This window comes from Styela clava, chromosome 11 (assembly GCF_964204865.1).
Source record: "Styela clava chromosome 11, kaStyClav1.hap1.2, whole genome shotgun sequence".
NCBI classification, from domain to species: domain Eukaryota; kingdom Metazoa; phylum Chordata; class Ascidiacea; order Stolidobranchia; family Styelidae; genus Styela; species Styela clava.
The window spans coordinates 2,847,257-2,910,025 of NC_135260.1; the positions used below are offsets into that span (position 1 = coordinate 2,847,257).

Sequence of the window (62,769 nt, forward strand, 5' to 3'; positions counted from 1 at the left end):
GCTGCTTGGAGTCGGTATAACTGCTGGCAATGAATGTAAAATAGCTGATGTAATTTTGAATGAAGTATATTCTCTCATCTCGGTATGATTTACATTACCCCTTTGTACAGAATTTGCCTCTGTTTTAAATGATCCAGTAATTGCTTCAATCTTTGAAGAATATATTGATGCATTAGGGGGCACTCCAGTTGTTGAACCGTTAGCCCATCCACTAAATGATAATACTCCTCTTTTTCTTGCTACAGCTTTAAATGTCTTTGAATAAGACCATGGAGAGCAGAAATCTGCCTTCATTGTTTTACTTCGAGGAGCCCCTCCGTCGTATCCTTCTGTAACGTCTTCCATGATTTTACGGCGTCGTTTTCTTGGTTTATCAAAAGTATATCCTCCGGAAAAAAGTCGCTTGAGGCCGAAAACCTTAGAAGCGATATTATAACCTGCCACAGTATTGTCTTGACTGTTTTGTATACTATTGACCAGTTCCTCGTCAGCTGTATTATACCGTAAATAAGTATTAAGCTTACCGTGATTCTTAATAAGCTCGTTATACGCTTTGTCGTGAGATTTACAAAGTTTGTCGATATCACTTTTTGTGTTAAGGACAATGCTGTTAAAGGGTCCGCAGTGTGGCGCATATCCAAAAGGGGTTAATCCGCCCTCAGCGTAATAAGGCCTCTTTTCCTTCTTCTTCTTTCTTTTAAATAACTTATACATAGGTTGCAGTACATACTTTTTTTTTTTTTTTTTTTGAACGGATCAGGACGACAAGTCTGGAATCCAGCCCGAATGCCTTCATACCCAGATTATGCCGACGGAAGTTTTATGGATCAAATTTCTCTGCCATAGAGATCACCATTTTATGTACCACATAAAGAGGTAGACTTCCTTTCATCACATCCGCTATTTGTGAGATGGTATAATCGAATTTTGTTGAGTTTAATGCCATCAACTGGGCGTTACAAGTGATACAAGTGATTTTTGAAGGCAGAAATAAATGTCTATGAATTTGTTTTTGTGGGTCCGAATTTTTACTCACTGCTATTTTTTCTTTTTTCCAACTAATTTAACTTCCAAGGAAGTCGAGAAAAAGGAATCGGATGATGTGGTGTCGTCACGGTATCTATTTATATCTATTTGGTCGAGTTGAGTCCGGAGTCTTTAGATTTGATTTATTGTATTCAAGGTTGGCTGGGGCTGAGGATATTTCGTCCGGTGTGCTGTCGAAAACGGAAGTTGTTGATAAGTCACAAGGCTCGATGTTGTGTAAAATTACCTTCACGTAGGCATTTCCTTTTGATGTAGGATGGAAAGGTGTGTTGCCTATCGTTGAAGTCTGCTCCAACCTCGATGACTGCCGGGTTGGTTTTTGTTGTAGTTGATTAGGTGGAGTCGACAGAGGGCTCAAGACGTTTCCCGGATCTTCGCACTCCGACCAGTGACTAATCTCCTTTAGGTCATTAGAACCGGTGGAAGAGGAAAACTCGTGTGAATCTGGGACCAAATCAATTTCCGGTATCCTATTGTCAAGCATGCTGTTAGTTGTGGTGCCGTTCGAGGTATTTCCCATAGTAATTGCAGGTAGTGAGACATCTTGGTCGATCGTGGCTGGTATATCCGGTGTGTTTTTAGCAGTAGATGAAGGTTGTACGTCGTTTTGATCATTTTGTTTGTGTAATTCCGAAATCTTTGTTGATGTCATTGCAGGTTGTGTGACACTATGGTTGTTCACACGTTGTATATTCAAATGAGGTGGGTTTGCCGTCTCCAATCTTCTACGTCGTGGTATTGTCCATGTAGGTAGAGAAAGAGATGGAAAGTCTTTCTTTTTTGATGGGCAGTCTTTTTGAATATGACCCACGACATTGCAGTAACGGCAAACGGCTTCACTCTCACACTCGGTGTAGTTGTGTCCTGCCTGCAAGCATCGTCCGCATGTTGGTACGTATAACTCTCGGGGTAGATAGGTTTTACACCTGTTCCCACCAAATACCACATAATCAGGTAAACGGTCCTTTTTAAAATTTTGAATAAAAATGTAGTATGACCATTATAGATAGACGTACCTTTATAACAGTTTTTGAATGCATTCCTCACGCTTCCACATCCAAGTTCTTCAATTTTTAATACTATCTCGTTGTATGATGTTTCCCCTGGTATCCACCGAATAGATATTCGAGTTGGGGCCTCGGTTGGCAGTGCGACTGTGATGTTACCGTCTGCTGTTTGGATTTGGCCGTTCGTTACTTCCAAAAATTGTTCGCGGCAGCTCGAGTTGGGATTCTCCGTAGCGACGAAGGTGCAAATCCAATGCCCCTTTCGACCTTCGAAGAGTCCCGTTATGTTGTCGACAAACTTTCGGGTGGACGAGTCGTTCTTCAAGATGTCGAGAAGGCGAGGAAAGTCCAGATCTTGAGTGGTCGTCAGGAAGAGTGTACGCGGTCTTGTTGTTGCGACGGAAGTTTCTTCTTTCTATGGAGTCTTCGAGGCGGCTTCGGCGTAGTTCATTCTCTTTGTTTCCTTCTTTCTTCGTCGCTATCGAGGGCATGCAGCAAAATATACAATTCCACGCAACAAAACATATACAACAAAATCAAAAATAACTCAGCGAAAACATCTATATATATGCAAAAGTAATATGCTATTGTTTGTGATGAAAAAATAAACAAGTACCTATACCTGGCAAGGCTCTAATGCATTCCTTATGGGAAATTCTGGCTAGTAGAATGCTGTGGGTACGGTCCCTGGTACTATTTCGTACTTGGACGAAGTAGTAAATCTAAAGCTTTGTTAATATTTGGAGGATAGGTCTGGGGTTAACGAAGCTTCAGATTTACTACTTCGTCCAAAGTACGAATAAGTACCAGGGACCGTACCCACAGCTTTCTACCAGCCAGAATTTCCCATAAGGAATGCATTATAGCTTTGCCAGGTATTGGTACTTGTTAATATTTTCAAAGTACGAATAAGTACCAGGGACCGTACCTACAGCTTTCTACTAGCCATAATTTCCCATAAGGAATGCATTAAGGGTTAACCATGTGTTGGTACCGAAAATATTTAATGTTCATTACAGGAAAACAATGCAATTAAATTATCATTATTTATTCCACTAGTGCAAGGCTCATCCTCATCAGATGATATTTGTTCTCTAGCTCGTTTTCTGCAATCATTTTAAGTATTCATATCATTAACCATTATATCTTCATCTAAAGCATTCATTGTCATGTATTTAACAATGTCTTGATGCATTGCTTTTATAGAAGGCATTGTTATATTATCCTCATCAATATCCATACATTTTTGCAATAAATTCCTCCAATAAGTCCATTGTATATTCTCTAGTAGTTAAAGGACATATATATCTGCCTTTAAATGATAACAGGACAAATCTTCTTTCCCATGCCTCTGCATCATCTATAGCACTTAAAGAAAGCAATAGCACTTAAAGAAAGCATTGGATTCTTGTCATTAGTTGTAATAATACTTGTTTAGATCCACGAATCTTAGCATGCCAAGAGTTAAGATACATTTCTTTGATGGATGCTAATAATCCCAAATTCCTCCAGAACTTATCTCCAGCATCTTCCAGTTTCAGTGCTGCTGAATTGGTATCCATAGCAATAGCTCCAACTCCCTCACCAAGTCCGCTAGTGCAAGGTTCATCTTCATCAGATTCTAATTGTTGTCTTGCACGTTTTCTTGAATCATTTTGTGTATCAATATCGTTTATCATTATATCTACATCATCTGCATCCATAGTCATATATTTCACGATGTCCGCATGCATTGCTTTTATTGCAGGCAATATTAACTTATCTTCGTCGATATCCATGCACTTTTCCAATAAGTGTTTCCAGTATTTTTCCAACAAATCCATTGTGTATTCCCGTGTAGTTAGTTAATGGACACACATATCTGCCTTTAAATGATAAAAGTATGAATCTACGTTCCCAAGCCTCAGCATCATCAATGGCACTTAATGAAATCATCGGGTTTTTATCATTAGTCGTAATAATACAACAAGTAGGTTGATTTCTTTGCTTTGATCCGTGAATCTTAGCATGCCAGGAGTTATGATACATCTCTTTAATTGAAGCAAGTAATCCGGAATTTCTCCAAAACTTGTCTCCCGCATCTTCTAGTTTAAGTGCTGCTGAATTTGTATCCATCGCAATCGCGCCAACTCGCCACTACACAAGTTAGCAGGAAACATGAATCGATTTCACGATGTCCGCATGCATTGCTTTTATTGCAGGCAATATTAACTTATCTTCATCGATATCCATGCACTTTTCCAATAAGTGTTTCCAGTATTTTTCCAACAAATCCATTGTGTATTCCCGTGTAGTTAATGGACACACATATCTGCCTTTAAATGATAAAAGTATGAATCTACGTTCCCAAGCCTCAGCATCATCAATGGCACTTGATGAAATCATCGGGTTTTTATCATTAGTCGTAATAATACAACAAGTAGGTTGATTTCTTTGCTTTGATCCGTGAATCTTAGCATGCCAGGAGTTATGATACATCTCTTTAATTGAAGCAAGTAATCCGGAATTTCTCCAAAACTTGTCTCCCGCATCTTCTAGTTTAAGTGCTACTGAATTTGTATCCATCGCAATCGCGCCAACTCCTTCACTGTCATTTGGCATGCCACTACACAAGTTATCAGGAAACATGAATCGTGATAGTAAAGTTTTCCCTGCTCCTGCTTGTCCGTAAAATAACCAATGTGGAGCATTTACAATATCTGGTAATCTCATTTCTAACTGAGTAGCTGTCATAGATACAAGTAGTTCTTCAGCAGTTAGTACGTGTCCTTCCCAAGATGCCGACACCAGTGTTTTGCCTAATATTTCTGATGTAATTGATATGATTTCTTCCACTGTAAAGTATTTTTTGCGGAGTCTTTTAAATTTCGCCAGTTTAACCTTTAATGCTTTGTCAAAACTTTTGGGCCATTGATCGTATGTCCGTTTAATTGCCTGTTCCTGTATGTTTAATCCCAGATTCATAGTCATATAACGATGCCATTCCGTGTATGCAGGTCTTTCAGAATATGTTGCATATTCTTTTGCAGCAACTTCAACGATCACATTCAATTTATAGCCATCTGGAATCTTAGCTAACTTTAGTAACCGATCTGGAATAGATTTTAGGTCTTGTTTAAAGGCGTAGGTCACGTAGCTGGACAGAGATTGTTTTAGTGGCGCCAAATATTGATTGTATAACGGTATATATTGCTGTTGTAGGATTTTCAGCACAGTACTTTTGCATCGAGCAGATGGTCTCTTGCCGGGTTCTTCCTCTGAGAATATAATCAAGCCATGGGCTGAAGGAGGAGTACTCTTTTGCGGAAGGGAAGTCGGGTCTTCTCTGGGCCCTATAAAAATGTTGGCCATCGAGCCTCGTTTCAGGTGAACTGAAAGAGCTTTCCTCTCGATCTCCGTGGTAAAGACCCAATTCCGAGATCGCTTTGTGTAGTCCGACTTGTTGCACTCGGTTGACTCGCTGCTCAGCGATTCGGTATAGAGTTCTGCTAATTCGTGTAGCATCCTGTTCAATGTGTTCTTCTTCTTGTAATCTTGTTTTAGGCAGTGCGTCAGGCACGTAATGATAATGCTTATATGCCTCTAAGATATCAAATTATTTATTTAGATATATTCATTATACACTTATAGAAGTAGCTAGTTTTCCCATAAGGAATGCATTACGGGTTAACATATGTTGGTACCAAAATTTTTCAATGTTCATTACAGGCAAACAATGACATAAGGTTGCCATTATTAAGTCCGCTAGTGCAAGGCTCATCTTCATCAGATTCTAATTGTTGTCTTGCACGTTTTCTTGAATCACGTTTTCTTTAGGTTAGACAAATTCTCGTGTTTTAGTCGTCTCATTCGAGTCATTATCCTTGTTGGTTGTTTTTTGGTGTTTGAAGGAGGATGGTCTTATAGCCAAGATAGTCTATTCTGGCTAGTTTTGTTGTTGGTAGAGAGAGGATGTTTCCTCTGTTGTCAAACGACGAATATCACTCTAACTCCTGCACCGATCCCCCAAGTCTTTATTCGAAACACTTTAACGGTGCAAAGTCTTTATTGCCGAAAAGATATGATCCGAATAGGACAATTAAAACAGTGAATAGTGATCTTATATAAACAATAAGCATGTACGGAAATGTCCTAATCAAGTGTAATAATAATAATATAATAATATTAATAATAATATTAATATAATAATATACAATGAGATGCATTCCTTATGGGAAATTCTGGCTAGTAGATAGCTGTGGGTACGGTCCCTAGTACTTATTCGTACTTTGGACGAAGTAGTCTTGAGTTTTAGGTAATGAGTCAGGTAGCTGTGGGTACGGTCCCTAGTACTTATTCGTACTTTGGACGAAGTAGTCTCTTGCAGACGAGTTTTAGGGAATGAGTCAGGTACGTAATAATATTTTATATAAGCCTCTAATATATCACTATAAGTAGTTCTATATGTGTATAAAGAATAAATCTAAACAGAAATATATGAATAAGTTCCAGGAACCGTACCCACAGCATTCTACTAGCCAGAATTTCCCATAAGGAATGCATTAAGGGTTAACCATGTGTTGGTACCGAAAATATTTAATGTTCATTACAGGAAAACAATTGTATATTCTCATTGTATTATTATTATATTATTATTATTATATTATTATTATTATAATTAATATTATTATTATATTATAATTTTTTATAATAAATTAATTATTTCAATATATATGTATAACACATCTATTTATAAAAAGACATATACCCAGGGTTAGGGTTAGTAAAATATAACTATGCATGTTTTTTAAACAGTTCATAATTCAGAGTAATTTGAGCGGGAATAGCTAATTCCGTTGCAGGTTTTGTTATGTCCCATGGAGTTGTATTTCTTGCCACCCTAATCTCTATGAATCTTGTAGATGTTGAAAAGTTATCCACACGCACAGTATTTAATAATGAATGTCGTAAAGGCTCTATCTTCTGATTTGTTAAGGTTGTTGCAGTCGTTGTTTCCTCTGTCAATGGTAGAGAGAATTCATATTCTTCTGTATATGATCAGACATGTCATCGTAAGCTTCAATGTAATTACTTGCAACAATATCTGAGGCGTGCCCATTCCATATTGATTTACTATTTTGTTGATGGTTTGTCAGGTTTGTACAAGTTCTTATGTACATAATTGGAGGTGTAGCTTCATTTAAAATAGCTTTGCTTACATCTGTGCTGCTTGGAGTCGGTATTCGGTATAACTGCTGGCAATAAATGTAAAATAGCTGATGTAATCTTAAATGAAGTATATTCTTTTATCTCCGGGTGGCGCCGCCGGAGGGCCTACTTCGTCCAAAGTACGAATAAGTACCAGGGACCGTACCCACAGCTTTCTACTAGCCAGAATTTCCCATAAGGAATGCATTAAGGGTTAACCATGTGTTGGTACCGAAAATATTTAATGTTCATTACAGGAAAACAATGCAATTAAATTATCATTATTTATTCAGCTAGTGCAAGGCTCATCCTCATCAGATGATATTTGTTCTCTAGCTCGTTTTCTGCAATCATTTTATGTATCCAGATCATTAACCATTATATCTTCATCTGAAGCATTCATTGTCATGTATTTAACAATGTCTTGATACATTGCTTTTATAGAATCAATATCCATACATTTTTGCAATAAATAAAGTCCATTGTATATTCTCTAGTAGTTAAAGGACATATATATCTGCCTTTAAATGATAACAGGACAAATCTTCTTTCCCATGCCTCTGCGTCATCTATAGCACCTAAAGAAAGCTGAATTCTTGTCTTTAGTTGTAATAATACTTGTTTAGATCCATGAATCTTAGCAGCATGCCAAGAGTTATGATACATTTCTTTGATGGATGCTAATAATCCCGAATTCCTTCAGAACTCTAATACTTGTTTAGATCCATGAATCTTAGCATGCCAAGAGTTATGATACATTTCTTTGATGAATGCTAATAATCCCGAATTCCTCCAGTACTTATCTCCAGCATCTTCCAGTTTCAGTGCTGCTGAATCCTCCAGAACTTATCTCCAGCATCTTCCAGTTTCAGTGCTGCTGAATTGGTATCCATGGCAATAGCTCCAACTCCCTCACTGTAATTAGGCATTCTAAATCCCGAATTCCCCCAGAACCTATCTCCAGCATCTTCCAGTTTCAGTGCTGCTGAATTGGTATCCATAGCAATAGCTCCAACTCCCTCACTGTCATTAGGCATTCTACTGCATAAATTATCAGGAAACATAAATCTTGATAAAAAAGTTTTTCCTGCTCCTGCCTGACCATAAAACAACCAATGAGGAGCATTAACAATATCAGGTAGTCGCATTTCCAATTAAGTTGCTGTCATAGCAACAATGTTTTTTAAACAGTTCATAATTATAAAATATACAATTCCACGCAACAAAACATATACAACATCTATATATATGCAAAAGTAATATGCTAATGTTTGTTATGAAAAAAGAAACAAGTTCCAATAACTGGCAAAGCTCTAATGCATTCCTTATGGGAAATTCTGGCTAGTAGAAAGCTGTGGGTACGGTCCCTGGTACTTATTCGTACGTACCAACACAGTTTGCTGGGTAGTAAGGTTTATGTTTTATGGTAAGTGTGACGCGAATATTGTAATTGCTTGATAGCGTGCCATGATATAAAAAAGGTTGGGAACCACTTGACTTGATGTGATTAAACCAGGGCTTCCCAAACTAGGGGCCGCGAAACGAATTCTAGGGGCCGCAAAGAGAACACCAATTTTTCACGAAGTAGGCTACTATATCTATTATACTTTTTTGGACTTTTGATAAACTTATTTATTAACACCATAACGAAATTTTGCGATGACCTGGCGAAATTGAAAATTGAGTGCGCTTATATTAAAATCATTTTTAAAATTCAGGCTGGGTCTTATTTTGGGGGAAACACGGTAGAATCATCGCGCTTGCGTAACAAGGCACATTCTGATCGTAAGACTCGATTTGCGTGCTCGCATAACAATGTCGGCTTTAATCGCCAAGCTAGCGGTTCCGGAAAGCGATTTGCTAAGTGCGGCCTCGAAACATATAACATATTTTATTTATTCCAAATGTTTTATTGTTTCTCATTAATGCAAATGATGTGTATCTAAATCAAATTCGTTTTTCAGTTCTATATTGTTTACTTTCTGTTACATTTCCCTACATGCTGCAATTCCGTGCCGCAGTTTATTCATTTGCTGAATTGAGTTTATCGAACATAGATAGATTTATTTTGAAGACTCCATAAACCGCACAAAATAGCGAGCAAAACATTTAAAAAAGTTTAAATTTGAGAAATACCATGTGCCCGCCCACCAGCACACAAGCAAAAAAATCACAAAAAACACAAACCTTTTTAAACAAGGCTTGGGCCAGAAATAAACAAACAAATGGTACGCGAATGTATTGAACCTTCGGTTCTGTTTTACTTTTGAAGAACTCAATCTACAGTAATAATGATTTAGAGACAATTCAGTACGGAATATCTGTACAGGCCAAATTTGAATGTTTTGAAAAGATTGTTGAATCGGTTCTTCTGTGGTTTCCGAATAGATCATTTTAATTAAAATCATCGAATCCTTTCCAATGCTTCCAACATTAATATCGAATTTCCACGCGCAACCACAATTTCAACAGTTGCCGTCGTCCCGTCTTTTCTGCGCTCTGTTCCGTCATCCACGACTAGATTCATCGTTTTCGCATTTTTGCACTCTATTCGTTAGTTTTTAACCAAATACTCCAATACCTAACATGAGTGAGTTGCGGGCATTTTAGAGAAAAGCCAGGCAAGAAAAGCCAGGCAGAATTGAGTAAGAAAGATTAACCTTTTGCCTTTATTCCTTGGGACTACATGTGTTTATAAACCTCAAAAGGCACAAAGTACATGACAAAATTGTGTTTTATTTTGCGGCAGCATATTTTTCGTGGAGGTGCGCCATTAGTTTTTATAAATAAACAAACTTTTCAGATATGGTAACCCTGAGATATTACACTATACATACATAGATAATACTGCACAGTGTGTTGTACACTATATAGATTTTGGTTTCAAATATTTTATTTTGTTTTTTTAAAACCAAATATTTTATTTTGTTTTTTTCGCTCAACCAGATTCAATCTAAGTAAGAAATGTGTCTAATTTTAAATAGTAGTTGTTGTGGAATGGATGAGTGGCGCATTACGTTTATTTCAACAGTTTTGCTTCTTTCGTTTTGTTCTGTATTTATTTTATTCTCACGAGCAGGAGACGGCAGCTTGTGCCTTTGGATTTTGCGAAATTTATAAGATAAGTATTTTGCAAAATTTGTCAGCGTGGCATATTAAAATATTGTCAGAGATTTTGTCTTTTCAGATATGGTAACCCTGAGATATTACACTATACATACATAGATAATACTGTACAGTGTGTTGTACACTATATAGATTTTGGTTTCAAATATTTTATTTTGTTTTTTTAAAACCAAATATTTTATTTTGTTTTTTTCGCTCAACCAGATTCAATCTAAGAAATGTGTCTGTCAAGCGATTCCCGGAAGAATGTGGGTCTATTGGTAACATTTCTCCTTGCAAAGAAATGTGTCTGTCAAGCGATTCCCGGAAAAATGTGGGTCTATTGGTAACATTTCTCCTTGCAACAGCAGATCTCGTAACTGATATTCTGTCGGTGATCGTCTAATGGGATGAGGAGAGTAAGACTGTAGCAACTCTGGCAACGGTGTCTCTTGTTTTGGGTGGGATCGTGTTCATCTTTTATGCGTTATTATTCATCTTGGGGGTAACGTGCTATGATGAGGATGATCCTGGTGAGCAACTTTTATCATTCATCAAGAACATTGAAATTACTGTCGAATCCATCCCACAGCTTTGGATCGACCTTTACTTTCTTTTATTTTGTGGAGCGAATATTTATGTGCTGTTGTATATTTACGCTGCTATATAATTTATATCATCAGTCGTCGGTATTATTAAGCTTGACAAAACTATGAAAGAAGATGAAGAACATGAATCGATTAACAATAATCTATTTAATTTTGTTTACATTTCCGTTATGAAATCTATCACACTGTTGGCTCGAATTTTGTGGAGCGAATATTTATGTGCTGTTGTATATTTACGCTGCTATATCATTTATATCATTAGTCGTCGGTATTATTAAGCTTGACAAAACTATGAAAGAAGATGAAGAACATGAATCGATTAACAATAATCTATTTAATTTTGTTTACATTTCCGTTATGAAATCTATCACACTGTTGGCTCGAATTATTTCTTTTTTTTATCTGGGATGGTGGACGGCTTTGTTTATGGGAATTCACTGGGTATTCATTGGGATTTTCTTTATTTACAAAGATTTGGAGGGGGAGGGCTGCAGTTGTATAAAAAATATAAGTGATGTCGCATTCATGTTAGTATTGAGTACTTTATTTCTGTTCAGTTGGATATCTTTTGGTGATGTTGACTGGATTGTCCATGTCGTATTTTCAATTCTAGCTAATTCATATAATGTGCATGTTTACGACGATGAATATTGTCTCTATGACAACGTACTAGCTATCCATTTATCCCTGAATGTGGTGGGCCTTGTTTTGACAGAAATTTTTTTTTGCGTACAACCGGTATTGTTGTTTGCCTAACAAAATTCACCCCAGCCGTGTGGATAATGATGATACCACGATAAATTAAACAGATAGAAATGTTCAGCTTCCATCGGCCGAACAAGCATGCTTAACTGTCTAAGTAAACCAAGGTTATTCAATCAGCATTTAGTTACTGGGGGGGATAACATAATTTAAAACAGGGTTGTGCAAAGTGCGGCTCGCGGGCCAAATGCGGCCCACAAGGAAATTTTGTGCGGTTCGCGGAGAAGCGCCACTTTTTAATGATGTGCGGCCCGCGAACTTAATTTAATATGTGCAAATAATTCCAATTGCCTTGCGTTGCAAAGCATATATACCTGAGATTGTGCAAGGCGAACAGCGTATGTCAAAAGATTTTGTGTCTGCAACTACTAGAAAGCCTAGTAGTATGTTAAACAAAGGTGTGGCCCGCGGTTTTATCCAGTTCTTTGTATTTGGCCCCCTCCAGTAATAATGGTTGCAAACCCCAGATTTAGGTAAAATTTGTTCAATTCTTTCACCATAATGCATTCATTTCTTGCTTTCGTTTATTGTCTTTTATTATTAAACATGACAAAATTCACCTTAGTAAATGAAATAATAACAGAGTATATGGTACTCCCGAAATATATCCACCAGTATTCAAATTTTCCCTATTTTAGGTATATTACGAGTTCGTGGACTGTCTGTGTTGGCTTAGTAAATATCTCCTTGCCCATAGGTTTCAGTCTCTTTACACAAATTGATGTAAAATGGACGAACAAAATTAATTACCTCCATATCGCCGATTTTTTTTTAATCTCTATAGAAACTGGCTCTGGTCATTTGACAAAAATACTTTTTCATTTGTGGTTTTAGCATCATACAGCATATTCTTTGATCAATTGAACGAATTCTAATTCTTACTAATTTGTATTATGTAACCATATGCCTTCAGTAATTGTTGAATTGTTAATATTCTTCAAATGTTGAAATAAACCAGTCACAACAAGCAGGCTCATTCGTCTAATTAGATTTTAGTGTCAGGTACGGGACAGTACCACAATTACCTCTCGTGGGCGTGGCTCAACAATTCTTACATGTATCATTCCTAACCCCCATCGGACGTCATCGAAAAATTACGTATTACGGTGTCATAGTGACCTACTAAGCACGTCATAACGTGCGGCTTTAATAATAAATACTATACTAAAATAAATTGCCCACCCTCTGCCATATACCTTTATTATTTCAACCCCACTACTATTTTTTGAAATGTATTAAATATAAATAAATTAATTTTACTTTTTATTGTTCAATGCTTGAAGTAACCTTATTATCTTTAAGACTATATATTTCATTTTATGTAAATTTACCTGAATGGTGTAAAATAAAATCGAAAAGCTATTTTTTCAAAAACAGATAACAAATATTAGTTAAAAACTTGTAAGTTGAGAAATGTTGTGTTCCCAACTACCAAGCTGGGTCGTGTTCCCAACTGTCAAAGCTGGAAGCTGGGTCGTGTTCCCAACTGTCAAAGCTGGAAGCTGGGTCGTGTTCCCAACTGTCAAAGCTGGGTCGTGTTCCCAACTGTCAAAGCTGGGTCGTGTTCCCAACTACCAAAGCTGGGTCGCGTTCCCAACTACCAAAGCTGGGTCGCGTTCCCAACTACCAAAGCTGGGTCGCGTTCCCAACTACCAAGCTGGGTCGCGTTCCCAACTACCAAAGCTGGGTCGCGTTCCCAACTACCAAGCTGGGTCGCGTTCCCAACTACCAAAGCTGGGTCGCGTTCCCAACTACCAAAGCTGGGTCGCGTTCCCAACTACCAAGCTGGGTCGCGTTCCCAACTACCAAAGCTGGGTCGCGTTCCCAACTACCAAAGCTGGGTCGCGTTCCCAACTACCAAAGCTGGGTCGCGTTCCCAACTACCAAAACTGGGTTGTGTTCCCAAGTGTCAAAGCCGGGTCGTGTTTCCAACTACCAAAGCTGGGTCGTGTTCCCAAGTTTCAAAGCTGGGTCGTGTTCCCAAGTGTCAAAGCTGGGTCGTGTTCCCAACTACTAAAGCTGGGTCGCGTTCCCAACTACTAAAGCTGGGTCGTGTTCCCAACTACTAAAGCTGGGTCGTGTTCCCAAGTGTCAAAGCTGGGTCGTGTTCCCAACTACTAAAGCTGGGTCGCGTTCCCAACTACCAAAGCTGGGTCGCGTTCCCAACTACCAAAGCTGGGTCGTGTTCCCAAGTGTCAAAGCTGGGTCGTGTTCCCAAGTGTCAAAGCTGGGTCGTGTTCCCAACTACCAAAGCCGGGATTTGTTCCCAAGTGTCAAAGCTGGGTTTCCTACTACTAAAGGAAACTTCGTGATTTTTCATGAATTTCTCTATATCTATGTTCAAATGAAACTTATGAAAATTATATAAACTTGGCTGTTGTAAGTTGGGAAATGTCCGATAAGATTTGTGTGGGTATGATTATTGTGATATATCAACTTATCAACGATCCCCCAATTGCAGAAGTATTTTGTTATTAAAACCAAATATAGGCAATGTATTAATCTGTTGCTACTTTGGCATGTAATCTCAGTGATTTAAGTCTGGGTTGGGACTGGATTCTATGAGAAAGTCTGTTACTCCCAAAGTACGTGAACCAAGATGACCGACAGCGGAACGTAGTATTTGTACCAGGTTAAAGTTAGGTCATAATTTCAGGTACAAATACTACGCGAGTCACTTGGCTAGTCCCCGAACTCGTGATAGAACTGAAATAGGGAAAATTGGAATAAAATTATAGCCTAACACAAACATGGCACACATACTACGTTCCAGTGTCCGCCATCTTGGTTCACACACTTCGGGAGAACCGAATGTCTGAGATTAAACGCAAATTGGCACCAAAATTGATGTCACTTTATCTAACGATTGAGCGAGTCCGGCACCAATCTGTTTTTAATTATTGATTCTACCAAAAAGAAAATCATGATTCCGAATCCGATCCTTCCAATAATAGTAGCTCGTTACATAGCACTAGCTGCTTGTATCGAGTCTTGTTCGGAGTAAACACCTGGTAAAATAAATGAAAATTCCGAAAACAACGAAGTGGGTTTTTATTTATATATTGAGTGAGCGTGTTGAAACCCCCAGTGAAAATTATTTGGAAGAGATTTGTCAATACATGTATACTAATTCTGTCCTGTGATGAAATGGTGGCTATAATACATGTTTACGTCACATTCTCTATGACAAATATTCCGCATGATCGAAACTCACGTAGAGTTAAAAGTCAACAAATTCTAGAACTTAAGAGCGTGATACAACCGGAGCAAACAACAGCAATCATATAATATGTTTGCTAAAACACTCTGATCGAGCTTTAAAGACGAGGAAAATCTGCTGGACACATGGAAAGGCGCAGTTGCATATCCAGTGCTACGAGAATTGGCAAGAAAAAATAAAAGTTCTTCTTGGAAGCACTTACACGTGCGAAGCAACGTTTTCAAAAATGAAGTACCTGAAGAATGAGTACCGAACCAGATTGTTAGACATCAATCTGGAGTCTCAACTAAGGCTGATGGTATCCAACCAGTTACCTGACTTTGCAAGTTTATCTGCCGACATGCAAGACCAAGGGAGTCATTAAATTGCTACAATGCTTTGCAAACTTTTATAGAATAAATTCATTAGAATATTTGACTTTTTATTATACTTTTGGGAACAAGAAAATGGGGGTGACCGCCCCTCCCCGCTCCTCGACTTTTGATTTTTTTCAAAATTGTGCAACCATTATGCAACTTGCTGCAATATATCTGCTCAAGAATAGGTCCAGCAAAAAGAAAAATCCGTTTAAAATGCGAATATTATACTTCCAAGTAGTCCTACATACTTCATAATTGCGCAGACTGCACCTCGCATGGGTCAAATACGCGGTTATGACGTCATAAAAGCCCAAATAAAAATTCGCGCGCCTTCGGCGCGCTAATATACTCCCTGGCGGCCGTATTGAATACAAATAAATGCAATGTGGCTGTCAATAGCAAAAAGGTTGTGCACCCCTTTTACCAGAGTGGATAAAATTTTAAGTAAGCAATACCCAGGTCAAATTTTAGAGGAAATATTAGGTGATAATCGCGCTGCAATAACGGTAGGAGATATTCTTACAGAAATACAATGTGAGGAAATAAACGCTACCGTTCTAGAAGCATTAATTTTCAATGATACATACGCAACACGGCCACTTTTGTCATTGTTAAACAAAAATAATGAAACCGTAATAGCACAGATGTCTATGCTGGTATTCATTTTTTTTTAAATTATGTCTCTTTTATAATAGATGGCCGTTATTACACTTATACTAACTATACATTAAGGCATACAAATGCCAACATCAAAGCATTGAGGCCAACATTGAAACCAATGAGACTTTCAAACCATTGGAATATGAAACCATATTCCAAAATATGCCTGAGGATTTCAATAATATCATAAAATCGATCAATCATTTAAATTTGGTTAGAGAAAAGATATTATTGGACGACAAGCCGTCCATCAAAGCAAACAAAAACAACGATTATATTATGGCCAAAAACGAAGTGGAAGATAACTTCGTGAATGCATTGTCGTTCATTAATCATCCAATTTTATCAGCGCTATACATGTTAGTTTTTCACTTAGGAATGTTTTGGGGCGTTGTATGGACCATATGCTATATAAAACGTACGATTCCAATGCTTAGAGACAAATCAACCCCTTATATTCAAACAATAAGACAACACTGGGTCGATTATAGAAATCCTACCCAAACAACTACAGCAGAAACAAATAATAATAGATCAAATCAAGACTGTTCCCATTCATGCTCCCCACGTTTCCAATTCCCACCCTAACCTATATCCCACTTTTTCTTCTTGATTTTTTGCCTCCCTTGGCGATTTGTGTTAGTTTTCATGAATTGTGTTTTGTTTATTCAAATATATATGTACTTGAAAAAAAAATAAAATAAATAAAAAAAAAATGAAAAAAAATAAATAAATGTATCTAATTGTTCGTTTACAGAATATGTAACAAACATCTTTCAATATCGTAACAGAGAAGAAAAACTTGCAGTCGACTAAATTTTATCGTTTTGCATGTTTTTTCTTGACCTTTTCATATTTTTCGTGTTTCGCAATTTTAAATGTTTTTTATTCTATTTTTAGAACGTATAGGCACGATAATTATGTCTCAAAACCCGGAATTCCATTCCAAAAGAAGGGAGTATTTTATAGGGAAAGATTAGTAATTTGGACAAACATTTTCAAATACATAGAAAAAGACTAATTATTAGTATTGACGAAATTCTCCGAATTCGTAAATTAGATCGATGAAAAACCCATTTTAAATTAGGCAACATATGGCAACGAAAAATAACTGGATCAATAACGTCCAGGTGGTAATTAGTATTCAAAACTTCGATCTATAAGGCTAATGGAATCGATAGCACCATTTTAATCCCCGGAATATAGATTTATAGATCAAATCCTTACAGTATTCTTTAAAATTCTGATCATGTTAAAATCCTGGGAGAGACATAATTATCGTTCGTTTTCTGTATATAAGGATCGCTTTCTCTGTAGTATTATCCAGTCTTGTAAATACAACCTTGACGTGTATACTGCTCAATAAAGTAAAGAAGAATTGTCGTTTGTCTACTATCATCTATTGTCTGCTGGGGGCGAGCGCTTACAAAACCGAACATAGGTGAAGAATAATTCGTGCAAGTCAAAAGCTAAGAGCCCGTGCTCCGATTAATAGGCTACGAAAGATTTCGTACGCCGGCTAAAGTTTTATTTAGGACACCCATCCTAAAAGATCACTATCCACTGTTTTAATTGTCCTATTTGGATCATATCTTTTCGGCAATAAAGACTTTACACCGTTGAAGTGTTTCGATTAGAGACTTGGGGGATCGGTGCAGGCGTCAGAGTGATATTCGTCGTCTGACAACAGAAGAAACATCCTATCTCTATCAACAACAAAACTAGCCAGAATAGACTATTTTGGCTATCTAAGACCATCCTTCTTCAAAGCCCACAAAACAACCAACAAGGATAATGACTCGAAAAAGACGACTAAAACACAAGAATTTGTCTGACAAAGCGATATGAGCGGACCTCTTAAATCAAAGTACTCCACCTAAACTTCAATAAATCATTTAACGACCGAACGACAATTATACTGACGGACAGGAAACGAACAAACTATGAATATTGGACGAAACGAAGGACTGACCAAATGAACTCTTTACAAAATACTGTATAACGTATTCCGAGGTGAAAATAAAACAAACTGACAATTAATAGTATTAACGATGAATGACATACAAATGACAATGAACTATTTAAAAGCAACGGACTGTGATGTAGTGAAGATCGCGCGTTATTGCTGATTGCTATAAAACGGAAACGAGAAATTACCGCAAATGAGTCAGAAATTATTGAAACCATGTATGGGATCCAGTAACATTCACTACTGTTAAAAGCAAAAACTTGGTACATGGATTGGACATTCGATGTCGTGAAAGACATTTTACCAAGTGTTTTCCACCCAGCTTTTATGGAAAGTGGTGGTGAATGTTACAAGCAAATTCCGCTAGTCTTTCTCATAAAAAGCTGGGATGCTTATTCCACTTCACCAAGAAAGACCATAATGAAGAATGTGCGCCACAGAAATTCGGCACATCTATACAACAAGTAAGTGGTTGAACATATACAGGGGTTTGTACATCTCTCACTTATTTTGCTTTAAAATGTTTCATTTTGTTCACGCTGGAACAAGAGACCTTCTCAGGCACGTCATGGCGTTATGCTAAATACCGGCGATGTTTATTTCTTCCAGATTTAAATTCCTAAAAGATAAAATGCAGACTCCAGATCTAAAGAACCTCGCCGACTATTTTGAAAATATATTGTTATTGAACAGTGTCTGGACTTCCAAGGATTGGTCAGTATTTGATGTGAAAATTAGAACGGACAATCATCTGGAATGTTTGCACCGACATTTCAATAGTGAAACCCTGAAAAAATATGCCCTTTTACAGCCTCATCACTACAATGTATGAAGTACGTATCGGGATTAACAGAAGTAATGTCTGACGTTCTATAGGACATTCATCGGCAAAGTTTATAAACATATTCAACGAATTATGGACAGGCAATTTCAAGAGGTCGCCCTTCATGCGATATCGAGTGAAGGGAGGGGCGGGGGTTGGGGTGACGGAACATATTCTGCACATCGAGGGAGCTACTCCACTATCGACAAAAATCCTACCAAGAATCAAAACCAAAGCAGAATACGTTAATTTTTCTGCAACGTATTACAGAATGCTGTACATAGGTTTTGAGACGTCAATGTGTGTAATCATAATGAACTACTTAAAGCCACTGTTGTCTTACAAAATCGAAAACAAAATGTCTAGCTAGCATAATACTTAAAACCACACAAACGAAGTCATGCGAAACAATCATTTACTATCAGGATTCTCAGGGTTCGATTATCTTTCAATTTGTTTTTAAATGATCACTTCCTAAGTGCCCGCCATGTTTTGTATTGCATAGAAGTAGGAACGTGCGCGGTATCGGGTGGTCAGTTTTGCTGAAAAGGATTCAACCGACTCTTACAAGCATGTTGTATGCTGGGAATAGACTGATCATCAGAGGATCTGCTGCAGTACTAGAACCACATTGCGATAGTTACTGGAACAATTTGGCAGTTATAGCAACGAAGCACCCTTTGTGTATCCGAGCCACGGCAACCGGTTTTCAAAATATTACCAGAAAGCATGATGAGCAGCGGCGACATGTCTAGCTTATACCTACAGGTTGAAAGAATCAACAATATTACTTCTGTGGATTTCACAACAGTATGCAGTCACGACTACTGCGATGCCAGATACGGCCACAATTGCCCGAGGTGCATATCGACAAAGGATGCATGTGCCGCAAGTCCATTTTGAGGTGCCTCGGCAAGAAGCCAAATGGTTTGCATATGCAAGTAAGGCACTTGCGCTTTTAGTGTTCAAAATGAAACTGTTAGTTATTCTACAACGTAAAAAAGTGATATTTTTGGACATGGGATACTTCATGGCTGAAGTATAGTACCGAATCAGCCATCCATCTGCGCAAAGGCATAGCAAGGAAAGGTAGTTAGTTTCACGTAACCCCAACTGTTATTCATAATTATGAAGCTATTATTTTGAGAAATAATTCATTCTGCAAGTCTTTAACCTTATAATATCTTCCTCACTGCCTAAGTTTGTTGAGTCCTTTTATTCAATTTTCCACGACGCATCTTTTTCGAATATAGCCTTGTTCAATCAGATCGGATTGGAACATTTTTAATACAAAAGAGTGAACAATAAAATTTTGTCAATGATTTATTTTGAAAATATTAAAAGAAAAAAGATGCTTTTTGAGCTGTGAGGAATCACAGTTTGAGCCAATATTCACCAAAGTGTTTAAATAAAAATACAGAAGGTTGACAGAAGCAAAATATAGTTTTCTCAAAACAGTTTTTTCGATTTTTGCATGTCAGGGTTAAAGTTCACGATGTAGAAAATGACTATCTTTATTCATTAACCTGCATTGTGTTTGACGAATATTACTTCTTGGCTGGTTCCGTCCCGAAGTAACTAAAGACGACGTCGTCACACAAACTTTTAAATTGCACACTAGCATGTTGACTGTAACTGACGATGTCTTCCGACGGCATGAATTTGAACAATAGAAGGAGGCTGAAAATATACCGGATGAAGCACGAGGATGGAGACGATGTCGTCTAGGACTTAAACTAACCAATTGTATTGTATGTACATTTACTATTACTGATTGATAGCAAACTTTAGCAAAGTGATTCTTCAGTGAAATAAACATTTTTTGTAAATTTCACAACAGGAGGCAGTCACGATCACTGCGATGCCCGATAAGACGACAATTGTCCGAGGAGCATTTTGACAAAAGGGTGCAGATTGCTTGTGCCGTGAGATAGTTCGAAGTGCCCGGTCATGATGCCAAATGGGTATCATATTCGAGTAAGGCACTTGTAGTGTTTAACGAGTAACTGTTGGTTATTATTTAGGGATAAATTCGTTATTTCAAGTAAAATTTATAAAAAGACTGAAAATTGCTTATTTCGAAATTCTCCAAATTCATAAATTAGATCGATAAAGGGCCCGTTGTAATTATACAACAGATGCCAACCAAAAATATAATTGGATCGATGACACCAGACGCTAATTAGTATTCCAACCCGAATCGATAACCCTAATAGAATCGATATCACCATACGCGCATACGTATATAAGGTTTCAATTGGATATTTGGGAGAGGTATTAAAAGGTCTTGTATTAGGAGTCAAGTCGTCTGGATCGGTGTCGTGTCGTCATGTCTTCATCGTTTGTGCTCCGTGTATATCTACAATATTAATCTACTTCAAAAACGTTCAACGTGTTCTTTGTAGGCTAAAATCACACAGGGTAAAGACGTTGAATTCATGGGCATGGGATACCACATGGCTGAAGTATTGCAAAATCAAAGAGGCTGCAAGACTTCTTGGCTGGTACCGTCCCGAAGTAACTAAAGACGTCGCCGTCTGAGCAATGACGCCATGAGACAAACTCGCGTGCATCGCCATTATTCAACAAATCAGCCAGCCCACGACAAAAGCATTTGGCTTTTTTTCAAAGCGAAATGGGAAAGGGACGAGAAATTGTAAGATTATCCAATGGAGGAGGCGCGGCTCAAAAAGTTTGAGAACCACTGAACTAACCTCAAGAATTCCACAAAATAAGAAAACTTTTATGTCAAACAAGGATGAGGAACAGCCCGAAAGCATCACAAAAAAAAATAAAACTGGCATATCAGGGTCGATTGTCTTCCAACTTGTTTTTAAATAATCACTTCCTAAATGCCCGCCATGTTTGTATTGCATAGAAGCGGGAGTGTTCGAGGTCTCGGTCGGTCAGTTTTTTGAAGAATTCAACCCACTCTTATAAGCTTTTCAATAGGCTGTATTGGATAAAGCAAGACGGAGTAGCTGGTTTGCTGTATGGTGAGAATAGGCCGATTATCTAAGAATCGGTTACAGTGCTACAACCACATTGCGATAGTTAATGGAACAATTTAGCAGTCATAGCAACGAAGCACCCTTTTTGCGTTTTGCGAGGAGCATTTTGAGATAGTTCGAAGTGCCCGGTCGGTCATGATGCAAAATGGGTATCATATTTGAGTAAGGCACTTGTAGTGTTTAACTGTTGGTTATTCCGCAGGGTAAAGACGTTGAATTCATGAGCATGGGATACCACATGACTGAAGTATTGCAAAATCAAAGAGGCTGCAAGACGTCTTGACTGGTACCGTCCCGAAGTAACTAAATACGTCGCCGTCTGAGCAATGACGCCATGAGACCGCCATGAGACAAACTCGCGTGCATCGCCATCATTCAACAAATCAGCCAGCTCACTACTAAAGCTTTTTTTCAAAGCGAAATGGGTAAGGGACGAGAAATTGTAACATTCTCCAATGGAGGAGGCGCGGCTCACAAAGGTTCAGAACCACTGAACTAACCTTAAGAATTCCACAAAATAAGAAAACTTTTATGTCAAAGGAATCGAAAGATTGCTCACACGCATTTTTACGGGTTGATGCAGTTAAAAGCCCCTTAAAAAACATGTTGGATTACAGTCAAAGTATTTGCTCAATATTTGTTGTGTTATAAAGACAACTGCTTATTTTCATAATTATTTCAAAAAGAAATAACAGAAGTAATGTCTCACGTTTTCTTGGACATTCTCGGCAAAGGTTGTGAACATGTTTAGATGTGGACAAGCGAATTCAAGAGGTCGCCCTCCATGCAATATTGAGTGGAGAAAGAAAAGGGAGACATAAAATCACGGGACATGTTCTGCAAATCAAGCGAGCTACTCCTCTATCGACAAAAATCCCAACAAGAATTAAAACCAGAGCGGAATAAGTTAATTTTTCTGCGACGTAATGCAGACTGCTGTACATACGTTTTGACAGGTTAATATGTATAATCTAAACTAAATTAACTTCACAAACACAGGACCCACTGTTGTCTCAAAATTCGAAAACAAAAAGTCTAGAGTAATACTTCAAACTACACCACGAAATCGTGCGAAACAATCACTCTAGAAAAGACCATCCTCCTTCGAAGCCCACAAAACAACCAACAAGGATAATGACTCGGATAAGACGACTAAAACACAAGAATTTGTCTGACAAAGCGATATGGGCGGACCTCTTAAATGAAAGCATTTTGCCTAAAAAAAAGGCACCAACAAAGTTCAGAAACGACAAAAAAAGTGGAAAAGAAAATCTGGCAACCAACAACAAAATAAGAAACCACCGACTCTAAAAGAATTCATTCACCAAATAAATTTTAAACGCGAGTATTTTTAATAGGGACCTAAAACTTACCACTTCTAAGGAGTGAAAAAAAATACTTCGCCAGTTGAACTCATATATAATATGAAAAAGCCTTTTGCTTCAAATAAGGTCACAGAGCAAGCATACACTGATATTTAAGGATGTGCAAGTGACTACTGTCTTCTGAAAGACCGCAAACTTTCTGGTTCTGTATCACCTACCCAATTAACACAGTTAGGTTCAACACTTTAACTGCCATTGCACCCTTAAAATGATTTTGACCAAGCTGTCCCTCATGTGATGTCAAAAATAAATCAATTTCTCAAATATGGTTGAAATTGGATACTTTCAATACGATATTTCTTTATATGTTCATTTACTTTGATATTTATTTATCAGAAATAATTTATTATAATTTGCATTACTGAACCTATTCAATCATGAATTTATTTTTCACAGCGGTACTGAGGGGAAACATATCACGTACGAATTAGAGATGGTATGTCTCGGAAAGGTAATTAAGGTAATCCAATAAGGTATCCATTTGTAATGATTTTTTTTTTCCTATTTCAGTAATGAGTTTTGTTAATTGGGTTATTTATAATACACAGTGATACCTCGTTAGTCAAACATGACTCGTTCAGAGTTGTGTTGAACTCCTTATTTTTTTTACGAGCCGAAACATAATTAACTGAAAAACAGAACAAACTTAGATTGGGATATTTGAATTATATTGATTTCGCTGTCATTTATTCCACAAACTTGATGACGGATGTACCCTAGTTGTGAAAAACCATTATTTACGAAAAAATGATGCTGTTGTTCGTCCTAACGATTACTACGAGGGGAAAATTTGTTGGTATTGCGCACACACTAACTGTAAAAGAAAGTGTCATTGCGCGGTAAAGGGCGTTATTGAAATATGGTCGAATGTACAATGGATTGGGCGCAAGTGAAAATTAACGGAAGGAAACGACGAAATTTTCTGTCATGTCATGCAAAGAAGTCGGCTAATTGGAACAGCCCGGAAGCATCTAAAGAAAAATTGAAACTGGCATATCAGGGTTCGATTGTCTTCCAACTTGTTTTTAAATAATCACTGCCTAAATGCCCGCCATTTACAGAATGCTTGTGCAGCGAGTTAGTTAGTTCGAGGTGCCCGGTCATGATGCCAAATGGGTACCATATGCGAGTAAGGCACTAGCGTTTTTAGTGTTTACAGGGTACTGTTAGTTATTCCACAACGTAGAGACGTTAAATTCATGGACATGGAATACTTATGGAGTTTGAACAAAATCAGAAAGATGAAAAAAAATTTAGGTTTGGCAAGCACCGATTTCCGATTCGATTTCTTTATGCCTCACGCTTCAAAACTCCTGAAATAGTAAAGTTGAAATTTCAAGTAACTTATAGACGAAAGATGGTGCCATGGCCCTCCTGGATTACCTTATCTTCCAGTTTGACATGATTGGTGAATGAACATTACAAATCTTGCAGTTATACGTAAGCTAATTATTATGACTATGACTAAGGTACCTCCTGAGATTCAAAAATAGCTTGAAATGACTGACAAGCCAGTTTCAGATTCCCGGTTTCAATAATTCAAAAAAATAAAAATTCAGAGCTGTGCATTGAAAACTCGTTTTTCGAAATGAAATATTATAAGTAAAATGAAGACGTAATGCGCAAAATGCAAAGATGCGATAATATATCATCACAATAAACGCTAAGCAAAGCGAAATTGCACTACGCCCCTTTAACAGTAAATAAAAATGATAACATTAAATGAGTTGAATTGTTAAGGTTTAGCACACGTTAAAAGTATAGTAAGCGATGGCTACACGGAGGTTAGTTTGATAACGATATCACGTTGCTGTATGAAGACACGAAACCCAATGTTTAAAATTATCAGTCATAGTCTCCATGTATCAGTTCCTGCGGAAAGTTTCAAGTGGGAAAGCGAACGGGAATTCGTGGGATCAACGAACATCTCCTCCTGGTTTTAAATTAATTGGATGGTTCAAAGTTCAAGGCGATGATTTTCACAATGCCTGCAGTGCCAGGTTTATATAAGTTTACTTTCTGATATCAGCGGCGATCTACCTCGTTATAATATACAAGTTCACAACGCACACACGCTGTGGTTGAGCTTTGAACCATCCAATTAATTTAAAACCAGGAGGAGATGTTCGTTGATCCCACGAATTCCCGTTCGCTTTCCCACTTGAAACTTTCCGCAGGAACTGATACATGGAAACTATGTTGTAGGCCGCCCACATAATAATTGTGTGCCCATTTGACCTCTGAGAGAATCGAGGTTTCCTCCGCTAAGGTACTTTTAATATTAATGGAAAATAACACGCAGATAACAGATCCCATGTATCTTATACAATAACTACCTTTGTGCAAATATCAGCATCTTCGAAAATATTACCTGAACCAACTGTTTCTATCTTTGCCGAATAAATTGTTGAAAGTTCCTCCCAATTCTCCGTTTGAAGATTCGGCAGTAATAAATTCAACCAGCGGCTCTTACGCGCAATAACCTAATTACACCAATGGCAATCGTGTGACTGAGTCTTGAAGAAGATTGATAAAAAAAACATTTGGAGAGTATTGGATGGCAAATTGCGTACGAGAAAAATTACGAAATGGCTCCTGATGAAGTTCTCAGTATGACATCAGTCGTCAAGTTTCGATACGATATTAACCCTGTAAACTTTTAAAACCCCGAAGTCGGGAAAATGAATGATGGCAATAAAAAAACTGAACAAAAATCAACCGCATGTGGAAAAAGTCATATACAGACTATTACCAGCATAACAATGATACTACTGTATGCGGCACAACTTTTACCAAGAAGAAAAACATTTCCAAAAAATGTTAAATTTTAAAACGTCAGAATTAAAACACTGAAGAAAGGAGAACAGGACGTCTCGTGCAATATTAGTGTCGGTGCTATTGTATTGCAAGATAAATATATATATTTATATGTGAAACGTCACTTTTAAGTCAAAATTGAGATCGCCTTTTATACTAATTTACAATTTTATGAAGGTATTTGTAGAATAGCCAGTCACACACAAGTTTGAAGATACAAGCCACGCAACAGAAGAGAGTTGAAACTACATGCCCGGCAGCAGAAGCTTACAATTGATTCATGGGAGGAACGGACAAATATAATCAGATGACACGTTTGCAAAAGTGCAGAAGGCACTACATAAATTTATTATGTGGGCGACCTACAACATAGTTTCCATGTATCAGTTCCTGCGGAAAGTTTCAAGTGGGAAAGCGAACGGGAATTCGTGGGATCAACGAACATCTCCTCCTGGTTTTAAATTAATTGGATGGTTCAAAGCTCAAGGCGATGATTTTCACCATGTCTGCAGTGCCAGGTTTATATAAGTTTACTTTCTGGTATCAGCGGCGATCTACCTCGTTATAATATACAAGTTCACAACGCACACACGCTGTGGTTGTGCAAGTGTAAACTAATTTAATATTATCAGGCAAGTGAAAACGTCTTGGAAAAACCTTCCCAACTTAAACTCTAAAAGCCTATAAGTATAAATCTTACTTCACGTTTTGTGTTCTTTGATCCTATAATTAGTTTTTATCAAATATTTTATCGTCTACTATGCTGATTACGGAGTCGAAATAGTCTTACACTTATAAAAAGTATATAAGGCGAACGAATGAAATGGAGGAAGAATAATCAGACCCCCTATCTATAAAAAGGCAGTGTCGGCGTTATTGCATTGCAAGACTAAAAAACAATATATATTTTTTTACCACAGCAAGCGTAAGATCGCAAAACGTTTGAGCTGTTGTTGCCACCCGTGCCAGGTACAAGGTTCTTGACGAATGGAACAAGTGCAGATAGCCAACATAATGTAGCTGTAATTACATGCCCAGGTGTGTTTTATTTTAGGCATTGAGTGCATTTAATACGGGTAAACGCGCTGAATCTTTAGTCGATTTAAAAAACCTTCAATCAAACAGATCTAACATGCTGAAATATTATTGCTCAGCCAGACAGCCTTACTGAAATTCTCTATAGTCCATGATGACAAGTGGCACATCACAAAACAGACCAGCGGCACATTTTGCAAAAATTTATAAAAATATTCCAAGCTTGCAGTGATTAAATTGAATGAGTAGGTAGATCAAATTAACACAACTCAAATGGGCCCGAAGCGAATCATTATGCTTAAATCTATCAGTCGACAGGGTTTTTCTAACACCGCTAACGGTAACGCATTTCACAATCACGATTGTTGTCCACTCTGAAACAATTTACAAAAAACTAAAAATTTTAAACTACGCACTCATGCGCATCATTGTAATTACGCGCACGAGACAAACGTATATCTGTTAGAATCTAAGATATATACATTTATCGCTAAAACAACGATGCTGAAATTAATAAAAAGCAATAGGTCCATCAATATCAATTCCAACTACAGATAACAAAAACCTAAACCTCAATAGTAATGTTTACTCATCTTGTAGGTATGTATATTCCTCAGATTCATCGTCGTGTCTTGAAGTTGCTGAAGTTCATGTGATCCTTTTTCAGTAGAACGAGTATCTATTTTCAGCTTTCAGTTCCTGGATTTAGAAATACGGATGATTACTATTATATCGCAATGTGGCAAATAGTAAAAAAACATGTTGCCAATTGCACCCAATGCATTCATTTCACTTACGTTTGCTACACTGTCTAGACGCAAAAATTGGACTATATGCTCGTTTTGAGGTCTTCAATAACGTGCTCGCCGAGTAGTACAACACAAGAAACTAAGTGAAGTCATTTCAGAATACAAATCATACAATAATACACCAAATTACTTTAAATGTCACAAGCAAGTTCGACACGAAACTCCGAAGCTAGGGACATCTGGAGAGAACAAGTCTTTGACCGAAATGAACGTGTAACGTCAAGTCGACAACAAAAGAGCCAGAACACGTGCAACTATGGCATTATGGGTAATAATGTTCGGAGCCCACGCGAACAAATGCTTTCATTTGTTCCGTAGAATGGCTTGTTCGGCTTATGCCTATAGCAGACATGAGTAAACTATGCCCGCGGGCTACAACCACACTGAACTAAATTTTGATATTTTAGCTAAAAAAAAAAAGCTCAAGTAATGTGTTGAGATTGCAATTAAATTTAGATTTTGCGCTCATTGGTTCTACTTTTGCTTTTGTAACACTGAATATTGTCCATAAAATGTAACTTTTTACACGCCACACTTACATAGCCCGCCAGTCTAAGTGGGAAAAAATTTTCGCCCTTGGTTCAATTTCTTTTACCCCTGGTCTATAGCGTTAACTATCCAGATTCCAGTGCAAAAGAACGCTACTTTGTCAAGTTTGAAATTTGCTGCTCAGAAGAATGTCCCTCCCTACATGTTACCTTAAGATGTGTCACTAAACAAAACATCCGCATGGCCAAAACTTGAATACTCTTGACGCGTATGACTATCCTATTAATACCCCAGGAATATATATTGAAAAGGCAATGAAAAAGCTGTTGCTTTTTGTTGGCTGATCGTTTCGCAGGATCTAGTTTTATGAACCGGTGTGTAGTGCACTTTTTTTTCTTTTGCATGCTGGGAGAATCCTGCTCACATATTTCTGCCGTTTTGTTTGAAATTGAAGCAGCTGTCAGAGGTGGCTACATTAAAAAGTCGCTACTGACAGGGCGTGGAAATGGAACAATGTTTCTATTGGACAAAGAGGCTTTTGTTTCAGCGACTTGCAAATTTAATAAATCCACCGGTGGTCACTAGTTGCTTTTCTAAGTACTGCCGTAGTCTTTAATTCGAAACCTAACATACCAAATAGGGCTGAGATGCGAAATAGATGTCGAAATTTGAGTACACGAATAAATTAAATTAGATCAATAAATAAAAGCCATGATACCAAAAATGCTTTCTAAAACTAATGAGTTCTGAAGGAGTGAATTATGTTGAAATTACCCACTGAGCAGTCATCATTTGCGCTGTGGTACGAGATGAGAGCTGGAAAAATTGCACCATATACACCGTTCGTGATGTCCTACGTACTAAATTTGATCAACTCTGATAGTTTTAGGACGTCTCTCAATTTCAACGAAAGATAGTAAAATCGTAAAAATATAATGTTAACTCATCTTGTAGGTATATTCTATGGGGTTAGGGTAGGTTGTTTTCCATTATTTCAGGCACGGAGACTAAGAACAGGAGCGAAAGTCCATGTTTATATTCAGAGTGATACAAATAAAACTATCGTCTATCACCCTGAGCCTGTTGCAGTTAAGAGGCATGTAGAGCTGCAGGTTGGTGATGGTGATATAAAAAAAGGGGAAAAAATTTTACAAAAAAAATGTTGTTCACTCGTAGTAACTGGAGACCATTAGAACGGGCCAACAACGATTCAAATTTCAGCCTCGCCTATTACTGTAATATCTGTTTCTAGACGAGGTGCAGTCTGATACCATAGTTGCGTAGATATTCACAGATACGAAGGCATACGTTACAAAAGATCAACAAAAAATTCAAAACCATTGGAATACCAGAAATATGCCCCATTGAGGACAGACACTCAGGCTCGAGGATTTCAATAATATTCTAATTTCGATCAATTATCTGAACTTGATCCAAGAAAAGATATTATTGGAACACAATTTTGTGAACGCCTGATCATTTATAATTCATCCAATTTTATCAGCTTTGTACATGCCAGCATGGCATTTAGGTATGTTTTGGGGTATTGTATTGACCACGCTCTTCATAAAGCGTATTATACTAAAAAACTCAACAACGCCGATATATAACAGAGCTAGGCAATTTGGGGCAGATCTTAGAAACCCCGATCAATAGCTAAATCCTGTAGATCCTGCCTCAAACTCAAATAGAACAAATAGTGAAAACAAATTTGGAACATTGGGACCACTAGGAATGAATTTACGAGAAGGATACAACTACCGAATAATAATATGAACATTATATACTATTGAACGCTTAATACTTTCTCTAACTCACATCAATGTAATTATGCTTGCCCCATATTTATCCCATATTGTAGCCCCCAACATGAACTTCACGAACTCCATTGTCGCAGACCTGGGACACCAGCGTGAACATGTCTAAGTGAATTTTTATTTGTTACATCAAACTTTGGAATATTTATTGATTGACATTCGAATTTGACTTCCTTATTGTTCTTGCACTGTCCCCAATTTTGGGTTCTCTCAATTGAAAACCCAACAATTGATAATTATTAATATTTATGTACATGCTATCGCGTTTTTTTATCATGATTGAAAAATGATTTGTGTAAAAAAGTCTGACCGGAAATACATTTGTGTTAATGTGCAGCAAAACTCTTGAATCAAATGAAAACATATATTGATTGTTTTTCTATTTTCTTGTTATGTTGTTTTATTATTGAAAACAAAAGTAGTGGTTATTATCTTAAAATCACATATCATCTTGAAATTACGTATATGAATTGCTTTGCTATTTTCTTGTGATGTAAAAGAGGAATTGATCTGTTTATAATATTGGATAAAATAATTTCATACAAAAAATTGTTATATTTTCAGTGCTATATTACAATAACCTTTTTTTTCGTTAGCTTTTTTTTAGAAGTTGTTACAACTACAGACACGATCAAGATGCCCTAAAGCCCAATCTACGATCTAAGGTCAAGATAATCTGCAGGGAAGGGAATATTAGTTATTTGGACGACATTTTCAACAGTATAGAAAAGGCAAAGTTCTGAGAATCTCAAATTGGCCAAAAATCTCTTCTAAGTTGTTATAAAATACATCGACGTAAATTATTTAATTACCAATTCGTAATAAAAGCGATCGCTCAAAACAACTTATCTTTACCTTAAGCAAAATGATAGCGAAAGCCAGTTTTAAATTAACGGTTCGATTATCTTACTATGTTTTAAATAATCACTTTCTAAATGCCCGTCATGTTTTGTATTGTATAGAAGCGGGAGCATGACGAAGTAGCTAGGTTGTTGTATGCTGAGAATATACCGACCACCGGAGGAGCGGTTACAGTACTAGAACCACATTGCAATATGGAACAATTTGGCAGTTAGAGCAAGGAAGCAACCGGTGCTTGAAATATTACCAGACGGTAAGATGAGCAGCGGCGACAGGTCTAGCTTTCACCTGTCCTAGAGATTGAAAGAATCAACATTATTACTTCTGTGGATTTCACAACAGTATGCAGTGACGACTACTGCGATGCCAGATACGGCGATAATTGCCCGAGGTGCATATCGAAAAAGGATGCATGTGCCGCAAGTCCATTAATAGGTGGATGGATGCATGTGCCGCAAGAAGTCAAATGGTTTTCATATACAAGTAAGGCACCTGCGCTTTTAGTGTTTAAACTGAAACTGTTAGTTATTCCACAACGTATAGAAGTGAATTTCTGGGGATGGTATACTACATGGCTGAAGTATTAGAAAATCATAGAGGCTTCAGACTTCTTGACTGGTTTCGTCCCGAAGTAACTAAAGACAGCGTCGTCACACAAACGTTTAAATAACTGGCGATGTCCTCTGACGGCATGAATTTGAACAATACAATGAGGCTGAAAATATACCGGACAAAGCACGAGGATGGCGATGTCGTCTAAGTTTTCCGCTTGTATGTACATCTACTATTACTGATTGATAGCAAACTTTAGCAAAGTGATTGTTCAGTGAAATAAACATTATTTCTGTAAATTTTACAACAGGATGCAGTCACGATTACTGCGATGCCCGATACGACGGCACTTGTCCGAGGAGCATTTTGACAAAAGGGTGCAGATTGCTTGTGCCGTTAGATATTTTGAGGTGCCCGGTCATGATGCCAAATGGGTATCATATTCGAGTAAGGCACTTGCGCTTGTAGTGTTTAACGAGGAACTGTTTGTTATTCCACAGGGTAAAGACGTTGAATTCATGGGCATGGGATACCACATGGCTGAAGTATTGCAAAATCAATGAGGCTGCAAGACTTCTTGGCTGGTACCGTCCCGAAGTAACTAAAGACGTCGTCGTCTGAGCAATGACGCCATGAGACAAACTCGCGTGCATCGCCATTATTCAACAAGTCAGCCAGCCCACGACAAAAGCATTTGGCTTTTTTTCAAAGCGAAATGGGAAAGGGACAAGAAATTGTAAGATTCTCCAATGGAGGAGGCGCGGCTCAAAAAGTTTGAGAACCACTGAACTAACCTCAAGAATTCCACAAAATAAGAAAACTTTTATGTCAAAGGAATCGAAAGATTGCTCACACGAATTTTTACGGGTTGATGCAGATGAAAGCCCCCTAAAAAACATGTTGGTTTACAGTCAAAGTATTTGCTCAATGTTTGTTGTGTTATAAAGACAACTGCTTATTTTCATAATTATTTTAAAAGAAATAACAGAAGTAATGTCTAACGTTTTCTTGGAAATTCTCGGCAAAGGTTATGAACATGTTTAACAAAATGTGGACAGGCGAATTCAAGAGGTCGCCCTCCAGTAGTATGTGTGTCGAACACAACACATTTTTGTTGTGCAAATGGTTGTGCGTGCAAATGGTTGTGCAAAGCGTGTCCAGATTGACTTTTTGTTGTGCTGTATAATTGTGGGATGTTGTTTTGTAATATTGTTTCCGGTATCGGGGGATTAAGATTTTCGCATTGTTCTGTGAATCGGCCCATCCTTGTCAATCGTTTTCATTTTTATTTTGAGCGCGTTTTTTTAATTTTCATTTTTTTACATTTTGATTTGTATTTTTACAGTTGTTTTTATTTTTCATTACTCTTTTATTTTTGATTTTGAAAATTTTAATTTATTTTTTTTAATTTTACGCATGACAACGATGGGCCACCTCCCTATTGCGTTAGTCATTAAGTTTATGGTATATTTTGTACTTTGTGTCCCTATATTTGAGCATTGAGCAAAACAATATATATGAGAAGGGTTTAAATCTTGGGAGCCCAAATGCAGTTAGAATAGCTAGAAACAAAAATGTTCGGATCTTTTGTACAAATTCCTTGCCGACAATTCAAAAAATCTGAGATATTAGAAAAACACCCCGCCATGTTTTAAAATAATAAATTTGTAATTATCCAGTTAAAGTTAGGAATGATTTGAAAATTCGAATTTTCATTGCAAGTTGCATTCCTCGCCCTGACCCTAACTCCTTCTTTTTTATTTTGAGCCGAGTGATGCAGTTATGTACGGAGTGGCGATTTATTTCGTGTTTAGGAAATCATGCAAAACAATAGAGCGTCGTATTTCGTGTTAAGTGAGTTCCGTTTTTGCGCATCTGTTGACCGATTGGAACGACCGGATAAATTAAAAGATTGAATTACATGAATAATAAAATGATGTACTGACTTTTGTAGAAAATTGACAACTAAAACAAAACAGTTGACATAATTAAATTCTCCATAAAGCGTATGTTTACGCTGTCTGACCGACTTATGTCAAAATAATTGAAAAACTCAAAAAAGGACTGATTGTTATTGGTGGTTTAGCGAGAAATAAAATGCAACAGGCTGCACATCGGTTGAATTTTAAAATAAAAATTACAATTAATATGAAACAGCTGACGAAAAAAGGTCGTCTTTTCCGGTCTAGTCTCTATAAAACGCGAAACTGAAATCAGCATACCATTCGTGAGTTTTAGCGACAGGCAAGCATCGACTTTTGCAACAACGCGCACTATGCCTCAAAGAAAGCGTGTTAATTTAACCTCTGTGAAAGAACCATGCTCTTCCAAACGTTGACATTTTGGAAAACAACTAAAGGTTTCAGATATACGTGAAGCTGCGCCTTACGTGACCGTACATGGTGTTATTTTTGACCTTTTGCCGGTGAAAGAAACTCCGAAATGTCGATTTTTCACCGGGAGTCTTGACTGATGGTCAAAAGTTTATTGAATTTGTTTGTTTTCACTCGAAGAAATTCGCGGAATTGAAAGAATATTTTGATAAACAACGCCCAGTTGCTTTTGAGTTTGTCCGTGATACCGAACAAGAGAAGGGGTGATTTACAGATTAAAGTTTTGTCAGATTCGTCCTTCAAAGGGTCCGACTTTAAGTTTATACTCGACGCTGTTGACTGTTATTCACCTATAGTGAACGTTTTGGATAGCGAGATCTCTTGGTGTAACATAGTCGCCGACGTTATCGACATCGAACCTATTGAGGAATTGGAAGTGCACAATCGTAAAGTATTCATGCAAGATGTTACACTAGCTGACTCTTCTGGGCATATACGACCAAAACTTTGGGGTAGCCTCACAAACGCTTTCAAGATCGAAGACTGTTACGCCTGAGATATTTGAAGCTGAATGAATTTAATGGACGTCGGTACGTGCAATTTACAAAGTTTAGCAGATTTGACACAATTAATCCTGTAGTGGGAAGCTTTCCAACAGAAGTAACCGAACTTACTAACACCTTAAACGACTATACCAATCCTTTGGAAACAAAGATCGTCTGCCCTTTAGATGAGTTGACAAATAGCATGCTTGCTTAATTTTTTTCTCGTTTTTGAGATTGTCACTGATTCTTTTAACAATAAATACACTGATTTCTGTTTTGAATACATTTTTCATAATCAACACATGAAAGTTACTACTAGTGCATATGTTAATATGCAAGAGACAGTACGAATCTACGCATGATCAATTGAATATGGAACAAGTAAGCTAGTTTATCATACTTGTTACCGAAACACACAAAAGCATCGGGTTCGGTAGGTAAATAAATAATAGTTTATCTGTATACATCCAATCCATACCTTAAAACTGAGTTTTGCATATAGATTTTCATTGTCAAATTCTAATTTTGTCGTTTGTTTTCACAGGAGGAAAGCGAGGCGCTGAGTCAAGACGCCGTACGTCTATTGATGCGGGAAGAACGTGAACGAATTTGAACCAGAAGAATGTATCATAGAGTCCAAGACATATACAATTACACTCTTCGTGACTTTTCTAGTGAGAGAATTCACAACGATATTTTTCTTCAACAAGAGTACTGTTTCGAAGTTCTTGTGACTTTTGGTTATATACTACGAAGAAAGGGTGACGGGTTATTGAAATATTTTTACCCAAGTGAAAATAATTTTCGATATCTCCCGGACCCCTTTCTGGTAACAAATGAGCAAGATTTTGCAGCTTTCGTCAAGCTTCTTGAAAACTTTGATATTAATGAGTGGGCGACATCAGAACGGCCAAATACTGAATGGTGTGTGGAGGGTGTAGTACAAATAACATTTTTTGTGAACAAACTACGCCTGCACCGAATTGGAAATTGCGAGTGCTTACCTGACTTTTTTAAAAACTGAAACGGTTTGTACAGTTTAGTCAAACTTAACGGACGGTTTTATAAACCCTAAATGTGTTTCTTCCGATGTTTTGCGTTGGCTAAAAAGTTCTCACTGCGGGCCCTCGGGAAGATTGCAAAATCTTTTCTTTGGCAACTTTGTAAGCAAACCCCTTCAACATTTGAAGGAATAACTTTAAAAGACTTGGCTTTAGTGGAAGAAAAATTTTCATTAAATATTTTTGTTTATGAACTGATTGAGGACAGTGGGGTTGTTGCAAAGGGGCTTCGGCTATCTCTTGGTAAATACGAACAGACGATGTATTTAAATTTATATTTGAATCACTTCAGTTATATCTATGATTTAAGTAAATACTGTAAAATGTTTAAATGTACAAAATGCGATAAATTGTGGTATGGAAATTATGCCATTCTTCGCTACGAGAGCGAGTGCACGAGAAATGTTCGTCATAAGTACCCCGGTGGAGTTTTTTCAATTACTAAAACCGTATTTGAAAAACTCCGTGATGAAGGTATTAATGTGCCTGAAAGTCATTGGTATTATCCGTATAGCGCTACGTTTGATTTTGAATGTTATTTTAAACGACTTAACCTACCACCAAATTCTGCCAAAACTACATGGGAGCCACAACATATTTCTTTGAGTCATGCTGTAGCTTCTAACGTACCTGGATATGAGAGCCCCAAATTTGAAATAACAGACGGTGATTCGTACGAATTGGTTGAGAGTCTTATGAGCTACTTGCTTCAGATTCAAAACCAAGCGTACGACATCCTGCTGGGAAAATACGATTATGTGTTTCAAGAAATAAACAGGAAATTGGCTGTGTTTGATAACCAAACTTCTATATACAAACATCCACTTTTTAAATTAAGCTGATTTTCATACTTATATAAAAGTTCTGCCGATTATTGGTTTCAATTCCGGGAGTTACGATCTCAATCTTATTAAACGTGAGTTGATTACATTTTTTGTTTAAAAGGATATTACTGTGCATGTTATACCTCGTAATAATAGTTATTTGAGTATTACAACCGATTGCTTCAATTTTTTAGATATTGAGAATTTTTTAGCACCTGGTTTCAGTTATGACAAATATCTGAAAGCTTTTGATTGTACAACCACCAAGGGTCAGTTTCCATACGAGTTCGTAGATGATCTGTCAAAGCTTGATTATCCAACCCCGTTTGCAAGATCACTCCTAAAAAACTGCAATATTTCCGAACGACCTTTGTAAACAACACTGGTCTGATAATAATATGAAAAATTCTCGAGTTTTATAATAAGAGAGATGTAGTTTCCATTCTTGGAAGCGATTGAAAAGCAATGCAGTTTTTATAAAGCTCGCCGAATTGACGCATTCAAGTCTGGCGTCTCTGTACCTGGACTTACTCTCAAATATTTATTTCAAATCCTTGACCCTAACAAATATTTTTCGTTGTTTAGTGAAAAGCATAAAGACATCCACGAACTCATTCGAAAAAATATTGTGGGGGGACCTTCGATTATTTTTAATCGATATCAAGAGAAGAATGTTACTTACATTCGTAGAAACGATTATGGCTCTGGTGCTAAATTGTGTAAAAGTGTTTTAGGGTTAGATGCTAATGCCCTTTATTTGTATTCATTGTCGCAAAACATGCCTACAGGTGAGTACATACGGTACAGAAGCGAGAACGGTTTCAAACCAGAACGTGCCACTCAATATGGTCATTTAGCGTTTGAATGGTTGCGGTGGTGTTCGAGTAAGTGTGGTAGGAAAATCGAAACTAAGTTTTCCGGGTCTGAGAGGCGGATCGGTGTAAGTAATATACGGGTGGATGGTTTTGATCCGGTTACTCAGACTGCTTATTAATTTTCATGGTCATGAATGTGAGCAGACAAAATTAAATAATGGATTTAATTTAATGCCACTGTAAATAAAAGTATGTGTGAGTTGCGTGTGGAAACTGAGAAAGTGTCTGAATATATCCGATAGCAAGGTATTACATTAATTGAAATGCGAGAATGTGAGTGGCTCAAACAAAGGAAATCGATTGAAATTTCTAATTTTTTGGCTGGCTTTAAGTGCACGAGGCCGATTTATGCGTTGAGCCAGCCTAAAATTTTACGAATGATTGCTAATGGTACTCTGTTTGGAATGATTGAGTGCGATATCCGAGTGCCTGATGATTTAAAAAAAACATTTGCCGAATTCACCCCATTATTTAATAATACTTCGGTAAGTAAAGACGATATAGGGAAAACCATGGCGGCATATGTTGAGAAATCAAACATGTCCGGGCTACCGAGACGATGTTTAATCGGGAGTTACTTCGGTGAACATTTTTTATTAATCACTGATTTGGTCCGATGGTATTTGCAGCACGGCCTAGAGGTAACTAAAATCTATCAAGCTGCACGCAGAATGGGTGATAGCGACCCTAATAAGGCCATTATAGCCGACACTTTCAAACTTTTAGGTATTTCGGCTTATGGTAAATTCGTCTCAAATAAAGAAATATTTCGACGAGTAGAACTTTGTGCAGAGACAAAGGCGGTGAAATCAATAAACGAATCTTCTTTCAGAAAGTTGACTGTCATTTCCGATAATGTATTTGAAGTTGAGAAGCGAAAACTCTCGGTTAATTGGGATTTACCCAAGCAGGTGGGATTCTTTGTTTATAACTTGGCCAAACTACTATACTGCTCTTTCTGGTTCCGATATAAAGTCAATTGTTAAGCCCGAAAAGAGAGAGGAATTTTTCAAAAACTGCCAAAACTGGTTCTCTATGAATGTGTGTGACGAGCATCGTGATGCTTTTGTACGGACATCGCTTAGCGGGGATGTTTGGTTGGGTGAGAGTGAATGTTGTGCCAAGCGTTTGAAATATGACGTGCGAACACCTGAATTGTTTAAGAAAGAATGGCAGGGTGATGGTATGATTAGCCTTTGCTCGAAAACCTATTATTGTTTTAGGGAGAACACGAAATTAAGCACCAAGGGCCTGAGTAAGAGAAGAAATACCTTCTCCAAAACCCATTTCATCGAGATGTGTAGAAGTCTGGTAAATCCAATGGTGGATTTCGTGTTTTTAACAACCGCGTTTTTGTATACAAACAGTACCGAGATGGGTACTGTTACTAAATATTTTACGGGTGTTGAGTAACTGCAAACCCCAATTGGCAAAAGGCGATTATTCAATCGGCTGATAAAGACTTGATATTATGCTTATGTGAATGCACATTGAATGTTTTGAAAGGAAACATTACCTCTGAAGCCTTCGCAAAAAAGAAGACTTGCGCCACACAAAAATAAATTTGCGGTAAATCACTAACAAAAACATTTCAATAAAACACAAAAAGAAAATAATCCGAAGAGGTGGCTTTTTGGGAAGTTTGATCAGTATTCTCGGTGGTCTGATTCCCCCAATAATCGGCGCAATCGCGGGAAGGTAAAAATGGAAATTACACGCAAAATGGTTTTGATAGAACCCAGAGTAATAGAGGCGATGAAAACGGCGAATACGAATTCATCACAACCCATGAACAATTTAGATAACGAAATGACGGAAATTTTGAACAAACCTAATCTACGGATAGATGAAGATTACGTTATACCAACAGACTTTGCAAAGATATTTAGCATATCACAACCAAGCGCGTCATCAGCGTTTATCCGTCGAGGTCGTGAAAGAAAAACCTGAAAAGAGTAATGAAAAATAAAAACTGTAAAAATATAAATCAAATTGTAAAAAAAACAGCACAACTGTAAACAGCACAACAAAAAGTCAATCTGGACACGCTTTGCACAACCATTTGCACAACAAAATTGTGTTGTGTTCGACACACATATACTACTCCCTCCATGCAATATTGAGTGGAGAAACAAAAGGGAAACGTAAAATCACGGGACATGTTCTGCACATCAAGCGAGCTACTCCTCTTAAAACCAGAGCGGAATAAGGTAATTTTTCTGCGACGTAATACAACTGCTGTACATACGTTTTGACACGTTAATATGTATAATCTAAACTAAATAACTCCACAAACACAGGACCCACTGTTGTCTCAAAATCCGAAAACAAAACATCTAGCATAATACTTAAAACTACACCACGAAATCTTGCAAACAATTACTCATTATTAGAAATCTGAAAAAGATAATCTTCCTTAAAAGCTCACAAAATAACCAACAAGGATAATAACTCGAATTAGACGACTAAAACACAAGAATTTGTCTGACAAAGCGATATGGGCGGACCTCTTAAATCAAAGCATTTTGCCTAAAAATGGCACCAACAAAGTTCAGAAACAACAAAAAAAAACAGTAGGAAGAAAAAATCTGGCAACCAACAACAAAATAAACATAAATCTGGCAACCAACAACAAAATAAGAAAACCACCTACTCTAAAACAATTCATTCATCAAACAAATTTTAAACGTAAGTATTTTCAATAAGGACATAAAATTTACAACTTCTAAGAAGTGAAAGAAAAATACTTCGTCAGTTGAACTCATATATATTATGAAAATGTATGTAACTTTAATCTAAAGTTCAGCCCTTGGTAATTACAAATAAAATTTGGGCATAGATATTTATTCAACACCTATTCACACCTTTCGCTTCAACTAAGGTCACAGAGACAAGTTTCCACTGATATTTAAGAATGTGTAAGGGACTACTATTTTCTGAAAGACCGCAAACTTTCTGGTTCTGTATTACCTACCCAATTAACACACCCTTAAATTGATTTTGACCAAGCTGTCCCTCATGTGATGTCAAAAATAAGTCAATTTCTCAAATATGGTTGAAATTAGATACTTTCAATATGATATTTCTTTATATGTTCATTTACTAATATTCGTTTATCAGGAATTATTTATGAAAATTTGCATTACTAAAGTTATGACAAACTCATTCAATTATAAATTTTTCACAGCGGTACCGAAGGGAAAACATATCACGAACGAATTAGAGAGATGGTATGTCTCGGGAAAGAGCAATGTGTATCAGCATTAATAAGGTATCCATTTATAATGATTTCTATTTCTGATTTCAGTAATAGAGTTTTGTTAATTGGGTTATTTATAATATAATTGGTTTTGAACTCCTTATTTGTTTACGAGCCGAAACATCTTTAACAAAAAAACGGAACAAACTGGAAATTTGGATTATATTGATTTCGCTGTCAAGTTATTCCACAAACTATTTGCAAAACAATGATGCTGTTGTTCGGACTAAGAATTACTAAGAGGGAAAAATGTCTTTGCATTGCGCACACACTAACTGTAATAGCAAGTGTCATTGCGAGGTAAAGGGCGTTATTGAAATATGGTCGAATGTACAAAGGATTAGGCACAAGTGAAAATTGACGGAAGGAGGCGACATTTTCAGTCATGTTCGAAAAGAAGGCAGCTAATTGGAACAGCCCAAAAGCATCGCAAAAAAAATTAAAACTGGCATATCAGGGTTCGATTGTATTCCAACTTGTTTTTAAATAATCACTTCTTAAATCCCCGCCATGTTTTGTATTGCATGGAAGCGGGAGTGTGCGCGGTCTCGGGCGGTCAGTTTTTTGAAAGAATTTAACAGACTCTTATAAGCTCTTCAATAGGCTGTATTGGATTAAGCATGACAAGTAGCTAGTTTGTTGTATGCTGAAAACAGGCTGGCCATCGGGGGAGCGGTTCACAGGGCTAGAACCACATTGCGATAGTTACTGGAACAATTTGGCAGTTATAGCAACGAAGCACCCTTTTTGCCTGTGTGCGAGCCACGGTAACCGGTGCTTGAAATATTACCAGACTAACATGGCTAGCTTTTGCTTAGAAGTTGAAATATTTAATTCTGTAAATTTTGAAACTGGAGGCAGTCACTTCTACTGCGATGCCTGATAAGGAGGCGATTGTCTTAGGAACATTTGGACGAAGGGTTACAGAATGCTTGTGCAGCGAATTAGTTCGAGGTGCCCGGTCATGATGCCAGATGGGCACCATATATGAGTAAGGCACTAGCGTTTGTAGTGTTAACAAGAAACTGTTAGTTATTCCACAAAGTAAAGACGTTGAATTCATGGGCATGGGATACTTATGGAGTTTGGACAAAATCAGAAAGAAGAGAAAAGAATTTGAGTTTGGCAAGCACTGATTTCCGAGTCGATTTCTTTATGCCCTACTATTCGAAAATTCCAAAAAGAGTAAAAGTTGAAACTTTCAATTAACTTAGACGAAAGATGGTGCTATGGCCCTCCTGGATTACCTTGGCTACCTACATGAGGTTGGTTTTGCCAACTGAATGGCTAGTGTTTGCAAATGGTTGTGGTGATTGCGTCTACCTATCTATTATTGAAAGGTTGAAATCTGCAAATTACCAAAGTTCACGACTGTTATGAACATTAGCTATCTCCACTAGCTAGGTTGAAAGAATCAACATTATTACTTCTGTGGATTTCACAACAGTATGCAGTGACGACTACTGCGATGCCAGATACGGCGATAATTGCCCGAGGTGCATATCGAAAAAGGATGCATGTGCCGCAAGTCCATTTCGAGGTGGATGGATGCATGTGCCGCAAGAAGCCAAACGGTTTTCATACACAAGTAAGGCACCTGCGTTTTTAGTGTTTAAGCTGAAACTGTTAGTTATTCCACAACGTATAGAAGTGAATTTCTGGGCATGGTATACTACCTGGCTGAAGTATTAGAAAATCATAGAAGCTTCAGACTTCTTGACTGGTTTCGTCCCGAAGTAACTAAAGACGACGTCGTCACACAAACGTTTATATAACTGGCGATGTCCTCTGCGGCATGAATTTGAACAATACAATGAGGCTGAAAATATACCGGACAAAGCACGAGGATGGCGATGTCGTCTAGGTCTTCCGCTTGTATGTACATCTACTATTACTGATTGATAGCAAACTTTAGCAAAGTGATTGTTCAGTGAAATAAACATTATTTCTGTAAATTTCACAACAGGATGCAGTCACGATTACTGCGATGCCCGATACGACGACACTTGTCCGAGGAGCATTTTGACAAAAGGGTGCAGATTGCTTGTGCCGTGAGATATTTTGAGGTGCCCGGTCATGATGCCAAATGGGTATCATATTCGAGTAAGACACTTGCGCTTGTAGTGTTTAAAATGAGGAACTGTTGGTTATTCCACAGGATAAAGACGTTGAATTCATGGGCATGGGATACCACATGGCTGAAGTATTGCAAAAACAAAGAGGCTGCAAGACTTCTTGGCTGGTACCGTCCCGAAGTAACTAAAGACGTCGTCGTCTGAGCAATGACGCCATGAGACAAACTCGCGTGTATCTCCATCATTCAACAAATCAGCCAGCCCACGACAAAAGCATTTAGCTTTTTTTCAAAGCGAAATGGAAAAGGGACTAGAAATTGTAAGATTCCCAATGGAGTAGGCGCGGCTCAAAAAGTTTGAGAACCACTGAACTAATCTCAAGAATTCCACAAAATAAGAAAAATTTTATGTCAAAGGAATCGAAAGATTGCTCACACCCATTTTTACGGGTTGATGCAGTTGAAAGCCCCTTAAAAAACATGTTGGATTACAGTCTCAAAGTATTTGCTTAATATTTGTTGTGTTATAAAGACAACTGCTTTCGTTTCATATTTATTTTAAAAGAAATAACAGAATTAATGTCTAACGTTTTCTTGGACATTCTTGGCAAAGGTTATGAACATGTACAACAAAGTGTGGACAGGCGAATTCAAGAGGTCGCCCTCCATTCAATAATGAGTGGAGAAAGATAAGGGAGACGTAAAATCACGGTACATGTCCTGCACATCAAGCGAGCTACTCCTCTATCGACAAAATCCCAACAAGAATTAAAATCAGAGCAAAATAGCTTAATTACTCTGCGACGTATTACAGACTGCTGTACATACGTTTTGACACGTCAATATGTATAATCTAGACTAAATTACCTCCACAAACACAGGACCCACTGTTTTCTCAATATTCGAAAACAAAATGTCTAGCATAATACTTCAAACTACACCACGAAATCGTGCAAAACAATCACTCATTATTCGAACCCCAGAAAAGACCATCCTCCTTCAAAGCCCACAAAACAACCAACAAGGATAATGACTCGAATAGGACGACTAAAACACAAGAATTTGTCTGACAAAGCGATATGGGCGGACCTCTTAAATCAAAGCACTTCACCTAAAAAGGGCACCAACTAAGTTCAGAAACAAAAAAACAGTGGGAAGAAAAAATCTGGCAACCAACAACAAAACAAACATAAATCTAGCAACCAACAACAAAATAAGAAACCGCCGACTCTAAAACAATCCATTCACCAAACAAATTTTAAACGCGAGTATTTTCAATAAGGACATAACATTTACCACTTCTAAGAAGTGAAAGAAAAATACTTCGCCAGTTGAACTCGTATATGTTATGAAAATGTATGTAACTCTAATCTCTAAAGTTCAGCCCTTGGTAATTACAAATAAAATTTGGGCATAAATATTTACTCAACACCTATTCACACCTTCCGCTTTAAATGAGGTCACAGAGCAAGATTCCAATAATGTGTAAGGGACTTCCATTTTCTGAAAGACCGCAAACTTTCTGGTTCTGTATTACCTAACCAATTAACACAGTTAGGTTTTACACTTTAACTGCCATTGCACCCTTAAAATGATTTTGACCAAGCTGTTCCTCATGTGATGTCAAAAATAAATCAATTTCTCAAATATGGTTGAAATTGGATACTTTCAATATGATATTTCTTTATAGGTTCATTTACTTTGATATTCGTTTATCAGGAATAATTTATCAAAATTTGCATTACTAAAGTTATGACAAACTCATTCAATTATAAATTTTTCACAGCGGTACCGAAGGGAAAACATATCACGAACGAATTAGAGAGATGGTATGTCTCGGGAAAGAGCAATGTGTATCAGCATTAATAAGGTATCCATTTATAATGATTTCTATTTCTGATTTCAGTAATAGAGTTTTGTTAATTGGGTTATTTATAATATAATTGGTTTTGAACTCCTTATTTGTTTACGAGCCGAAACATCCCTAAAAAAAAAACGGAACAAACTGGAAATTTGGATTATAAACTGGAAATTTGGATTATATTGATTTCGCTGTCAAGTTATTCCACAAACTTGATGACCAGCTGTGGAATTATTTGCAAAACAATGATGCTATTGTTCGGACTAAGAAGTACTACGAGGAAAAAATGTCTTTGCATTGCGCACACACTAACTGTAATAGCAAGTGTCATTGCGAGGTAAAGGGCGTTATTGAAATATGGTCGAATGTACAAAGGATTAGGCACAAGTGAAAATTGACGGAAGGAGACGACATTTTCAGTCATGTTCGAAAAGAAGGCAGCTAATTGGAACAGCCCGAAAGCATCACAAAAAAAATTAAAACTGGCATATCAGGGTTCGATTGTATTCCAACTTGTTTTTAAATAATCACTTCTTAAATCCCCGCCATGTTTTGTATTGCATGGAAGCGGGAGTGTGCGCGGTCTCGGGCGGTCAGTTTTTTGAAAGAATTTAACAGACTCTTATAAGCTCTTCAATAGGCTGTATTGGATTAAGCATGACAAGTAGCTAGTTTGCTGTATGCTGAAAACAGGCTGGCCATCGGGGGAGCGGTTCACAGTGCTAGAACCACATTGCGATAGTTACTGGAACAATTTGGCAGTTATAGCAACGAAGCACCCTTTTTGCCCGTGTGCGAGCAATGGCAACCGGTGCTTGAAATATTACCAGACTGTACGATGAGCAGCGGCAACATGGCTAGCTTTTGCTTAGAAGTTGAAATATTTAATTCTGTAAATTTTGAAACTGGAGGCAGTCACTTCTACTGTGATGCCTGATAAGGAGACGATTGTCTTAGGAACATTTGGACGAAGGGTTACAGAATGCTTGTGCAGCGAATTAGTTCGAGGTGCCCGGTCATGATGCCAGATGGGTACCATATATGAGTAAGGCACTAGCGTTTGTAGTGTTTACAAGGAACTGTTAGTTATTCCACAAAGTAAAGACGTTGAATTCATGGGCATGGGATACTTATGGAGTTTGGACAAAATCAGAAAGAAGAGAAAAGAATTTGAGTTTGGCAGTTTGGCAAGCACTGATTTCCGAGTCGATTTCTTTATGCCCTACTATTCGAAAATTCTAAAAAGAGTAAAAGTTGAAACTTTCAATTAACTTAGACGAAAAATGGTGCTATGGCCCTCCTGGACCTATCTATTACTGAAAGGTTGAAATCTGCAAATTACCAAAGTTCAAGACTGTTATGAACATAAGCTATCTCTCAATGCAGCAGCACTACGTTGCGTTACAGTCTAGAAATGAGCAACAAGATCCCGCGACAGTGTCAATCAGACGGAAACAACGTCAGTGTTACAAGAATCGAATGATCCTCTTATAAATGCTTCTTTCGGAAAAAACACACGATCCGAGTAGATTTGTCTTTATCTGAAAGGTTGACATTGGCTTTTCAACCCGCATCCTATTGTTCAATTCAACCCGTATCCTATTGTTCAATGACCTTTGGGTTGCTTTGAGTTCACTGAAAAAAGCGACACAATCCCCCTCTTAGATTACATTCCTTTTACAACGAAAATCATGTCAGACCTTCGATCCGATAGTCAGATCAGACCTCCAAGAAACATCGTTTGGCACCAAAACAAGGTCAGAAATATCAAGCTATAACGAAGTTACAATTAATCTTTATCAAATTGAGGTTTTGAAATCTCAAGAAAAATATGGAAGTCAAAAATTAGAAAGCACAAAGTCAAACCCTTAAGAAATATAATTTGGCACCAATGCAAAGCCAAAAATACTAGTTATGACATCTCGTATTCATAGTTAAGTCAGACCTACAAGAAACGTCGCTTGGCACCAAAACCACACTGGATTCATGTCATTATGACAGAGTCAAAAACTAGAAAGTATCAAATCGCGATTTTATATTGAGTTAGACTTTCAGTAAACATGGTTGGGCATTATAAACAACTCAGTAACTACAAAGTATCATGTCAGACCTTCAAGAAACATCGTTTGGCATCAAAACAAGTTAATAATTAGAAAGTATCAGATCATGTCAGACCTTCAAGAAACGTCGTTTGGCATCAAAACAAGTTAAAAATTAGAAAGTATCAGATCATGTCAGACCTTCAAGAACATCGTTTGATCAATGAACCCTCGTTTGTTGGTGCGACTCAACCCAGTGATGACTTATTCGAAATACCTTCAAAAAGCAAACGGATTGTATGGAAATTGCCCAATCAAACCGGATTTTTCGTGTACTAAAACGCAAAATTACGCATGCTAGAACTTTTTCGATAAGTACTTTGACCGTTCTGACTATCAATACTTAGTCATATATACGAACTCAGCATATTGAAGTATTTCTAATGAACAGTTAGTGAAACCAGAAATGCGGGAACAATTTCACATTAATTACCATAAGTGGTTTCCGTCGAAATCATGCAAAACCCATCGCAACTAGTTCATTTTTAAGAAAACTAACTTATTATCATTTGATGATACTCGTGAATGTTGTACAAACCGTTTAAGTTCGATAAACGGACACCCGGCCTTTTCAAAGTTGAATTTTTTTCGTCTACTATGCTGATTACGAAGTCGAAATAGTCGAATGAAATGAAAAAAGAATATTCAGACCCCCCATCTATAAAAAAAAAGGCAGTGTCGGCTTTTTTGCATTGCAAGACTAAAAAACAATATATAATTTTTTACCACAGCGAGTGTGAGATAGCAAAGCGTTTGAGCTGTTGCTGCCATCCGTGCAAGGTATAAGGTTCTTGACAAATGGAAAAAGTGCAGATAGCCAACATAAGATAGCTGTGCTTACATGCTCAGCAGCCGTATAAGCATACAATTGGTTCATGGGAGTTACAAAATTATCAGGTGGCAAATCTACAAATACATTATAAGTAGCCGAGATAGACGCTAGGTCTTGAAATTTTTCATGTGGGCTGCCTACAACTCCTACGCCCTCATGAATCAAGTTTCACTGCCTGCGAAGAAAGTATATTCACTTTATAATTTATTTTGAACAATTTAAAAAAAATGTAAGATTGGTCAACACCAACAAGATTTACTCGATAAAAAAGACTACTACTAAATGCGCGACACTATGATTACAAACCAAAAAATGCCATTTCCAATGAATGATGTATGGATGGTTGCATTGAAATATACAAGAATTTCAACATCAAAAACAAAATTAAATATTATTTATCAAATTTTCGGCTTGGAAGTCTCAGGACAAAGTCAGTTTGGCACAAGGACAAAGTCAAAAATTAGGAAGCATTAAATCTGCTAGAAACATCTTTTGGCACGAAGACAAGATCATGTCAGACCTTAAGAAAACGTCGTTTGGCACCAAGACGACTCAAAAACTAGGGGCCATCCACAGTGTGGCACAATCCATCATGATTCAGATACATAGATGCGAGACGTGTCAAGGCAGGAAATGTTAAATAGAAAACACTCAAATCGACCAAAAAAAGGGAAAATTGCCTGTGTGTGTTGTATAATTCCGGACGGCTAAAATACATAATACTTTTGAATGCGAGACGTGCCAAGGCAGGAAATGTTAAATAGGGAACACTCAAATCGACCAGAAATCGAATACTGGTAAACGCGGTGAATCTTTAGTCGATTTAAAAAACCGCAAATCAAACAGATCTAACATGTTAAAATATTATTGCTCAGCCAGTCAGCCTTACTGAAATTCTTTTTAGGCCATGATCCCAAAGACAGATCAGTGGCACATCTTGCAAAAATTCATAAAAATATTCAAAGCTTGTAGTGATTAGACTGAATAAGTCGGTAGATAAAATTAACACAACTCAAATGGGTCCGTAAAGCGAAGCGGCATGCGTAATCTATCAGTCGACATTTTCGTTATCCCTGCTACCGGTAACCCATTTCATAGTCAAGATTGTTTACTCGGAAATGCTAACTTGCAACAAACTACAAATTTTACATTGCTCACTCCCAAGCATCATTTCAATTACGCGCATGACACCAACAACTTATCTGTTGGATTCTAACAGAACCTAAAGAGGTATGAATCTAACAATTTAAATACAGATAGCAGAAACCTAAACCTCATTATAATAATATGTTTACTCATCTTGTAGATTCATCGTCGCGTTCTTCTGGAGTTTATGCGATCACTTTCAGTAATACAACTCACGAGTATCTATCTTCTTTGGGTTTTCCGTTCCTGAATTGAGAAACACGGATGATTTCTTTAATATTGAAATGTGGCAGATAGTGAAGAAAAAAAAGCATATTGCCAAGTGCAGCCAATGCATTCATTTCACTTACGTTTGATACAATGTCTCGACATAAGAAAATAAGATCTTTCAACAACGTGTTCGATAAGCAATACAACACAAGGACTTAAGTACCAAACCATTACACCAAATTACCTTTAAATGTCACAAGCAAACCCGACACGAAACTCTGAAGCCGTAAACACCCGCAGGTAACAGGTATCTGACCGAAATGATCGTGTGCCGCCAAGGTCGACATCAAAAGAGAGTGAACACGTGTAACTACGGCATTATGGGTAATTGTGTTCAGAGTCTACGCGAACAAATGTCGTGCATTTGTAAGTAGGATGGATTAGCCAGTTTCTGTTCATAGCGTTCACCATCTGTATTCCAATGCAAAAAAACGCTACTTTAAAATAATTGCCGCTTAGTATAATGTTTCTTCCTATATGTTACCATAAGATGCATGGGTAAACAAAACATTTCTATGGCCAAAAGTTGAATACTCTGACCCCGGTAATATATATATATACATATATATATATATATCGAAAAGGCAATGAAAATCAGTTCGGAAGCATGCGAGTATTTTGTGTCTATATTTGTACGGACGATTTATATAATGGACCAAATTCCTCAGTTTCAATTTTTAAACGAAGTTCACTACGTCGCAAATGTTCCTTTCCCCCGTTTGCTCTCGGCCGGAGTAAGGATGGATCAATTGCAATGGACCTTCCCCCGAGCATCAACTTCCTTGTTTACTTCGTGACATTGGCCAATCAGCAAGATGCAAAAAGTGACGTAACAATGCTCCCTTTTCGCATCCGCTCAGACACTTTTCTCACTTAGACAGATTTTCAAGCGTGGTCGTAAACATTACCTCGTTTTCAAACTCTATTCGTTAGTTTTCTGTTGTGTTTCGGAAACTAAAATATAAATTCAATGATCACTCTGTCTTCCTAGAAGTTTTAATTTTTGCAATGGTAAAGTATAGGAGAATTTTTTCGGGGGTCAAAGGTCGGGGAAAGGTCCATGGGTCACTGTTATTGAAATGCGGGGTAAGTTTAATATTATCATATTGATAATTTATCGATATTTGCAGCTTTTTTTGTCTGTTTGTTTCGCAGGATCCAATTTTGTGTACCAGTGTATAGTACACTAACCTATCTTTCGTTTGCAGATTGGGAGAATCCTGCTCTTACATTGCTATCGATTTGTTGCAGCTGTCAGAGGTGGCTTCATTTTAAAAGTCGCTTCTGATAGGGCGTGTAAACGGAACAATGACTTTTATTGGACAAAGAGGCTATTGTTCGGCGCCTGGCAAATTGAAAAAATCCGCCGGTGGTCACTACTGGCTTTTCTAAGAACTGCGCTGCCTTTATTCCGAAAGATATCATACCAAATAGATGTCGACATTTGCATAAAGCTGAGTACACAAATAAATTAGATCAATAAATATAAGCCATGATACCAAAAAAATGATTTTCAAAATTAATATGAAATGTGTCCAAAATTAACGAAGAATTTTTGTTGAAAAATTGACCACTAAGCAGTTTTCGTGGGCTCTGTGGTATGAGACGAGAGCTGAGAAAATAACCTCATCTACTGCTCATGATGTCAAGCATACTGAACCTGATGGACCCTAAGAATCTTTACTATTGAGGATATGCTCAAACATTTAACGTCCCATAATTGTAATGGGATCTTTGATAATGAAAGTCAGGCTATTGATAGTTTTAGCGTTTGTTGTATGTGGTTCAGGTTGATTTGATTCAAAAGTAAGAAAGTGGTGTCAAATTTGGTTGCCATAACTGTTTTCTTGAAGCGCGTCTAGGTGGCATTGTATCGTGTGACTGTCATTCTGCTCCATTGCTTGAAATTAACTGCCCTTCCTCGATGCTTGAATCTGAGTCAGAACGAACATCATGCGATTCAGATTTATAAATCAGAATTTTGTCTAGATATTGATAGGAATCTAAAGCGCGGCCATCGATAATATACTCGAGTTCAGATGCAAAGCATGTCCAAAATCACAACTGTGTCAACATAGTTAAATTGTGATTGTAGTTGCAACACGAAGCGTGTGATATTACTTCAAATTTCAATTCAGATTTATAAATCAGAATTTTGTCTAGGTATTGATAGAAATCTAAAGCGCGGCCATCGATAATATACTCGAGTTCAGATGCAAAGCTTGTCCAAAATCAGAACTGTGTCAATATAGTTAAATTATGATTGTACTTGCAACACGAAGCGTGTGATATTACTTCAAATTTCAATTTTGAACACAACTATTACCTTAGCGGGTTTAAGGTAAACTTGCTAAAGTCATAAAATTGAAAACCGTAAATTACGACGAGATAAAATTGAGAATCGAAGTCGTCAAGCTCAAACGTACATTACGAAGTTTTAGTGATTTACCGCGTAAAGCTGAGCAAATTACACACAGACAAGTATGTGACATTCTAGGCTGGTTACCCTCTAAGTAAGCAAAGTCTTGGTCGATGTCTCAAACTTGTCTAAAGTATGGCGCATAAACATGGCAGGTATACTAACCATAAAAGTAGCCTACAGTATGGCGAATAAATTTAGTAAGTGTACTAATCATAAAAGTAGCTTACATGGAACAAATAACAAGATACCTTTCAACAAAAACTTTTAGCATTTATGCAGTTTCAAAAATCACAGTATTCATTCACAGGACAAACGGTAACAGAAAACGATATAACAGGCGCCTGGTGTATTGTCAGTAAGGGCCCATTCACACCAACGCAGTGCGTCGCGTTATATTTCTACGCAGGCGCAATGCGTTGAACTTGTTCACACTGCGTTGTGTCGACGCATAACAAAAGGTCTTATATTCCGGGTGCAGTGGTACCGGTATTTTGGATCAGGAACTTGATAGGCATTGTGTGAAGAGCAGTAATTAGGTAAGACAGCTGTTGTTTAGATATAAATTTGAGGCTTTTTGGCGAGTGTATGATGCAGTTGTATATCAATACACTGGTTATTATTTTTAAAACAATAAAAACTGTACAATGATTTATACAGATTGAAGAGATATGGGTATGGATTTAGAACATCTCATAGTTGAGGTTAGAAAAAGGAAGTGTCTTTACGCTGTAAAAGAAGCAGCTTACAGGAATACAATTGCAAAAGGAAAAGCGTGGGTAGAGGTCGCAGAGGCTTTGGGAAGAAGTGGTAAGAAAATGAGTATGAGCCCAGAATAGTAAACAGTTCCTATATTGCATCTAAAACCAATTAGGAAGTAATTAAGTAAATGTAAGATGCAAAAATAACAAAATAAACTTCAAAGTATATTGCTTTTCAGTGACAGTAATCAGTAATTTATTTTTTCACCAAACAGAAAAAAAACACTTCATGCAAATAAATATAAAAAAGGAATTTAAATACGGCATTTCAGGGCGAAAGGAATCGCGAAAAACCAAAACTGGTTAACGAGCAGCGACACCCGTGAATTAATCTAACAGAAATATAAACAGGAGAGAGAAAGAAGTCAAACATTATATCATGAGAAAAAAAAGACAGCAAAATTCAAACCAAATACGTACAACACTAGACTCCGAGCACCGTCAGTAATGTAACCATGCAAACGACATTTCAAAGATGTGGCCACACAGAGTACGGTGCCCTTAACCATGGACTTTGTTAAGTTCACCTTCAAATAGAGAATGAGGTGAAGCTGAGGTGAGAAAGAGGTGGTGCTGGAGTCATTACAAAGTCCAAGAAGAATTGAGAATTAAATGCAAAAGCAATCCAATAAGTTAAAAAGCAAGATAATATGAATAACAGGTAAGAAAATATTTAAAAGAAAAAAACACACAAAAATTCTTCCGGCAGGATAAGAGTTATTTTTAAAATAGCTCACCGACCTACCTAGCGTATGCAATACATAGCCATACCGGTTTTAAAATATAATATTTGATCAATCAAATAGAAGATGATTTAAATATTAATCAACAGCAGCAACAAATGGATTTTGGGTTTTTTTGAGTTTATAGCTCCATCTATATGTTCTTATGAAGACTATTAGTCTTACGAAATATATTATATATAAAAGCAATTGGTACATGGTTCAAAAATGTGTAAGGCGAGTTATACGGTTATATCAATATATAAAATAACAATAATTGAGAAAATAGCATATCAACATTTGATACGAAAACATTAAATAACAGATTCAAAAACCCAACTACAACTGTTAGGATCTGTGGATCAGATCGCGGATTCATGGCAATATCAAGACTGAATGCTGACAACACATCAACTCAAGGTCCTGGCAGGAGACAGGTAAGAAGAGAGCATGAGTTTTTTATATTTAAATTTAAAGGTAGAGTATGTGGAGTCGCGTAAACATTGGGGGATACTATTCCAAATTAAAACGCCTCTATATTTTAAGGAATTTTGGGTTTTGCTTAGGGAATAGCGGGGTACAAATAAATTAGATCTTGACGAGGAGCGGGTGTTATGCTCATGCATGGAACTAAGTTGAACAAAATGATTGTCAAAAGCTGCAGGTAATTTCTGGTTGTGGAATTGATGCATGATCTTAGAGATCACAAACTTGTGAATGTCGGGCAATTTTAATACCTTGATCTTGTGGTATAGGATGCTTAAGTTGGAACGAATGGGTGCTCTAGTGAGAATTCTAATGGCCTTATTTTGTAGGACCTCTAATTTATACAAGTTTGATTGGGAGGCAGCTCCCCAAGCAGCTATAGCATATTGTAAATGGGATTGGAAAAGAGCAAAATATACAGTTCGCAAAGTTGCGTCTTGTACATAGTGCCTGAGCTTTCTCAGAATCCCTACCGATCTTGAAAGTTTTCTGTGTAGCTCAGCAGTGTGGGTGTTCCATTTTAACTGGCTGTCGATATGAAGGCCCAGATATTTGTATGATTGGACAACTTCGAGAGTGATACCATTTATTTTAATCAAGATGTTTGCATGTCTAGTACGAGTTTTGGGGGTGAACAACATCACTTTAGATTTATCCACATTCACTGTAAATTTGTTACAAACCATCAAATCATATATTTTTTTAATTTCAGAGTTTACTTTGTCTTGAAGCGTATTCAAATCTTTTGAACTGTCAAGCAAACAGGCGTCGCCAGCGAAAAGTTTGGTCAAGAAGTTGGAGGAGGACGACAGATCATTTATTGCGACGAGGAAAGCAAGCGGTCCCAATACAGAACCTTGAGGAATTCCACAGTGGATGGGGAGCATTGCAGACCTATTGAAATCCACTTCGACAAATTGTTGTCGACCGAACAGGTAATCGCAGAATAAGTTGCCTGAAGCACCTCGAAAACCATAATGTCTCAGTTTGTGTGAGAGAATAGAGTGATTGACGGTGTCGAAAGCTTTTTTAAGATCGAGGAAAATACAACAAACAAATTCTCCTTTATCCAGTTTATCGTAAATATAAGAAATTAGGTCGAGAATAGCGTGGTTGGTCGAGTGATTGGTTTGAAATCCGAATTGACATTTGTTGATTAGGTTGAATTTGGTACAAAAATTGAGCATTCTGCTGTGCAATAGTTTTTCTAAGATTATGCCAATTAGGGGTAGTATTGAAATTGGTCTATAATTTGAAGGATCATTATTACTACCATTCTTAAATATAGGTACCACTCTTGCAATCTTAAGTGAAGAAGGGAAGGTACCTAATCTAAATGACGCGCTGAAAAAGTGACTTAGTGCTGGTGAGATGATATCAGCGACAGATTTAAGAATGTGGGATGGAATACCATCAGGTCAAACAGCTTTTCCCTTTTTCAGGTTCGCTATAATTTGGAAGACCTCTGAAGGTGACGTAGGTTCAAGAAAAAATGAATTTTGCAGGGGAGTACCCAAGAAGTCGGTAAATGAGACTGAGCTTTGTGGGAGATCATCGGCAAGTTTCTTCCCTACCGTTGAAAAGAATTTATTGAATTCACTAGCAATCAGGACTGGGTCAGTCACAGTGGTTCGATTTTTGAGCTTCAATTCTGAGATGGAGATGGAATTTTTGGATTGTATCTTAATGATGTCATTGATCGTTTTCCACTTGCGTTTAGCATCACCTCGGTTGGTCTCAAGGACAGTGCGATAAAACAGTTCTTTAGATTTCCTTTGCAAATGTACTAACATATTTCTATATATTTTGAAGTAGACGCGCTGGGATGTATTGCCCCTTAAAAATTTATTTTTGAACATATTATTTTTGTGTTTCATGGACTTCCTAATTCCCCTAGTGATCCAGGGTTTGGAGTAAAGTTTGTTTTCTCTGCGTGAAAGGGGTCGTAAAGGCGCATGTTTGTTAATTAACCATTTTAGGCGACCAAGGAATGTATCAAAAGAGTAATTGAAATTTTCTCTACAAAAGGTAACACCCACATAGTTGCTACACATTGACTCAACATCGGATCTAAAAGAATCGTTACAAAATTTAGACATATCGCTCTTCATGCGAGTATTGGTCTTGATGCTTATATGTACACCTGATATTGTGCACATTACAGGAAAATGGTCGGTCAAGTCGCTTATTAAAATAAATGATGAAGAACATTGGTTTATGGCGTTTGTATAAATGTGATCTATGAGGGTGTGGGAGGTAGAGGTGACCCTAGTAGGTTTAGAAATCACAGGAAGAACATAGTATGACATGAGCATATCGAAATACACAGCAGTGGAAAACCCAGTATTACAAATTTTTTTTTGGTCATTGCAAGTTTTTCGAAAAGGCGAGCCATTGCTAGGGTAAACGATGGAATATTACTTCTCGGATGGTTGTAAATAATTCCAATAGTGAGACTCTGTAGTTTTGAGTTGGGTTGTGAAAATTTGAGCTCGATCCACATATCCTCACAGTTAGGGAACGCTAAGTCAAGATCACGAACTATTTGGAAATCTAAATGATTTTTGATGTAGACACCCACACCACCCGCCTGAGTTGGGGAGGGGACATGGAAAAAAGTGTACCCTGGGATGTCTACATTAAGAAATGTGGTCCTATTATTGATCCGTGTCTCACTTAAAGCAATCACATGAGGAAGGAAATGAAAATTCGAAGTCAGTTCAATTAGATTGTCAACATATTTTGCTAGCAATCTGATGTTATAATGTATTAGAATAAGGTCTGATGGTAAAAACCTGGAGGAAACCTCATTGACATCAGTTATTTCGAGGTATCGACTGGGTTTTGAATCATCAAAAGGAATAATACTAGCTGATTCCCAGTTGGAGGGATAGGTGGCTAAATCATTCATAGCATTGGTTATGACTATGTGTGAATGAAATAAGAAAGGGAAATGACATTAAATATAAAATGTATGAATATACAAGAGTCTACATGCATTACGTTATCGAATAAGTGGGAAGAGGCAGTTGAAAAAAGTTGACAGTAACTCAAATTTGACAAAGTAGGGCAGAAAGACATTGTAATAGAGTATTATTTGTTTAAAATGTTTGCACTTATCTGATCTTCTCCAAATCTTCTTCACTATTTACTGATAAAGTGTTAGTATCTTTATTTTTTTTCACCAGAACCTTTCCATTGGATGTCCACAGAAAAGCGTATCCGCAACGTTTTTTCAGGACTTTCGCTCGATAGAATAGATTTTTATTTCTGTCTGTTAGATTCTCGACAATGAAGGTTTTCGATGAATTTGGGATACAAGTTGATTTTGAAGCAGATTTAATCAGGTGGCGATTCTTTTTAATTTTATTTCGGATCTTTCTGTTTGTAAATTTAGCAATTACGGGTTAGTGGATTTTGGAGTTATGTGTGGGAGAACGATGGGTTATCGAGATGTCGCAGGGTTTTATGTCAACCTGAATTATTTCAGGGCCACGTAGCAGGGCCACGCATGAGCACAGTAGTGTACATCTTCATACCACCAATACGTAGATTGCAAACTATGACTTCGAAAATTATTCGTCGATGAAAATCACCTGAAATAACGATCCCCCCAAACACTAAGGGAAATCAGTAACCAAAGTCCCGAGGTTTCCAACGGTTCTCATAAAACCGTGATTCAATAAGTCTTCGCCTTTTTAAATATAGTAAATTTCTTATTTTGTCGTTGATATACCGATACTTAATGAAACTTTTCAGAAAATTGCCATAGCCACTCATGTACAATACCTTCTTTTTTTAACCATGCATATTTATATTTATACGCATATAATTATATACTGGGGACTTAATTGCAAAGCCGCACTGTCTACTATGTTATCCTAAAGCCTCACTTTGAACCGTAAACGAAATAAGGCTCGGTTTTATTATATTTTCCTTTCCAAATATAGTAATGTTACTGTTCTGTCATGCATATACCGATACCTATTGAAAATTCATGTGAAACTACTCAATTTTTTATGTAAAATGCCATTTTTTTCTCTCTTGCCATACCCACATATATATAACACTTCGTAATGAACCTTCATAATACGTTTATGTAAAACGCCCTTTCTTTATTGTATATATGTGTTCCAACAGATGTACATAACAAATTTTGTACGTATTCGAAAATTACCTAATCCCTTTGATCAACCACCACAAACGGTAGAAGAACACTCTGTCCATAGTATATAATAGAACCCGTCTCCAAGTCCTTAAAGTCCAGGTCACGGCCCTCACGAAATGAAATGCGGTAGATACGGAAAGATCTGCCTGGTTCAAATAAAAATACCATAAAATACTGACAGCCAACCATATCGACAACTAAACGACCTGGCTACAAGTGTAGCAATGCAAATATGTACCCCTTAAGCGTAAAACTGTGACTTAAACACCATAGACGCCCCGGTAAATATCTTAAGATAAGAATAATACAAGCACTGAAACAAAGGAGCTACTAATGACGTGAACCAGAGGCCATAACTGTCGCAATGATATGACCCCCTGCAACCGATTCGCAGTTCGGAGAAAAATTCGTTTGCAGTTCGTAGAAAAATTGGATACATAACGAGCCCATATCTCAAATAGAAGTCTCAAGAATCTAATTACAACCCACATATAAACCGTGAAAACTTAAACTCTTCGCCATCACTGAAGTGTGCACCATTTATTTTTTCACTCAGAATCTAATCGAACTCTATTGTAGAGTCCGTTTAGTTTAAGCATTCAAATTTGTTTTTTTCTTTTCCATTCATTATGGTTTGTAAATAACTTATTGAAATAAAATAAAATATCGAGATGCATTTGTCTTGAGATTAATGTACTGCTAGGAAGGTTATTAAATTTACCAATGTATATTGGTCGAAGCATAATAGAAATGAAATGCACTTTGTCTAACAACTAGGCGTGAGAAATACGTCTGTAAGTACACTACTGACTATAACAAACTATAAAAAAATATGATCAGTATTGGACACAAGTCTCTAAAGTCCGAGTCCTAGTAGTTTTTTCAACGCTAAACATTTTCTTCGAGTCGCGAATAGACGAGTTCGAGTCTAGTTTGCAAATAACCGCCTTTGTTACTTATCGATTTTGATCGGTTAGTATGTATGATAGGTATTTGTCTGTTGGTCTGTCAGACACTTTGGTATGTTACGGAATATCTCACGAAAAGAAGGTTGAACCTGCTCCAAATTTTGCATGTGCATTTATCATATCTTGGAACAAAAGCCTATTGATTTTGGATGAAATATGTCGTATAATTAGCATGTAATTAATTTTTTTGGAGGATCGATAAGTCGGCGGTCTCCAATCGCCTTTCTCGATTACGTTTTTATTCGCTTCGACAGACTTCTGCGTATAAATGCACTTCAAAATGTCTTTGGAATAAATTTTACGTTAATTAATATACCAGCAAAGCATTTTATCGATGGATATGCGGTATTTTGTTAGAATGCATGCCAGAACAATTTAAAAATAAAAAAAATAGAGTTGTTCCGCGTAAACTATTTTTTTTTACAATATTTTCGGCACAAATTGAGCATTTTACTTAGTGAAAGAGTTAGATTAAATTTTTACTTAGTTATATATCTGGACAAGACGATATCCCACTCTCCTGAATTCTTTCCGCAAAAATTCATTCTGGTACATTATTCATAAGTTGATGTGAGGTCGTCAGAAAGAAAGAAGTGGAAGAAGATGCATGAACGAATCGGAGACCCAAGTCGGAGTGTTTCCAAGGTATAGAAAAGTACCGAGACAGATCATCACGATTCTGCGTTTAGAGAATATTTATGGTTCTAAACATTCTTATTTATAATCTTCTGATAGCTCAATAGCGCCTCTATCGACAGAAATCAACAACGAAAGCAAAAACATCTAGTATTTCTTCTGATTTTATATTGATAAATATTTACTTGCAGAATATAGACTGGTACTGTCACGATCAACGACCTTGAAACTTTGGGAGATCTTCTGTTTTATAGGAATATATAATACTGAAATGGAATATAAATACATTTCCGACTCAAGCAGCAGAGACAGGCAGTATCAATAGGTAACGGCCTTCGGGTTTCGTATTGACAAATATGTCAGCTTCCGATTACGCGAACACCAAGTAAGCACAATTCTTGCCTTAGCATGCCTACAAACTCATACTACGAAGTTTTTCACTTTTCAACTAACAGCAAAATTGAGTCTGAATCCATGAATCCACGAAGAATCTACATGCTAATCAATAAATATTGCTCATAATCTTCACAGAATTATTTCAAATAATCAACACAAAGTATAATTTGAAACGCAAATTTTTATTAGAGCTCATTGATTGATATAAGTAGTAAAATATTGCAAAGATAAAATCTGATAAGAAGCAGGATTAAAATAATGTTCAACACATAATCAAAAAATATATTTCAGCTTTGCATGTCTATAATATTGATTTCTCTTGAATATTAAAAATACTTTGCTATTTATTGTTAATATTCTCGATTGTATTTTATAAAATATATATTGTGTAATTTTTCTGGTACCCCGTGATTTCAGCACAATAAATAATAGTTTGTCTTACTGTTTATATACTAATTTCGCAGTAAAATTACTATCATTTTACGGTACTCCCGAAGTATGTGTACCAGGTTAGGGTAAGGCCAAAATTTTATTCCGATTTTTCTTATTTTAGTTCTATTTCGAGTTCGGGACTGTCTGTGTTAGCCAAGTTAATATACTCCCATACATAGGTTTCAGTCCCTTTACACAACTTGATGTGAAATAGGTGAAGAAAATTAGTTACCTCCATATTGGTACACATACTTCTGAAGCGGCAATAGAAGTATTCTAAATAATTCTAACAAAATTTTGGTGTCCTACGTGAGTTTATTTCTTAGAGATATTTGTAACGTTTCTTTCTAGCTCCAAATTACGATTTCAAAGTCATATTATCATGTAAAATCAGTAAATTCATCTCAACATGATGCCCTAATCAATGGCTGTAAATTATTTGTTTGCCGTGTAAAAACTCTAATTATCGTTAATGTGTAGTTGAATTTCACAAATCACAATATTATACAACTACTTTAAAATTGTTCAAACATGCGCTGCTTGGCGAAGCGGCGATAAAACTATTTACTTATTCTCGTGTGTAACAACCGACTGTTTCTAGCACTTTATTTCCAATCATATATGGGCCATTGATAGACGGGGTATTAATAGTATTCAATAGAGGTATTATTAGTAAATTCAACTTTTTCGATCTGTTTTGCCACGAAAGTGTTCAGCCGCTTTTCTCTTTTTTATCGAACTATCCAATATATACGCAGCGAAAAAACTTCATCTCGCCTGTCTCCGCTTGCTTGGTAAGACAGTTTGCGGCTTGGCAAAATATTCGAATATCCGGTACCACGTGGCCTGCGCTAGTTTGTATGGACACTGAACTCGTGCATCTCTGAATCGATTGTGAATTGCACGCGAATTTGCGCGACCGATATTAGGTCGTCAGAGTTATACAAATAGCATCAATTTGAAAATCACCAGTCAAAGTTTTTTCGAAAGCTGGTATGAGTTACTTGTATGAAAAATACTTGTTAAGTTAAGAAATGACAATCCATACTTGCTTTACTGTACTTTCTATTAGCTCTTTACTGATCCCTTCCATCCTCGACCGGGTAGGTTTCGGAAATCAGACTATTTTACTCGACCATGTGTGAGCGGTTAAGTGTTGAAATTATAAACAAGAGTACAACGTAAATCCAATCTCAGTAAAGTCAACTTTAACATGATGCCTAAATCAAAGGCTGTGAATTGTTTGTTTGCCGTGTACTTTAGTATTTTTCAAACATGTGCGCGACCGATATTAGATCGTCAGAGTTATACAAATAGCATCAATTTGAATATCACCAGTCAAAGTTTTTTCGAAAGCTGGTATGAGTTACTTGTATGAAAAATACTTGTTAAGTTAAGAAATGACAATCCAAACATGCGCTACCTGGCGTAACGGCGATAAACTATTTACTCACTCCCGTGTGTGATAACCGACTGTTTCTGACACTTTATTCTCGATCATATATGGGCCATTGATATACGGGGTATTAATAGTAATGTTCCTCACGTTTAACGCTTGATCAGAATGTATTAAATGTACAAGTCATCGTCGCTTTGTAAAATAATATTTATAAAAGATTTGCGCAGGCTAAGTACAAAGTACATTAGTTTATCGCTACTTTATTAGTATACGAGGCGGGGAATGCAGTGCATACTTATGCGCTATAATTAATTTTTTTTTACATTGTGAGTGTCGCTTGATGTTCATTTTGGGAGAGGAAGGTCGTTAAAATGAGTAAAACGGAGAATCATGGCCAATTTATTAGGTTACTAGTTAGTAGGGATGCGACAAGATTCGTAATTCTCGTAATTTGATACTCGGATTAGGCCGAGCCTTTGATGATTTTCCCGCGTTCGGTACATCCTACGTCACGCGATAGTCAATCGCAGACTGATAGCGCATTCGACGAGAAATTCAACTTTTTCGTTCCGTTTTGCCACGCAAGTGTCCAGCCGATTTTTTCTCTTTCATCGAACTAATTAATATATACGCAGCGAAGAAACTTCATCTCGCCTGTCTCCGCTTGCTTGGTAAGACAGTTTGGGGCTGAGCAAAATATTCGAATAACAAATCGAATATAAAAATATTCGAATATTCGGTACCACGTGGCCTGCGCTGTTTTGCATGGACACGGAACTCGTGCGTCTCTAAATAGATTGTGAATTGCACGCGAATTTGCGCGACCGATATTAGGTCGTCAGAGTTATACGAATAGCATCAATTCGAAAATCACCAGTCAAAGTTTTTTCGAAAGCTGGTATGAGTTACTTGTATGAAAAATACTTGTTAAGTTAGGAAATGACAATCCATACTTGCTTTACTGTACTTTCTATTAGCTCTTTAGTGATCCCTTTCATCCTTGATCGGGTAAGTTTTGGAAATGTGATTATTTCACTCGACCATGCGTGGGCGGTGAAGTGTTGAAATTTTAAACAAGAGTACAACGTAAAACCAATCGTGGATTTTGTCGTGACAACGCACACCGACTCGTTAAGAATTGTTGCGCCTAACGGTTTAGCTGAAATAACCGTCGGGACATTACTTTGGTAAAAAAAAATATATATATTACAATTTGATATATATATATATATTAATTGCTAAATTTACAAACAGAAAGATCCGAAATAAAATTATAAAGAATCGCCACCTGATCAAATCTGCTTCAAATTCAACTTGTATCCCAAATTCATCGAAAACCTTCATTGTCGAGAATCTAACAGACAGAAATAAAAATCTATTCTATCAAGCGAATGTCCAAAAAAAACGTTGCGGATACGCTTTTCTGTGGACATCCAATGGAAAGGTTCTGGTGAAAAAAAATTAAGATACTAACACTTTATCAGTAAATAGTGAAGAAGATTTGGAGAAGATCAGAGTGCAAAGATTTTAAACAAATAATACTCTATTACAATGTATTTCTGCCCTACTTTGTCAAATTTGAGATACTGTCCACTTTTTTCAACTGCCCCTTCCCACTTATTCGATAACGTAATGCATGTAGACTCTTGTATATCCATACATTTTATATTTAATGTCATT

General features: G+C 37.1%; 1 protein-coding gene and 1 pseudogene across 1 annotated transcript; both read left to right on the plus strand.

Annotated features, from left to right (window-relative positions):
- The first annotated feature begins 33,776 nt into the window (after positions 1-33,776).
- Positions 33,777-43,187, plus strand: LOC144429774 (uncharacterized; annotated as a pseudogene).
- Positions 43,188-51,760: 8,573 nt separating this feature from the next.
- Positions 51,761-55,475, plus strand: LOC120335814 (uncharacterized). The gene is made up of 4 exons (XM_078118068.1): positions 51,761-52,543; positions 52,930-53,041; positions 53,803-54,025; positions 54,533-55,475. The coding sequence occupies exons 1-3, from the start codon at positions 52,533-52,535 to the stop codon at positions 53,989-53,991; spliced, it is 312 nt and encodes a 103-aa protein (XP_077974194.1). The 5' UTR covers positions 51,761-52,532; the 3' UTR covers positions 53,992-54,025; positions 54,533-55,475.
- Positions 55,476-62,769: the final 7,294 nt, after the last annotated feature.

Bases quoted from the DNA above. Each gene is read 5' to 3' on its own strand.
- LOC120335814 (XM_078118068.1), top strand. The intron at 53,042-53,802 runs GTAAGAAGAGAG...TTTTAATTTCAG, and splicing joins AAGGTCCTGGCAGGAGACAG to AGTTTACTTTGTCTTGAAGC.